At 50.7% G+C, this 70,454-nt stretch overlaps 2 protein-coding genes across 3 annotated transcripts; both read left to right on the top strand.

Moving 5' to 3' along the window:
* The first annotated feature begins 28,747 nt into the window (after positions 1-28,747).
* On the top strand, positions 28,748-40,845 carry Ctsd (cathepsin D). Its single transcript, XM_075972825.1, has 9 exons — positions 28,748-29,083; positions 31,131-31,290; positions 33,100-33,223; positions 33,789-33,907; positions 35,401-35,621; positions 39,228-39,350; positions 39,604-39,748; positions 39,840-39,938; positions 40,026-40,845. Exons 1-9 carry the CDS (start codon positions 29,016-29,018, stop codon positions 40,191-40,193), a joined length of 1,227 nt encoding a protein of 408 aa, XP_075828940.1. The 5' UTR covers positions 28,748-29,015; the 3' UTR covers positions 40,194-40,845.
* A 3,262-nt stretch (positions 40,846-44,107) lies between these two features.
* Positions 44,108-58,161, top strand: Ifitm10 (interferon induced transmembrane protein 10). Of its 2 annotated transcripts, XM_075972823.1 has the most exons (3): positions 44,117-44,453; positions 45,307-45,759; positions 57,560-58,161. In XM_075972823.1, the coding sequence occupies exons 2-3, from the start codon at positions 45,517-45,519 to the stop codon at positions 57,707-57,709; spliced, it is 393 nt and encodes a 130-aa protein (XP_075828938.1). In that variant the 5' UTR covers positions 44,117-44,453; positions 45,307-45,516; the 3' UTR covers positions 57,710-58,161. The 2 variants fall into 2 exon arrangements, with proteins under 2 accessions (XP_075828939.1, XP_075828938.1); XM_075972824.1 differs by lacking the exon at positions 45,307-45,759 and having other exon boundaries at positions 44,108-44,453; positions 57,560-57,699.
* The last annotated feature ends 12,293 nt before the right edge of the window (positions 58,162-70,454 follow it).

Below are 70,454 nucleotides of genomic sequence, written 5' to 3'. Positions count from 1 at the left end.
TTATTCTGGAGACACATCTGAGTGACCATGGCTAGGGAACACAGATGCAGGTTGCCTACAAATACCAGCGTGGTAAGAGAGAGTTCTATGATGTTTCAATAGTAACAGAACAAAGAAAGTCACAAATAAGTACACTTTTCAAGTATACTGGTGGAAACATCAGGTAGGTGGGGTACAGAAGAATAGGGGAGTATCTACTATAGGTCTTGAATGCCGTCTGATGATATTTTTAGCCTTTGGGTTGGTAGCAGCTAGGGGCTCCTTCAAGTCAATGCAGTCCAAAATGATTTGCTTGATAGTCACGAGGATGTTAGGTCACACACAAGTCGGTCAATAAATGACTTTTTATGGGGCTTTTGAAGATTGCCCAAGTTAATTTGGCTCTGGACCTGCAACATTCCAGCTCCCCACACTCACAGAAGCAGTTATCAGTCAATCAGCTTGTTGAAACTTTGGCAAAGGTGTGGCTTTTTTTCCTCTGGTAACTTCCATTCACACAAGTCTCCTGCACCCCTGTCTGCTTGTCTCATACAGACCTCAATCTGAGCAGAATGCTCTCCGAAAACCAAAGAAAGGTACCCGGAGAGATGCTTTCAAACTCAAAGCAAAGACATTCTAGACAGTTAGAGGTCAGGGAATAGTTATCTCAGAAATGAGATGAAATTCAAAATGGAGCAATTACAAAAACAGAAAATACATTCTATTCCCAGAGTCCATTGAATTTAAAGAACACAGCTGATAAGACTGTACTTAGAAGAAAACCAGTCATTATGACAGAAGGAGGTGAGGATTAAATTAGCAGGTAGCCACTCATCCCTGGAGTTCAACTGTTTCTAAAAATAAGACAGGGTGGGCTAGGGACATGGCTTAGCCAGTAAAGTCCCTGGTGCATAAGCCTGAGGACCTGAGCTCAGGCTCCCAGAACCCACGTGAGGGCTTCTACTTGTAACCTCAGCACTGGGCCAGAGTGAAGACCAGGGGTCACTGAAGCTCATTGGCCAGCCATGTTAGCCAAAACAGTGAGCTTCAGGTTCACTGAGAGACTCTGCCTCAAAAATAAGGGTGGGAGTTGGAGAGATGGCTCAAAGGTTCAAAGTGCATCCTCCTCTACCAAGGACCTGAGTTAGATCACCAGTACCCCCCATCAGTGGCTCACAAGTGCTTCTAACTCAAGATCCAGGTTTCCAGGGCTCCCTTCTGGACCTTGTGGGCACCTGTTCTCTCTCTCCCTCTTCCTCTCTCTCTCTCTCTCTCTCTCTCTCTCTCTCTCTCTCTCTCTCTCTCTCTCTCACACACACACACACACACACACAAATAAGGTAAATCTAAAAATAAATAGGATAAAATGTGTGTGTGTGTGTGTGTGTGTACGTATAGATGGGGGTCAGACATGGTGGTGAATGCATTTAATCCTAGCACTTGGGAGGCAAAGGTGGGGGGGAATCTTTGTAAGTTCAAGGCCAGCATGGTTTACATAGCAAGTACCAGGTACATAGTGAGACCCTATTACACATGTGCACACCCACACTAACAAGTTTATACAGTAACACACACACAAATACACATGGTATTCTTGTTTGTTTTCTGTGGTAGGGATGCAACCCAAGGCCCTGTGCATGGTCAGGCAAGGCCTCTACCACTGTCTGCCACTGAGACACACTCCAGCGCCACAATGAACACTAATGAAATTTAAACAAAGGTTGTATTAGAGATGCTCACACGACCCACAAACAAGTTCTGCAAGAAGACAAAGAGTGACAAATTCTGAACAGATAGAGCCAGGGCATCTTGACAACAACCCATGTCGCCCTCAGAGACAAAGACTTCTAAGCCAAGGAACCTGTTGTTTAAACACGAGAAGACTACAGACTGCTCCCTGGCAAACACACTGAAACTCTCTTAGAAACAAATGACTCTCAGGGAAGTTAACACCCCATCTGACTCAGACAGCAAAAGCTCTTGTAGCAACAGATGACACCCGGTGACTTCTTACAAAAGGCCAAGGGACAGCAGTCTTGACCAGGACGGGCTTTTTTATTCTCCACATCATTTATGAGATCACCCTATCTTTAGTCCTTGTGATAGTTCATACTGGTGTCCACCGGGGAGGTAAGCCTCTGGGTATGTCTATACGGGAGTTTCTAGATTGGGTTAACTGACCCACCCTGAATGTGGGCAGCATCATTTTGGGGGGGGGAGCAGTCCCAGACCAAATCAAAACCAAGAAAGCAAAATGAGCACCAGCCTTCAACCCGCTCTACTTCCTGACTGGGCATACTGTGACCTCATGCTCCTACCACCATGCCATCCCCACCATGATGGGCTAGACCCTTGAATTTTTAGCCTCATAAACGCCTTCTTTCCCAAGTTTCTTTTGACAGGTATTTTATTGTGGCAAAGAGACAAGCAATGAATAGCAGTGGAACCATTCCCTATAGAAGAGGCTCACTGTCTCCAAACTCTTCCAGAACCTGGGTCTAATTATAAGCCAAATCAGGGCAGGATTTGTAAAACTTACATCAAAGAGAAGTGCAGTCAAGAAGAACCTCTCGGTTAGCGGACCTTCTATGTTCCTGCTACTCAGGGAGGCGAGCGAGGGGCAGAGCTGGCAAACAGGGGACTTCAAGAGGACAGGCTAGGGATTTGTCCCACCAGGAAGTAAGCGTGACTGCCAAACAACTCACCTGTGGCATGGTTTTGTCTTCACCCAGAACACACACCACACCTGCTGATGTCTCAATCCCCACCTGTCCATCCACTTTTCGTTATCTCCTCCGTCAACAGAGGCTCCTCAGTTTGTTCATGGGAGCCCCAGGAGCTTGGCTGGAAGGTGCTCACCCAAAGCTTATCTGGAACAAGGCCCCACCCTAAGCCCACCCACATCCCTGACCTCACCTTAGCGTCCAAGAGCCAGGGATGCTGAGGAATTCTTCTGCTTATGGGCCAAACCCAAGCTGGTCAGGGACTTTTGTCACATTCCACAGTCGGACTAGCTGATGTAATTTTTTAAGTGTCCGCATTCAAGATGAGATTTCTTTTTCCTGTGCCCTGACTCTCTGGTTTGGGCTCTGGAGCAGCGACTTCTCTTGCTGCTGGGACAAAGCACCCAACAATTTAAGCAACTCAAGGAAGAGAAACTTTGCTTTGGCTCACAGTCTGTCTGTCATGGCGGGGAAGGTGTGGAGGCAGGAGCATGAGGCAACCAACCAACCGGTCACACAGTCAGGAAGCAGAGAGAGAATGCCTGTGCTCCGCTCACTTCCTCTGTTTCAGTCAGTTCTAGACCCAAGTCCATGATGCCGCCGTCCACATTCAGGGGAGGTCTCCCACATTAATTAACCCAACCCAGAAACTCCCTCACAGACAGGCCTAGAGGTTTCCTTCCATGGCGATTCTAGATCTAGCCTCATTGAAAATCAACCAGCTACCACAGATCCACAAACAGGCACTCCTCTGTGTGGGTCCCTGCAGGAATCCTTGGTTCTCTCCCACTGTCTTTGTGCATCTTGACCAAAACCATTCAGTTGCCTGTCCACTGTACAATCTGTCCTGCTGAAGCTGTCCTCAATGGATCTGAGCCTCAGAGAGCCATGAAACAGACCTTTTGAATGCTGGCCCTGGGCCACAAGCCTCGCTTCTTCTCAACAGCTACACACCCAACCCTCTGAGTATAGATAGACACATCCTTCCTCTCACCGCCCCCCAAGAACACACAGCGAGCCCTCTTCTGTGCTCACTCTGTCCCTAACCATTTCTTCCTTCTCAGTGTTAGGAAGCATGTGTGGTCTCAGTCGCGTCCTGTCCCATCCCCATCCTCCTCCCCTGTCCCCTGTCGTCCTTCCCCCCACTCCTTGTGACAGCAACCACAGTTACTGGGGTGACTCTGGCTACAGGTCTGGGAGACAAAGCAAGGTCCTTCCATTTTGTCCACTTTTATTTTTTTTTAATGATTTTCTCCATCAGTGTCACAGACATGTACTTTAGAATTATTTCTAGGATATTTTTCTTACCATGTTATTGATAATGCACTTGCTTTGAGACAGGGTCTCACTTTGTAGCCCAGGCTTGCTTAGAACTCACAGAAATCTTCCTAACTCCTTTTTGAGGGCTGGAAATGCAGGTGTGAGCTACCATGCCAAACTAACATTTGTTTTAAGGATTAATTTTGGTTTTTATCCGTGTGTGTGAGAGAGAGAGACATACAGAGACAGAGAGAGAGAGAGAGAAGGAAGGAAGGAAGGGGGAGAGCGCATACTGGAAATATATAGAGTGTTCTGAGCCAACTTAAGGAGGGCTGGGAACTGAACTCAGGACCGCTGGAAGCACAGTTCACACTATTAACCACTGAACCGCCTTCCCAGCCCCAAAGCCAGTGTATTTTTAAGTTTGTGTTCTGTTGTCCTCCATGTAGAGGTGTGCTCTGATTTGTGTTGCTCGTGTGGACCCTTGCTAGAACCTCTTGCTAGAACCTCTTGCTAGAACCTCTTGCTAGAACCTCTTGCTAGCTTTTTTTCCCCTGTAGATTCCCTTGGTTTTTCTGGGTGAACAGTCCTGTCACTTGAGAACAAAAAGATTTTCTTAGCCGGGTGGTGGTGGCAGACACCTTTAATCCTAGCACTCGGGAGGCAGAGGTAGGTGGATCTCTGTGAGCTTAAGGCCAACCTGGTCTACAAAGTGAGTTCCAGAGCAGCTAGGACTGTTACACAGAGAAACCCTGTCTTGGAATAAAAAAAGGATTTTCTTCCTACTTATTTTATATCCTCACACATTTCCTTCCTTACATATAGACTTTTTCTTCTCCTACCCTGACTGATCAGAACTCTGCCAGGTCTAAGGAAGAAATAGTGACAATGGGAGCTCGTGTCCGGTTTCCTTCCTTCCTTCCTCCCTCCCTTCCTCCCTTCGTTATTTCTTTCTTCTTTCCTCCCTTTCTTCTGACTTCCTGCTCTTTCATTTTTATTTTTAGGACATAGCCTTGCATCATAGCTTAAGCTAATCTGGCACTCAACAATGAGTATTTAATCACAGTGGTTGTCTTAACTTAAAAAAAATATCTTATTGCTAGGCAGTGGTGGCACACATCTTTATCCCAACCCTCGGGAGGCAGAGGCAGGTGACTCCCTGAATTTGAGGCTAGCCTGGTCTACAGAGCAAGCTCCAGGAAAGCCAGGGCTACACAGAGAAACCCTGTCTCAAAAACAACAAAAAAATATTTTATTACATTATTTACCTATCTATCTAGGGAGGACACACTTGTGCCTCGGCTTCTGTGTGGAGGTCAGAGGTCAGACGACCATCACGAGTCAATTCAGTCCTCTATCATGTGGGTCCCTGGTACCATACTCAGGTAGTCAGGCTTGCAGCGAATGCCTTTACTTGCTGAGCCATCTCTCTGGCTGCCCAGTAGAGTTTTGGGCAGTTAACGGTTATCAAATTAAAAGTTTTCTTCATGGGGCTGGAGATATGGCTCAATTGTTAAGAGCACTGACTGCTCTTGCAGAGGACCTGAGTTCAGTTCCCGGACCCACATGGCAGAGCACAACCATCTGCCGCTCCAGCTTCATAAGAAAACTGTGCTGAACATTGTATGTTCCAACAGTGATTCTGCTGGTAAATTTTCATTTAATGTGGTGAAACATGTGGGACCCAGCTGACCGTTTTAGGAGGCTGGACCTGGCCACAGGCTGCACAGGAAACTTGTGGGGTAGCCTGGTCTCAGCTTCAGTTCCAGGCTGAGCCTTCCCCTGCTTCTTATCTGCCCCCATGGTGTGACCAGCCCTAGGCTCTAGCACCAAAGCTGCAGCTGCAGCCACCGCGCCCACCCCTATCGCAAGACTGGGAACCAAAATTCGTCTTTCTTTCTCTAAGCCGCTTCTGTCATTTGACAAGGACAACACTAATAAGCTTAGTGTTAGGAACCACCATGCCTCCTACCACGATGGCAAATCCCTCTGAGGCTGAAGCCACAATAAACCCCTTTCTCCCCGAGATTATTTCTTTCAAGTATTTTGTTATAAGAGAGGTAATTAATAGAGACGACCAGAGCTATCCCAGGACTTGCATTTGCATCCCTTGCCTTCTGTTTTGGTTTGATTTTTGAGACAGGGTCTCACTGTATAGCCATGGCTGACCTGGAACTCATAGAGACACACTTGCCTCTGCCTCTGAGGGTTGGTATTAAAGGCATACTCCACCCCTTCTAGGCATTTGTTTTGTATTATTTTCTGTCGTGTTAAGAGAGTAAAAAAAAATCAAGCAAGTTGGGGATTTAGCTCAGTAGTAGAGTGCTTGCCTAGCAAGGCCCTGGGCTCAGTCCTCAGCTAGTGGGGAGGGGGTGGGAGGTGGAGTACAAGGCCTAGGGGATGGCTCAGGCAGTGGAGGGCACGCCTTCCAAATGTGAGGACCTGAGTGGATCTCCAGGTGTAGAAAAGGAAACCTGAGCACAGTGGCATGCACTTGTGACCCCAGTGGGAGGAAGTGGAAACAGGAAGATCTTGCCAGCCTAGCCTACTTGGTGAGCTCCAGGCCAGGGAGAGAAAATTTCAAACAAACAAAAGGCAGACAGTGTTTCAGGAACGACATCTAAGGTTGACATCTGGCCTACACATACATGCACGCACACAAGCACATACCTGCATGCTCAAGTACACTAGCACATATGACATGCACACACAACAAGCACGCACAGCAAACGCACACAACATGCACACGTGACCTGTACAGCTCAGGGAGCATGAACAATTCCTTCTCCATCAGGAGCTGGTTGTTTGCTTTGCTTTGTATTCACATCAGCGTAACGAGCAGTGGTTAATATTTTCTTTGCAATTACTTACTGGAAGCCTCCGTCCATTAAGGGAATTGTCCTTCTTCTGGGCTACTTATGTATTTCATCTTGGTCAATGACTAACTAGGTCTCTGACATGGAAAGGTCCTCTACATACCGAGATGGTGACAATGACAGTAACGTAAGTCAGTGCTGTCATAAAGCTGGCAGCTGGTGATTCATACACATCAGGCCGCTCTACGTGCTGAGCTCACGGCACCTTGCTTACTCTCCGAGATCGCTATGTGGTTCATACATGCCCTACAGAGAGGTGTGCAGGGCACGGGCCCTTCTGCCTTGTGGTTCCTTCATCTTTCTCCAGCCATGAAGAGCTCAAGTTGATTCAGCCTCCAACCAGTCTCTTCTGGAGGCATCCTCTGTCCCCAGGGAATGGGTCTATCCCATGACTTTGGACGCCCCAATCTAGTCGAAGACAGACTAGATTTCATCTTCGAGCTCAGCTCAGGAATCCAGTCATCGGCTCCCCATTCGCATATGACAGAACGCGTTGCGAAACTGGCAATGGTTAGGAACAGCCAGAGGGTCTTTCCACAGGACCTTGCATTTGCTTCAGCGTGGCTATCAGCTGAGCTCAGACCCAGGGAAAACGCTTGTCCTTTTTTCTCAAACCCCAGACGTGATCCCTCAGCATACTCAGTTAGTTCTTATTCAAAACTAGAGTACGGGGCCAGCAAGACGGCTCAGTGGGTAAAGGCACTTGTCATCAAACCTAATGACCCGAGTTCAATTCCTGGAACCCACATGGTGGAAGGGGAAAGTTCCCTCGCACAAATTGTCCTCTGACCTCCACACATAATCTCTCTCTTACACACACACACACACACACACACACACACACACACACACACACACACACAGAGAGAGAGAGAGAGAGAGAGAGAGTAATAATTTTTTCTTTAAAAAATTAGAAAATAGTAAGATGTTTGTTTTGCAAGTGTAAAGACACTAGTTGAACCACAGAACTCACATAAGAAAGCCATGTGTGATACCACACTCCTGTAATCCAAGTGTTGGGGAGTCAGAGACAGGCAGGTCTTTAGAGCTCAATGGCCAGCCACTCTAGCATTCATGGCAAGCTCCATCTTCAGTGAGAGGCCTTGTCTCAAAACAAGGCAGTTGGCTTCTGAGAAACAATACCCAAGGTTGTCCTCTAGCCCCCACAAGCATGCACACACATGCACCAGAATGAACACGCACACCCACATATGTCTTCTCCAGCCAGAGTTATCACCTCCCTGGCTCCCTTCCAGAGCTGCAGCCTGCTAGCATCGTACATCAAGGCAGATGAGTTTGTTCTGTGCCCTTCGTCCAGGAAGTACCCACCTGTAGCAAGACTGCAGAGAGATCGGATCTCTGATTCAGACTGTGTTTGCTCTTGTCCCTCGGTCCAATTAGGGCTTCAAGCCCAGTCACGTTGCGCCTGGAAACAGGGGCCCTTGCCCTGCTCCAGTTCTGAGACTCTCACTCTGATTCACAAGGACTGCCCAAGGCTTGGGATGTGTGTCTCCTTTATTCATCTTCTTTGAGGTCAAGTGTCCTGGGTGGACCATGAGCAAGTGAGCTCAGATCTGGGTAGTCAGTGCTCACACCTGAAGCTGGTCCCTTACAGATTAAAATCTTCCTTGAACATCTAGGGAGGAATGGGTGAGCTCCTCCTGAACCCCAGAAACATGCTTATTGGCTAGAACAGTTTCCCTCTTCTTTAACCTCTTAAGACTCAATTCTCTACCCTTAAATCCCAAATAGATCCAGAAACTGGACCAACCAAAGCATGTTTCCCTAGTCATTCTTTTTTTTTTAAATCTCAATTTTTATTTTTTTCATGTATTTGGGTGTTTTGCCTACTTGTCTGTCTGTTCACCATGTGCATTCTTGGTGTCATTAGACCCTCTAGAACTAGAGTTACAGATGTGAGCCATCTGATATAAGGGCTGTACTGAGCTCTAAGCCTCTGCAAGAGCAACAGTGCTTTTAACTATAGAGGAGCCACTAAAGCCCCGATACAACAAAACTTTCCCCAAAACTACAGGGATAAACAACATAACTCTAAGGATAAACAGGTAACTCATGTTCCTGGGTAGAAGACTAATATCCTGAATATTTCTATTCTTCTCAAAGTAGGTTTAAAACTATGCAATTAAGAAAAAAAACCTCAGCAGGTAAGTCAGGCATGGTGGTGGATACCTGTAACTTCAGCATCTGAGAGGCTAGAGACCTTGAGTTCAAGTCCAGGCAGCACAGCAAGACCCCATCCAAAAGCCAAAGCAAAGACAATTAAAAAAAAAAAAACCTCCGAGAGGTATTTCAAGGTTTGAGGACATTAAGCGAGACTTACATAGATCTAATCTACACGGGAAGTAGAAAGTAGAAAAAGACAAGATCTCCTGAGTAAACTGGGTGCATGGGGACCTTGGGGGAGGACTGAAGAGGGGAGGAGAGGCAGGGAGGGGAGCAGAGAAAAATGTAGAGCTCAATAAATATCAAATTTAAAAAAGACAGAGTATAAAATTTATATGAAAAGGCAAAAGACCCCCAAATAGCCAACACAGTATGGTAGAGAAACCCACTCCAATGACTGGCACAACCTGCCCTCAAATTTTACTACAGGAACTGGAGAGTTGGCTCAGTGGTTAAGAGCACTTGCTGCTCTTGCAGAAGACCTGAGTTTGGTTCTCAGTACCCACATTGGGCAGCTCACAACCCTCTATAACACCAGCTCCAGGGGATGTGACACCCTCTTCTGGCTGCTCTGGACACTGCACATACATGGCATATGCACACAGAGACATGCACAATCGTGTGTGTGTGTGCACGCACACACATAAATAAAAATATTTTTAAAAAGACTAAAAGCTGTGTAGTATAGGCAAAAGAAAAGACAAACAGCCCAATAAACTTTCTGTAATCCAGGAAGAGGCTCACACAATAGAATCCTCTGGATTCTGATCAGGGAGGCAAGATTAGATTTGTCTCAAATGATGCCGAACACCTGGACTTCCACAGGCAATGCACGATGAAGAAAGAAGAATTTTAGGCACTGATTTCAAAATTTACTTCAAAGTGTATCCCAGGACTGGGGTGCAGCTCAGTGGAAGAGCACAGGCCCAGCTAGTATAAGCAATGTCCTGGGGCTGATCCCAGCACCACAATAAATAAATAAATAGACAGGCAGACAAACAGATAATAGCTAGGTAAGCAAATGAATGAATCCCAGCTGCACAGCAAACTCACAAAATCCCCCAAGATAAGTAGAACAGAAGAGCCGGTTAGCTGATCTCGGAGGGACAGCAGAGACACTGCCCGTGAAGGAAGGGCTGATAATCTGGGATCCACTAAAATTTAAAACTTCTGGGGATGGGAGATGTTTCAGCAGTTAAGAGCACTGGCTGAACTTGAGAAGACAGGTTCCATTCCTACCACCCACATCATGGCTCACGGTTGTCTGTAAATCTAGTCCCAGGGGAATCCAGTGTGCTTCTGGCTGCTGTAGACGTGGTACATATACACACATGCAGGCAAACACTTGTACACATATGGGAAGTAATGATTTTTTTTTTAGTTTAAAGTTTCTGGGCAGAAAACGTTTGTGACATTTATCTGATAATTTACTTGGATTCCAAAGTATATAAACAACCCTTAAAAAATTGCAAAGAGGTTGGAAAGACAGCTCTTCAAGTATAGGTACTGCTGCTGAGTCTGACAACATGAGTTTGATCCCAAGACCCACATGATGAAAGAAGAAAACAGACTCCCGGAATTTTCCTCTTGCTTTCTCATTCATGCCTCTCTCTCTCTCTCTCTCTCTCTCTCTCTCTCTCTCTCTCTCTCTCTCTCTCTCTCTCTCTCCTCTCTCTTCAGTAAAGACATGTAAACAAATGAGTGAGGTGAAGCACATAACCCAGTTGAGAGGGATTGCCCAGATATACAAAGCTCTGAGTTCAAAGACACACATATCCTATAGATGCCTTACAATATAGGCAAAGGTATATATAGAAGGAAATCTCACCATCAAAGATATGCAGGATGCAGGTGGCAAATAGGCATATGAAAAGATGCTCAGTGTCATATGACAACTAAAGCAACCATGAGATACCACTGCATTGCTGTTAGAAGAGCTAATGCTCACCCGGTGACATCACTAGGGGCTGGCAAGGATGTCAGGCAGCAGAAAGCTGCTGAGCGTGCAGAACGGTAAGGCCGCTTTAGAAGACAGTTTGGCAGTTTCCTCTAAACCTTAGCCCGATTGACCATAGAATCCATCCGGCAACTTCACGGATGTCCACATGAAACCTGCACACACACACAGTGAAAGCACCTGCGCTGGTTAATTTAAACTGTCAACTGGACACAACCTAGACTCTCCGGGAAGAGAGTCTCATTTGAGGAATTGTCTAGATCAGCTTGGTCTGCAGGCATCTCTGGGATAGGTTGTCTAGATTTTTAATTGACATGGGAAGACCCAGTCCAATATGGGCAGCACCATTCCCTAGGCAGTCCTAGGGGTCCTGAACAAGGAGTGGAGAAACTGAGGTAGGCACACGCAAGCAGGCATGCACGTATGTATTTTGCTCTGCTCCTGACTGCGGATATTATATGAACAGCTATTTCAAGCTCCTGAGGCTGTAACTTCTCCACTATGATGGACTATTGCCTGGAATTTTGACCCTAGTGCTGGATTCTAGGTGTGTGCCACCATACCAAGCTCTCCTTTTTTTCTTTTTATAAATTTATTTATTATGTATACAATATTCTGTCTGTATGTATGCCTGCAGGCCAGAAGAGGACACTAGACCTCATTACAGATGGTTGTGAGCCACCATGTGGTTGCTGGGAATTGAACTCAGGACCTTTGGAAGAGCAGGCGATGCTCTTAATCGCTGAGCCATCTCTCCAGCCCAAGCTCTCCGTTTTTTTTTTAAATTATATCTGTGTATGGGTGTGCATGTTTGTGCGCACACAGAGTTCAGAAGAGGTCTTCGAGCATCCTCGTCTACCACCCTCCACCTGTTCCTTTAAAGCAGGGTCTCTCCATGAACCTGAAGCTCGGGTTTTCTCTGCTAGTGTGGAATCCAGCAAATCCCAGCAATGCTCCTGTCTCCGCCCTCCTTGGAGCTGGTGTGCACAAGATGCTGGGTTATAAAGGGTGCCTGCCGGGATCTGAGCTGAGTCTTCCTGCTAAGCCATCTTTCCAAACCCTCTCCCCTGTCCTTTTTAAAGACCTATTATCAGTCTTGCAAACACAAGGGCTTGAGTTCTACCCACAAACAGGACCTTGGGAGTGGACCCCATGGTCCAGGCATGAGCATAGGCAGCTGAGTCCCGACTCCAGAGCCCAGCCTGGTCTTCACCGACCACTATGCAGCAAGTGTGGGTGGGTTGGCACTTCTATGTCTTGTTGCGTTTGTTACCCAGCAACAGAACTCTGATGTAATGCTGAGATTAGCAGACAGGAGCTGGAGACCTCAAGCAGGAAAAGTCAGGAAGCATTCTGACCTCAGTGCAAACAAAACTACAGAGTGTGAAGCTTTGTCTAACTCTGCATGAGTTGGAGAAGAAAGGCCCAGTGGAGCCAGTTATCCAAACTTCTTTAATGGAACCCAGAAATTCAATTTTTTTTTTAAAAGACAGGGTCTCATGTTGTCCAGGCTGACTTCAAACCCGCTTTGTAGCTGAGGATGCCTTTGAATTCCGGATCCTCCTTCCTCTGTTTTCCGAGTGTTGTGGTTCCAAGTGCGCTCTATCCCACTGGTTCATGGGTTCTGAGGATGGAACCCAGGATTCATGCACTCTCGGGGAGCGCTCTCCCAAACTCAGGACTCCATGTTTGCAAGGCAAGCACCTTAACTGACCGATACATCTTTCCAGTCCTGAAGGTTTTGCTTTGTTTTGTTTTGGTTTTGGCTTTTGGTTTTGGAGATGGAGTATCATTGTATAGCCCTAGCTGTTCTGGAACTCACTCTATAAAACAGGTTGGCCTTGAACTCACAGAGATCCTCCTGCTTCTGACTCCTGAGTGCTAGGACTAAAGGTGGGCACTACCCCTGCCTTGCATGAAGGAACAGTCTTAGCTACAATCTCAACTTCCTTCACAGACATAAAGCTACTAGGGCAGTAGTGACTTGGAGGGTTTATCTGTCATCTTAGTCAGGAGCATAGAGGCCCTTTAGTCCATTCCTGTTGTCTGACAATGGTAAAGAACGGGACCCCATTCTCTATTAAAAAACAAACCAACAACAACACAAACCCCCAAACCAAAAAACAACCCAACTTTTAATCCCAGCACTTGGGAGACAGAGACTGGTGGATCTCTGTGAGTTCAAGGTCAACCTGTCTACAGAACTAGTTACAGGACAATTAGGGCTGTTTCACAGAGAAACCCTGTCTCAGAAAACCAAACCAAACCAAAACAGAACAAAAAAAGAAAAAACGAGAACCCATGTAAAAAGCCAGGGGTAATGGTGGGGGTTTATAACCCTAGTGCTGGGGAGGTGGAGAAAGGTAGACCCCCTGGGACACACTGTCCAGCCAGGCTAATCTAGTTGGCCAGTTACAGGCCAGTGAGAAACCCTGTCTCAAAGGAGATGCAGGGCTCCTGAGGAATAATACCTAAGGTTGTTCTCTGAACTCCACATACATGAACATGTGCGCACAGAATATTCCTACAAGGAAAACCCCCAGAAGGCTCTATAGGTAAGCACCTCCCAACCTCTAAAGTGTGGCATCAACTACCAGGGAATTGTTCCACGAAAGTGAGAAGCCATGTCTTCCAAGCTTGTTCAGAAGGCAGCACCACCCTGACTCCGCAGCACGCCAAAGTTCAGTAAGAGAAGAACCCAACACAGTCTGAGGCATAAGTGCAAATCTCTGCGGTCAGGCCAGCAAGTCAAATCCCAAAGTACATGTGACACGCATGCCTAAGTGATAGTGCTGCTCACAGTGGCCTGGGTTTTTCCACATCAACGAATCAACAAACATGGTCACAGGCCGACCCAATGTAGATTGTCCCCTACTGACATTCCCTCTTGTGTTGATTCAGGATCAATTAAAGAAAAGCACAACACCTTGAATTTAGCAGCAAAATCTTTTAAAAATGCAGCATAAAATGGAATTAGAGAAAAGTAATCAATCAATTTATAAAATGCTTTTTTAGAAAAAAATGGGGATGGCAGCTCACACCTGTAATATTAGCACTCAAGAAGCTGAGGCAGTAGGATTCTCATGAGTGCAAGGCCACCCTTGGCTACATAGTGTGTTCCAAGCAAGCCTGGGCTACAGGGGGAAAAAAATAAAAAAACAAAACCAAAACCAAAAATACAACAAAAACCTTCTCTTTGAAACACACAATCAAAAGAATGAAAAGAAAAGCCACAGACAGGGAGAAAATATCAGATTCGAGACAGGGCTTAGATCTCTAATATAAAAAGAATTCGTTCATCCCTTTCAGTAGTCAGGACAAACAATCCAATAGGGAAACGTCTGAATGAACACGTCCCTGGACTTGATAGCCCATTAGGGAAATGCAAATTAGAGCCAGAAGGTTGTGCCGCACCTTGTCTCACACCCTGACCAGAACGGCTAGAATCTAATTAGCCAGATGACTAAATGGTGGCGAGGAGGGTGTTGAGGACACCACTTGAATGTGTTCAGTTACCCAAACTTTTACCTTGTATCTCCCCAAACTCTGACTAGTCTTTGTACAGATGCAAAACCATAATAAACCCCAGAGAAGACAAATTTGTATGTGAAATTTCCTGCAGCTTTACTTGTAATAGCCGCAACCTGGAATCCGACAAAAGGCCTCCGACAGTTAAATGAGTAGACCAACCTATGCACATTGAAAAGCTACTCAGGAATTAAAACTAATGAGGGATTGAGAGTGGCAGGGGGGCAGAAGAGTGGCCCCCAAGGAGGCTCACGCCCCAGGCTCGGGAATCTGTGTGTGTGTTACTTCCTCATAGGCCAGCACTAGGAACTCAGTACCAGGGATTCAGGTCGCTAAGCAGCCGACCTCAACGGGAGATTATCAAGGATCGCAGAATGAGGAATGTAATCACGTAATCACGAGGTGCTTACAAAAACTGAAGTTGAGGCCTGGGAGGTGGATCTGACATGATGACATCAGTGCCCCAATGGTCAATGCCTGCTCTGCAGGTGGACTGGGCTCAGAGCCAAGGGACACAGAGGTCTGGGAGCTGGGAGGAAAGGAGCTGGGGGTTTCCTCCTGTAATCCGGTTGACACCAGACTTGGGTTCTATGACCCCTAGGAATTCTGACCTCCACAATCCACTAAAGCCCAGCAAGTTGTTTACTGCAGCTGTGGGAAACAAATGCAGTGAAATCTAGGCGATGTGGATGCAATCTCAAAATAATCACGCCGAGTGCCGGAAGCCAGACAAGGACAGACACATGACGTCTGGTTCCATCTATATAAAACTTCAGCTCATCAGCAGGGACAAGATGATGAGAGTCTGCTGGGGACTTTGGGGATGGGGAGGGAGCAGCATGAAATATGGGGAACTGAAGATGTCTGCACTGTGCCAGGGGACGTATCCCAGAATGTCTCAGGTGTCCAAATCCCAATATGTCCGGTTTCCCGTGGACAATCAGGCAAGTGATAAACACTTGCTGTAAACAGGGCATGGAAACAAAACACGGCTGATATATGGCTCAGAATGTGGAAGAGTTGGTTGGGGAACACTGCAGTGTCCTCACACAGCAAGCAAGAAGGACAGAGGGGTCTGCACCTGCCTGGTAGGTCCTGGGTTGGGGGTGGAGCTGCTACCCCACAATCAAGGCAGGCTAAGGCTGTGAGGGCTTTGGGTCTGGGTAGGTGGAATCCTGGAAGTTTCCAGGAGTCCTGCAGAAAGCGGAAGAGCCTGCATTAACTAGCTGTCACCATCACCACACTGCAGTGAGTGGACCCGATGGTGGGACTTAAAACAGAGCTCCAGTCATGAAGTGAGACAGGTTATCCGATTCAAGCCATCACAAACTCCTTAACCTCTGCTTCCGGGATCATGTAGGCATCTTTGGGGCTAATTCCAGCCCAGGACAAGACAGTGAACTAAGAAGTGGGAGGGACAGAGATAGAAGGTAGAGGCGTGGGTAGATGCCAGTATGGGTGAGTGGCAGTGGGACTGTTCTGTGGGCCTCAGGGCTTGGGCCTTCCTCCTAGTCCAGCCAGGGTATGTGGCTGAGTCTGTGGGCTAGAATCTCTCCGGTTCAGGACCTGCCGGCTCTTCCTGCCCAGGCCTAGCAAGGAGAGGAATGGAATGGGCAGGACCTGAGAGCTCCTTCACTCAGGTGTCTACGGGAGGGAGGCCCTGTGTTGGGACATCCTGCACTAGGGTACCACAGCCTTGGGCCCATCAGGGATCCTGATGTCTGACTCACAGATACAGCTTCTAAATGGGAGAGCCCAGTCATAACCCTGATGGAGACAAGGACTACCTCAAAACTGAGCAGGTGACGAAAAAGTCCAGACTAGGAGATGCTGCATCCTTGAGCAACTTCCTCCTGTGGGTGGCCTGAGTGTCCTCATCTGGGGCACAGGGACAAGGCCCAGCCTTGGGCAAGGGTGGAGGGGATGAAAGAAGACAGTCTGGTAGCTGTGGTGTGGTCTATGGGTGTGAAAGGCAGCTGGGGGCCATCATCTACAGGTAACTCTTGCCCTCCATCTTGATCGCACCATGGTGTTCCCTCTGAGGTCTGAAATGTCACCTCCCATCCTAGACTTCGAGCACCCTGCTCAAGTCCACACACGAAATGGGCAGGCCAGATGTTATCTTTGTCCCCTCCTGTGGCAAAATACCCGACAGAAGCAACTGTAGGGACGGAAGCTTTCTTGAGGGTCGGTATTTTGTTTTTGGTTTCTCTTTTCTGTTTGTTTGTTTTTGTTTCTTTGTAGCTTTGGTGCAAGTCCTGGAACTAGCTTGTAGACCATGCTGGCCTTGAACTCACAGAGATCCGCCTGCCTCTGCCTCCCTAGTGATGGGATTAAAGGCGTGCACCACCACCACTCTGCTGCTTTTGGTTTTTCTTTGAGACAGGGGTCTCACTACGTAGCCCAGGCTGGCCTTGAACTCACAGAGATCCGCACGCCTCTGCCTCCCAAGTGCTGGGATTAAAGGCATGCACCACCAGCCCCAGCTCTGGCTCACAAGCTACTGTAGTGGGGGAGGCATGGTGGCAGGAGCATGAGGCAGCCGGTCACATATAATCCGCCAACGGGAAACAAAGCAGGATAAACACCACCGCTCAGCATTTTCACTCCTCTGGACCATGGAATGATGCCACTCAATATTTTGGGTGTCTTCCCATCCCAACTAATCCCATCTAGAAAATCCCTCACATACAGAGGTGTGCAGAGGTGTGAGCTTGTATGATTCTAGGATCTGTCACATTGACAATCAACATCAATGACTGCAGACCCATAGCCAGCAGGGCCAGGTGACTGTACCTCTCTGCACTCCTTGGAATATCTCTGGGGACACAGCCTAGTTGGAAGCGGATATCCAAAGTGGTCTCTTCAGGGGAAGGGCTTGACAAACCCGGCCTCTAAGGCAGGAAGACCATCTCCTGCAGCCAGAGCCTGGGTCAAAGGCCACACAGCAGAGCGTCTGTGCAGGATTTACTTCTGAAAAGGCTCTGACCTGTGGGGAGATTCATTTATGTGCATGCGGGGTGGTCATCTGTGGCCAAGAGAGGAAGGGGCTGCCTTCCTGAGGACCAGAGTTGGGGTCGAGGAGCCAAGGCCAGCATCACATGACAATACCAATATAGGGGCAGCAAGAACAGCTTCCAGAAAGGGAAGGAAGTTGCTGGCTGGCATGAAATCTGCAGGAAGAGCCCTGGTCATGTGTACAAAGGTCAGCACCCTGGGGCCAACAGTCACATGGTGATGGACACTCAGAGAGGAAGTATGTGATCTTTCTCTGTCTTTAGGCTCATTGAGTGTGAGAGCTTGGGGTCAGATGTTCATCACCAGCCCTGCTAAAGTCTGTCTCTTCCAGGTCCCCCACAGCACATCCTTCCCTGCACAACTACAGAGATGGCCATCTCTCTGAAGTGCTTGGTGTGAAGAAGGCCTTGTGGACAGAAGAGTGAAGCCATCAAAGTCCCTCCCATCCCTTCTTGGTTGTCTCTTGGCCCTGTGCTCAGTAACCTAAGCTTTCTTTCTGTGCCCAGGAGCCATCTTGGATGCCCACACAGCATCACCCTGAAATGAGGGGAGAACCAAGGAAAGGTCCCTGCAGAAGAGTGAGAGATAGAGGGATCCAGTGTCTGGGCTGTGACCACTAAGGGACCCTGTTTCCAGCACTACCAGCAACCTCTGACCTGCCTGGACTGGATGCAGAGCCACACTCTTCTCTGCAGCAGTCACACCTCAATTCTTTGCTGAGGCTCCCAACATGGTGCCCCACAGGGTAACCTTTTGGTATACCTGGGTATGATGGACTCAGGGAGTTTGGGGACCTCTTGCCACCCCTTCCTGTCTTCTTGCCTCTCTCTCTCTCTCTCTCTCTCTCTCTCTCTCTCTCTCTCTCAGAGGGAGGGCACAGAAGCCAGAGGCCCTGCTCAGGTCCAGACATGAAACCTAACTATTGCCCAAGCTTTATGCCTCTTGTGACAACTAACCACAGAGTTCTTGTCTTGGGACCTTGATTCCAGAAGGTTTTGTACCAGATCCCCGTGCAGGGAAGGTGCTGCTAGCCTAGGCTTTTTTTTTGTTTCTGTTTTTTTTTTGTTTTGTTTTGAGACAGGGTTTCTCTGTAGCTTTGGAGCCTGTCCTGGGGACTAGCTCTTGTAGACCAGGATGGCCTCGAATTCACAGAGATCCGCCTGCCTCTACCTCCCAAGTGCTGGGATTAAAGGCATGCTAGTTGCTAGCCTAGGCTTCTAACTGCCTCGGTAGACAAGGATGGCTTTGAATTTCAGATCCTACTTGCTTACATTTCCCAAGCACTGGGATTATAGGTGTGCACCACACCTGGCTTATGTGGTATTAGGGTTGTGCCCAGGGCTTGGGGCGTACTAGGCAAGTACCAGTGAAGCTACACCTCCATTCTTCAGGCTCTTGGTTTCCGAAGGCTCCAGGCTAAGTATAGCTGAAGTTGAATAAATGTCATTTGTTAGAACTGTGGAGTCCCTATGGCAGGAGGGAAGGGTTCAGCTACACACCTGCAGCCCTCCCCTGTGCCCTGCTTGTGTTCCTTGATCTTAGCTGTGTGTGGAACTCACCCACTGTGCTCTGGCCTTGGACACCCTTCCCTCCTGGCACACAGCTAAGATCAGGCTACTCCTGGGAGCCCTCTGGCCCTGCCTCTGGGACCCCACCTGGTATTCATTTCTCTCACGCTCTCCCTCTGGCCTTGGGAGACAACATCTCTCAGCTTTGTGCGTGCAACCATAGTGGGACAGAGTGGGTAGGTGACCCACCCCATACTCATGAGAGCCACAGAGCTGACAGTAGAGATACTGAGGTCTGCAGAGGTGAAGGGTTCACCCACAGCCACAGGGCTGGCTAATCTATCCTTACTGTTATAAGTGAAGCAGGGACACGCAGAGGACAGTATTGTGTCACTGCCAGCATCGTTCTCCACAGTGAGAAGTGGGCTCTCAGATTTATCTCTGAGATGTACCGCCCCATCCTTCCAGCCAGCTTTACCGTGGCCATTCAGGCCGGAAGAGCTGGGGATCTGTTCAGGGATGGAGGGGACATATGGCCCACCCACCACTCCCTTTCCTCCTGAGTCATTGCTCCAAGGAGGGGGTGTTGTAAACCCAGACCCGTTGATCCAGCTGCCTGGGAGGGGCAGGTGCCACAGGAAGCTGGTATCCAAAGTCAGAAAGGTACTGACCGCTGCCACCGGCCTACCCTGGGGAACAGGCCTTGTGGCTGTGGGTGGAGGGCAGATATTAAAGTATTTTCCTGGAGCCCCTGAAAAACAGGTTCCCGGGCAGGACTGAAGGATGAGTCCCTGCCCTGGCCTCCCAGGAGCCAGCTCTTTTCTACCAGGCTCATGCATGACAAGGTCATCCCAGGGTTGATGGCCTTGCCCCAGGTATAGGAGCTGGACCACAGTCATAAAACAGGGAGGCTGGCCTCTCTCCATCCTTTCACTCTGCAGCAGGGACACACTCTGTAAGGCAGGATGTCCTGTGGCCCTTCAGTGTTGGGAAGTCAGGATTTCCCCAAGGTCTAGGCCAGAGCAACTGGCAATGGAGGTCAGACAGGTCTCTCTCCTGCTGAAACATTGGTGGCCATATATGCAGTGATGTCGATGGTGGCCATAGCTATAGGGTGGGTCACCTACCCACTCTGTCCCAATGTGGTTGCATGCACAAAGCTGAGAGACGTTGTCTCCCAAGGCCAGAGGGGATAGGCAGAGCATAAGAGAAATGTAATACCAGATGGGGTCCCAGAGGCAGGGCCAGAGGGCTCCCAGGAGTAGCCTGATCTTAGCCCGTGTGCCAGGAGGGAAGGGTGCCCAAGGTTAGAGCACAGTGGGTGAGTTCCAAACACAGTTAAGATCAAGGAACATAAACTGTAAGAAGGAAAGTAAGATATACAGAATTTAAAAAGATAAAAGTCCAGAGGCAAAAGGTAGTTGGGATTATGTAAGATAAAAAAAGCAGGCAAGAAACAAGCCGAGCTAAGGTAAGGCATTCATAACTAAGAATAAGCCTCTGAGTGTGATTTATTTGGGAGCTGGGTGGTGCGCCCCCAAAAGCCACATGAGTAAAAGTCACATGACAGATGGCATCTGTGGAGTTCTCTGGCTCTGAAGTGCCCCCAGGCCAGCCCTGGTAAGTCTCTATGAAGATCATTATGACTATCCTGAATATACAGTCCAGGTTGTTAGCCCACCCCCAGAACCTGTCCCTTCTGATCTTCCTGTTGACCTATATCACTTGACTCTTACCACCTAATCTCACCTCTCCTTCCACGTGACCTCCTTCCATCCCTTCATAGTCTTACACTTCTCCCAGCCCTCGTTTTCCACCAATCATATCCTCATGCAAACTTCACCAGCTTTTCTCCAACATCATTTTCTGGTCCCGGGGATTCCAGTGATGGGTCCAACTCCCAGATACCACATGCTCTCTACTCTAAACACAGCCTTCTCCATTTCCACCAATCACAGTTTGGTAGCTAGAATAACATCCCATTCTGAGATGTCTTTTGGGTCCCTGGCAGCTGAGATGGAAGAGGGGACCTCACAGCGTAAAATATGGGTCCTTCCAGAGAAAGCAAGATGGTTGCTGGAGATGTGAGGGGGAAAGTGGAGAGTAGAGAGAAATCTTTGGAGGTTCAGGGTGGAGTCTTAGCCTTGGACTTTAGGACCACAAGAAGCTGAGGAAGAAGGGAGCAGAGTCTCCTCCAGCCCTCCGAGAGGGGTCAGTATGCTCATAAGACAGCAAGCAGTACAGAGCCATTGAGTTTGGACTTCTGGACTCTGGAGTTGCAAGAGGACAAGGATGTGTTGTTTTAAGTCCCACAGTTTGTATTCCCTTAGGACAGCAGCCATAGGACACAGACACAGGCAGGAAGCAGTGTGACATCTGCGTCCCAGCACCTATTGCCTTTGTCTCATTCCTTCTCCCTGTCCCCCACCCTGCCTCCTTCCTTCTCTACTTTTTACAGTCCTGGGGATGCAATACAGGGTTTCCTGTGTTCTAGGTAAGCACTCTTCCGCTGTCGTGCCCAAGCTCTTCGTCTATTCTTGATGCCATAGTCTCAGTTCAAGCCTGTTTTCTTCCACTATGTGGCAAGATTGCATGACTTCTGACCATCCAGGCACCTCCCAAGGCTCCTTCCCCAAGCCTGCCTGTCTTCATCACGGTCCTCTAGAAGCCAAACACAGGATATGAGGAGGGAGGGAAACTTATTTTAAACAACTGGCTACAGTTGAGGAGTAGCTGGACCTCCAAGAAGAGGGGCAGGAACACTTGCTCCTGGGGAAGCATTTTTCTCTAAGGTATTTACCTGATTAGACATGGCCTGCTTACATTGTGTGCTTTCCTCATGACCTGCTGAGGACAATGTTAATTCCATTAGAAAATACCTTCACAGGAACATCTAGACCGCTAGATGTCTACTAACATCTCGGTACACACACAAAAAAAATTGCCATCATACCTAGAGCCCACAAGAAGGTATCGAGCACGGGCAAGTGTTCTATCTACCCACAGGTGACAGTGATGGAACTTGTGCAGGCACTAAGTGGAACAGAGTAAATTTTCCTCCTGCCTCCCCCAACCCAGCTTCATGCCCACATGCATGTTCATGGCCCACTAGTTGAACCTGTCATCTCTAGGTTTCTCACAAATCTTCCCCCACCAGGTTCCTGGAGACTTCTGCCCCTCAGGGTCTCTGTATGCCCCTCTTGACCACCTCCATCTCCTCTCTTAGATCTCTCTCTCTCTCTCTCTCTCTCTCTCTCTCTCTCTCTCTCTCATCAGCTTCTCCTGACTTCATTCTCCAATGTGGCCAACTTGGAAAATAGCAAGTCACCTATCCAGCCTTTTTGTAGTCATCTATAAGGCACGCGAGCCTGTGGGTTCATGGGTGTCCATATGACTAACAGATACCCAGCTCCCCCAGAACAGCCGAGATGGAGGAATACCACACCCCAGGGCTTGACCTCTCCAGAGGGCTTATGGGTCACTGGAACTCTGGACTTCTCTTCACCAATTCTCTTCTAATGTCTGCTCTCACCCCTATACCCTACACCTACCAGTAATTAGTCCTAAGCCAGGGGCCCAACTCTGGATTGCCAAGATGTCACCTATGGTCACTCACCCCAAAGAAAGCAGCAACACGGTAAAGCGGCAAGAAGGGATTTTAACCCCCAAAGCCACGTTGAAAAGATACACATCAGGGCACTGGCGAGAGCTCTGAACTTAAACAGGAGAACTTGGCAAGGTGAGAGGTGGGCTGGGTGACTGGTTCTGGTTCAGCTGTTGTGCTGCTGGCCACATCTCACTTCTGGCTCTGTAAGGTGATTTGAAGGTGATTGCTCTTGCTTGGGGGTGATCTCCTTGTGACCTATCTGCAGGGCTCTGCTGTTCCTGGAAACCAAGCTGGCCTCATGTTTGGGACAATCAGTAGAGACCTTCAAGCACCCTAGGAGTATTGGACATTATTAGGACTGAAGACAGATCCTTAGTTACCTTTGTATTAAGGGGAACCCCCCTGCCTTAACTATGCCAGCTGTCCCATTCCTGCTCCTCCCCCCAACAGCTAAAGTCCCTCCTTTCAGCTAACCCATGGCTCGTTCTTTCAAATGGCCTTAGATGTCCCCTGAAAAACTTGTAGGGAAATTTGTTGGGTGCCAGGGAGCCACACCCCCTTCCTCCTAGGGCCTGAGTTGCTGGGCCTTGAGGTCTCAGATGAATGACTCAGCCAGGAGGGGGAGGGGCAAGGAGGAATGGGGTGACTCAGCATCTCATCACAAGGTTGGAGGTTGGGGTGAAACCATTTCCCACTTAGCACTGGGGCCACCCACAACCTTCTAGCTCCATTTCCTCCTTCCACCCCTGTACTCAGAGAGTCTATGGGCATCTCAGTGCTCCGTGGGGTCAAGGAGATCTGGACACGGCTCCTCCTTGTGTTATTTAATAACAACAATGGGACAGGGGTCTCAGAGCCTACCTGTAAGGCTGACAGACCTGGAGGCTAACTCCAAGGAAGGCTTACACACACACACACACACACACACACACACACACACACACACACACTGAAGTCTCCTTCCATCCTGATGTCCCCAGCTTATACCCCACCCTCTGTAGAGAGTTAAATGGAGGCTGCACATGCGATAGGGCTTCGGAGGCAGAAAGAGAGAGAGCAGGGGAGGCTGGGACTGGGGCATGTTGGGGGGGGCACCTTGAAGAGGAAGCATACAGAGGGAAAGCTGTAAGCTGACCTGAAGCCAGCCAGAGCTGAGCTCTGCCTGACCACACATCTTGGCAGTAAGAAATAGAGGTTCCTTAGCAGAACTAAGGCCAGCTGATATGAGACCGGAAGGAGGCAGGGCAACCTCCAGGAGGCCTGTAGTCCCAGTAACCCCCAACCAGAAGCCTTCATAGACATTTCCCAATCTCCGCCTGGAGTTGGGGAAATGAGGAAATGGGGCCTGAGAACTGGCTCAGAGGGGGCCACCACCAGGGACTCAGACAGTGTGGAAGCCCTATTCTACTCTTCGTTACCCTTAACTAAGAGCTCAAAATACACAGGACCAAAGGCAGCCAGAAGCCTACTTCTGAGGCCTGGGCTGCTCCTTCTGCCTCTTGCATGTCACATTTCCACCACTAGCATTAGACAGAAGAGTGTCATTGTCATGAAGAAGCCCTCAGATACATGTTCGCCTTCCTCTCCACGCTTCTCCGGGCTCACACTGCTTCAAATGTTTAGCTTTTCTGTTAGCAATGTGCATCTCTGGGTCCTCATGTCATGACTCCATAGCTCGATTCTTTGTCACCCTGAATCCTATCCTCCCCTGTAGACACATACCACACTTTTATCCAACCACTTTCTGAAGACATCAGGGTTCCTTCAGATGGGTGCCATTGTGAATAAAGTCCCCGCTGTCCTGCATGTGTGAGTTCTTGTGGGAACATACGTTTCTTTTCTGTTGTTTCTTGAGGCAGGATCTAGTGGCCCAGACTGCTCTCCAGCTCTCTTGGCGGTCACAAGCCGTCGTGCCTCACTTCAGTCTTTAGCTTCTCCAAGTAAATACCCAGGAGAACAATTGCTGGATTGTACAACAAGAGGACATTTGGCTTTGAAAGAGAACAGCACACTGCTTTCCAAAGTGGCTACGCCATTCTGCATCCTCACCACAATGAGTGGGACTGCCCACTACGCCCCTGCCCTGCCTTAAACCAATGTCGTCATCCCTTTGGATTTGGGCTACCTAGTAGGTGTGCGGTGTGTCTCATTGTTGTTTCAATCTGTAATTCTCTGGTGACAGAAGGTGCCAGGCATCTATTCTGAATAATTGCCTCTGAGATTCTGTCTTTGGTCATGTGATTGTCTAGATTGGTTGGCCATTTTTGTTTATTTTTTTTGTTTTGTTTGTTTGTTGTTTGTTTTTAAGAAAGTGTCCCACCCTATAGCTCAGACTGGTCTGGAATGCACAGCAATCTCCTTCCAACAACGTGCTGTTTAAACAAACCTGCTGATTCCCAAGTCCTGGAGAAAGGCATCTTTTTGTTTGCTCCCTGCTAAGTCTCCAGTGCCTCTGGGATTTATCGATTGCTCAGTTTGATGCGAGGGAAGGATCATTAACTCTACTGCAATTGCAGCTTATTCGAGATTATCTTTCCCCCACTGCCCTTCCTATCACCTGGACAGATCCACGGGTGACACTCTTCCTTCGCTGCCACCCACGTCTCTGTCAACACCGTCCTGTCTTGATTACTGAACAGAACAGTCACCCCCTCTTCACTGACATGACTGGCGTCCGGGTCAGATTGCCAAATCTCAATGTCTCGTGGTGGCTTCTGTCTTCCGCCCCACACATCAGCAAAGCTGCCTAACTCGTGGCCACTCCTCCCATAAGACACTTTCTTTGGGGCTCCCAGGCACTCCTCTCTCTTGGCCTCTGCCTCCAGATGAGTACTGTTTGGTTTCCTTTGTTGTGTCCCCTCATTTTAGCCTCGTATTGTTGGGAAGCTCCGGGGCTTGATCTTTAGATCGTTTCTGTGCACAGGTTTTGCACACCCAGCACTTAGCTTCACCCACTCTGATTGGGATGAAGCCCTGAATGAGGATGATGTACTGCTTCCTTTTTTCCTGGACAGCTGCTGCATCTCAGTTGCCTTCATCCTTTCCTGAGCACTCAGTGTCCCTGTCTACTCCCCCCCATCTCTTTCTCTTCTCTCCTAATAGACCAAGACTCGAGCTACCTTCTGGCCTCTTTACTTTCCAGTGTCCTTGGCTCTTGTTCACCTCCTTAGAGCTGCTCAAATGAGGACCCTGTGACTGCAATACCCTCATGACTTCCTGCATCCCATTTCTGTGCCAGCTTTCGAGGTCTGCATGAACTGCCTGGTTCCTATTCTGTCTCTCCTCACCTGACATATAGACTCCAGGAAGGCAGGACTTTCTGCACTGTTCCCTTTTCTGGACATCCAGGGCAGAGTCTGGCATGCAGTTGGTATTTAGTAGTCATGGGAACTCAAGACAAATGCACCAGTACTGGGAGGGCCTGATCCATGAGGCATAGAGTGGCCCCTGGCAGGCTGCGAAGTACAAGTCCAGGAAAGTAGCTTAGGATCACCTGAGCCAAGGCTGTCTCACCTCAGAGCCAAGGCTGGGGATGGTCTCTAAGCAGTGAAAATCTCCATAAGGAGAAAGAGTTACATAGAGGGTGCTGGGCAGGTCCGTTCCCCTTTCTGGTTTTTCTTCCTTCATTACTGGACTGATATGTGATTCCCCTCTGTATGCTATGAATATGTTTTATTACCATTGGTTAATGAAGATGGTCTTTTGGCCTATGGCAAGGCAGAAGACAGGTAGGCAGGAAAACTAAACTGAATGCGGGGACAAAAAAGGCACAGTCAGGCAGATGCTATGTAGCTGCCGAAGGAGAAAGATGCCAGAACATTACTGGTAAGCCACAGCCTCGTGGTAAAATATAAAATTAAGAAAAATGGATTAAGACGTAAGAGCTAGCTAAAAATATGCCTGAGCCATTGGCCAAACAGTGTTGTAATTAATATAGTTTTTGTGTGATTATTCGGGTCTGGGTGGCCGGGAAATGAATAAGCCGTCTCCATTTACACTGGACCCTTTGTCAAATGGACAGGAGAGGCCTGGGGTGGGGAAGATGCTAGAGAGGTCCCCAACCTGAGGGCCCAGCCTTTAGGGAGGACCCATGGCCACTTCCCTTTCTGGAGGGAGCTCCACGTGTTGTAGCTGCACAGGTTGGCTATCTAGGCTGGCTTTCCCACCTGCGTCTTCATTCCACTCACACCATGCAACAGACAAGACCTGTGTCCCCACTGAATGCAACTCCTCCGGCCTGGTGCACCTGGAGCTCCTAGGAATCCCTGTGTGCTGTCATAAGCAAAGGGTCTGTCTAAATCCACCAGTGTTGACATATGGTACAGGAGGCAAGGGCCACGGGCCTTGCTAAGTGTATCTCCAAACCAAAGGCGGATGACGAAACTCAGAACGTCAGGGGCTGAACACATTGATCCTCTTCCTTTGCTGACTGGGAAGTGCCAAAGGCAAGCCTGGCTCAAAGAGGGTTCCAGTCAGCCTCACAAGCCCAGAGAGCCTGAGAGCCTGAGACAGGCAGAGCAGGAGGGGGTACTCCAGTATCAGGGTGTGTGTGGGGGGGAACTCAGGAGTTCTAGAAGCTGTGGCCTACCCCTGAGCTCTGTCAGTTAAGAGGAGATCAGAAGACACACACCTCAGCCTCCACCTTTGAGCCTCCCAGGTCCTATGGGCTAGCAACTGTAGGAGCAGGTGCATCCAGATTCACACACAGAGACTGAGGGACTCCTACCATGTACCAGGTATGGGAAAACTCAGGGACAGAGGCAGCTAGTACTCCTTGCAGAGAATGAACTGCAGAGGGTGTGGGGTGGGGGTGACCCTATGGACACTTTACCCCGTAGCTGCACAGGCTGGGTATCTAGGCTGGCTTCCCCTACCTGCCTCCTCATTCCCCTCAGGCTATGCACCAGATAAGGCCTGCATCCCTACTGACCGCAGCTGCTCTGGCCTGTGAGCACAACTGACTGCTGTGCCCTGCCTCTGGTCATGCTGACACACACTGTCCATTCCCTTCAGCAGCCTGGTCATTTTATAGATATCTATATTAGACCTGAGCACCCTGCAGCACTATCTGGGGCAGGGCTAGGGGCCCCAGCATGGTGCCCCAGAGGACCGTTTACCTTGCCCACTCATGGTCCAGCAGTTATCTCTAGATAGCATCCTAGAAAGCAAGTGACAACTCCAGGCCAGGTCCAGTCTCTCGGATATCAGAGGATGGTCTTAGACCCAGAGATAGCTGTCTTAAGCTCTTGCCTCACATCCAAGGTTAGGTAATGTTTGGAGTGCTGACTGGAGGCAGGGTCCAGGCTGCACTCACACACTGTGGCCGTAACACTGACCCTGAGTGGGGAGCCTTGACAGAGGTCAAGCACCCAACTTGGTGCCGGAACCGATGAGAATTGCAGCCCTGAACCCGGGAACAGGAACAGCTCATAGAGTGGGACATATGAACTGTACGGGCAGAGCATGCCCGAAAGAGCTTCCGGGATCAGACCCCTGCAAAGGCCCTCAGTGTTTCTGTCCTTGTTTGGACATTATCTCTCAGAGAGGACATTCTCCTTAAATGCCTCTCCAGGCTGTGAACTCCCCATGATGGAGAGATGGAGCCCGGCTCTCTCCAACAGCACCTAATTCAGTTGCTGACACCAAGCAGGGCATTAAGGAGTGAGTTCGTGACGACCCAAAGTGTAATCACAATCCTGTCCTCTTCTCCCTGTGCGCTCCCTTCACCTGCCTTCTCTGCAAACTCACAGATCCGGGACCCTTATATCACTAAATGCATGGTCCCAGGACAGTGTGCTACATTCTGGATCTGCATGCTAGGTGTTCTAGCCCGAGGAAGAGGGGCATCGCTCTGGGGAGATGAGTAGGCAGTAGACCTTTAAAAAGAACGGAGGATGCGGGTCCAGAAAGGCTCCAGGGAAAGAACACAGGAAGGAAGAGGCTTGGGTTTAAGCTGGTGTCCAGCAGAGGGTCAGGGCCCATCATCTAGTTAATGAGAATCTCAGTTCTGCAAGAAGACAGGTAGAGGGGGAGGGACAGCGCGGAAGGAGGGGCTCCCCCCCCACGGACGCTTCCGGGACTAGGACGGGTGCGGTCTTCCTTCTCCCACGTGATCAGCATCCAGGAATTCTCTGGTCCCGGGAAAGTCTGCGGGCGCGCTCCAGATTGGCAGTACGCAAGCCTGGAGCAGCGCACGCCTGCGCCCGGGAGGTGTTGTAGGCGGTTCCCGGGTCGTCCCGCCCCGCGCCCGCGTCCCACGTGACCGGTTCGGGGGCAAACAAGCGGTCAGCTGACTTCACGGGACTGCGGCGTCATCCCGGCTATAAGCGCGCGACCTTTATCATACAGCTTCGCTCTTGCCGGGCCGCCGCTACCATGCAGACCCCCGGCTTCTTGCTGCTCGCCCTCGGCCTCCTGGCCGCGTCCGCCTCCGCACTTATCAGGTGAGGACCCGGCCTGTTCCGGTGATGTGGGGCCCGTCCTCCGGATTCGCTCGTGCTCCAGCGGGTGCTAGAATGCACCTGTGCTCTCAGCCCGGCCTTCCACAGAGCCCTGCAGACTGTGGGGCGAGAGACTCAGAATGCAGGGGTCTCCTGGGTCCCCCTTTACTCCTGTGGTCGGACGGGAGGAGACAGTAGGGTGGCCACAAATGAGTTTGGCTCTAACCTACCCAGCACGGGGGGGTTTCCGAGGAGCAGTGCTCCACCATGGGTGGGATTGTGGTGACTACCAACTCAGCTGTGGAAGTCGGAATACCCAGTCTGCTCGTGTCCCCCAGAACCTGGGCAGGGCTTTTCTTTTAAGGGACCCTGTTTGACAGCTGTGCACTGGTGTTTACTGAGCAGAAGTTTACTCAAAAATGTTCCCACTGGTCCTGGGTGGTGAATCTCTCCTTCTCCCTCCTAAGTCGCACAAGACCCCAGAGAGAGGAGGAATGGAGTGGCTCAGTTCAAATACCTTGGGTCTGAGGTCAGTCCCATAAGGCGCCTCTCAGGCCTTTGGACTCAGCCTTTGTGCTAGATGGGGTCTTTGTGGTGGCCAGCTTCTCCCCACTCTTTGATGGAGTCCTATTGTGGCAGGTGGATGAGGCCACAGGCTGCTGGGGCAGAGCTGGCTCAGCCGGCTGGGCACCAGGGCTGGGTGGGAAGAAGTACAGCCTGTAGGCTGCTAGCTGGGGGTGGGTAGCCTCAGTGGAGCCATTGTAGGGAGTGGCCTGGGCTTGATCCTGCCCTGGCCTTGCCCTCCCTACCCTCAGGCCGGTCTTCTCTGAGGAGAGGTGGTATTGCCAGTGAAGGAACTCCAGACTCCCAGGGACTAGGCACCAGAATCAAAGCCACTCTTATGATCCTCGGGACCTTGGGCTGTTGGCATGTTTCTTGGCCTCTGCAGGATGTGTGCCCCCCACCCACTCGCAGGCCAGAAGCCTGGCTTCTTCCGGTCCACCACTCTTAGGCAAGACTCCTCCTATCTCTCAAGAGCACTCCCTCAGTGTGCCAGGAAAGGCCAGCTGTGACCTTGAATACAAATTCCCCGGGCAGGGAAGGTTCACCAAGTGATTGCAGACTCAGGCCAGCTCCCCAGGAGCAAACTGGGGGTGGAGAGGTGACCTGGAGGACGGGTCAGGACACCTCACTTTGCTGTCTAATGGGAGAATTCCCTATTATTGGGCTGCAGCAGGACTACAAGGAACACGTGTGGACCACGAGTCTGTGTGGTGGCAGGACACGTAGGTGTACCTGGGTTAAGGTGCTGGGCTTTATGAAGGGTAGCAGGGCCAGTTAGCAAGCTCCTAACTGACAAGAACCCCCAAGGGAGGTCAGGATGATACTGTCACTGCAAGCCTGGGGTAGGGGGCACATCTTTGTGGAGTTCACTTGGCAACAGATATCACTAAGGGCCACCAAGTTCAGTAGTTTAGTCCTGGAGCCCTGTGTGCACCTTGCTTTGGATGCAACTGTGTCACCGCCTTCTCCTCCTGCAGGGTTGGGTTCTCCAGGGCACAGGGCACAAGTGCCTGGCTACACCCTAAACACAGCCCACTAGCCACTAACCCAGGAAAGACTAGAGTAGGCTGACAGAGAGGACTGGGGACCAGTATGTGTGTTGTTTGCCTCTGAAGTGAGAACCACCTGACAGGGATGTGGTTGGTGAAGGGAAGGGCTGGGCACACTAGCCTGTGCTTGAATGTGGGGAGCAGGGGGCAGGCTGGAGCCTTCTGTGACGGTGAACTGAGGAGTCTGTGATGGTGATGGGGTGGGTCACTGGGCCTGTGGCTTTGGGGCAGGCGTTTGTTAAATGTCGCGGCCAGTTTGAGATACACGGTGTCATCTCAGTGGACATATTTTGCTAGAAGCACCGAGGAACATGGTGGTGGGGAGTCATTCTGCACTAAGAGGCCTGCCCTAGCCTGGCCCGGAGTATCCTTGGGTGGGAGGTGGGAGGACAGCAGTCAAAGCTGTGTCCTAACACACTCCTGTCCCATCTTGACAGAATCCCTCTGCACAAGTTCACGTCTCTCCGTCGGGCCATGACGGAGGTGGGCGGCTCTGTGGAAGACCTAATCCTTAAGGGTCCCATAACCAAGTACTCCATGGAGTCACCTGCCGAGACCAAGGAACCAGTGTCAGAGATACTCAAAAACTACCTGGATGTGAGTAGGGTGGTATTTGGGGGGCTTGATTTGAGGGGTGAATGTGGAAGGGACTAGCTCCCTGGGATCAGAGCACTTAGTCGGCGAGGTGGGCTTGCAGGTTCAGCCGTGCCATTCCTTGCCCAACAGCTCTTCATTCCTGCCACCCTGCAACCCTTGCTCCACCCACCTTGACAGGGGCCTAAGGCTAAAGGGTAGGTTAGGGTGGCCTTGCTTGGTCCCTGCAGAAGGTTCTTCCTGGGTCTTGAGCTTTTTCCTTTGTTTTGTGTGAGTACTCCTGAGCCTAGGTTCCCATGCAGGATGGGCCAGTGCTTGGTCATTGAACTACATCCCCAGTCATGCCCTCCCCAACCCCACATTCAGTCTCGAACACTGACTTTTCGGTTCAGAGCTGGCTTTCTAGCTCAGAACTCTCAGGAGCATCCCGTGGTGTTAAACCCTGTCTGCCCTGAGCCTGCCCTAGGGCTGGGGGAGCAGTTACTGGACCTATTTAGTTGTAACTTGTTGGAACCTGTGTATGCGTGCTTGAGTGTGTGTGTGTGTGTGTGTCCCAGGCCTAGGCTGATCCCCTGTCCCAGTACCATCACTTTGTCATCCTCCCCAGAATCTACCTCCTCCTTGCTTTTTTTAGGCCCCACCCCCTTCCTGGGAATTGAACTGATTAGGGCGTTGTACATGGTGGGCAATTGCTCTGCCACTGCCCTCTGTACCCGCCTCTCTTGTATTTTGAGATAATTGCCCAAGCTAGCCTTGAACTTGGAATCTCTTATCTTGGCCTTCTGAGCAGTTGAGATTACAGATCTGGCTCAACAGCCCACTGTCTCTGAAGGGAAAACAAGCTCGGAGGGAAAACATTCTGAAAGTCCCAGCTCTGTGGAAGGCTCTGGGCCAGAACCTGGCATCTCTTATGCCCCTGCCTCCAAATTGTATAAGCCCAGGGTGGCTGTGCAGCCCTGGGCTTTGTGGCCCACTGGGCCGAATTGGCAGTGCCCTCTGTCTTGTCTGTCCCGAGCTGTGGCAGTGACAGGAAGCATGAGGAAGGTGGAAGGTCTGTGTGTCTAGGTCCAGCTGGCTAGTTCCTATATACACACACGCATGCACACGAAGTACAGTTTGCTAAGCAATGCTCTCTCCCCAGTTACTTCTCTTGGTTTTCTGATGCTACCTGGAGTTAAGTGGAGTTGGACCCTGGGCCTTATATACACCAGTGGCTCAGGCTTCTTCTGGGTCAGACAGAGTATGGGTGACCCATAGCCAGTAGTTAACAACTAGTTTTTCCCTAAAAGGGATTTGGAAACTCTTGTGTCTGCCTAGTCCCTGGAGTTGGCAGCCCTGGAGGTCCCTGCTGTCTCTGAATAAATGGGAAACTAAGGCCAGACTTCTCTATGAAGCAGTGACCAAGTTGAGGCCAGTACCAGTGCCTTCAAGGGCACCCATCTCACCATTGATTCCACAGGACAGTCTCAGGACTAAGGCCTCTCAAACAGCAGAAGGGTCCTCCTGGCTGGTCTTAGGCATCACTGGGCTTGTGGAGGGCCAAGCCCGCCTGACCATTAGTGTCACATTAGGTAAAGGGACCCAGATGTTTGGAGTTCAGTACTGGGGTCTCAGGTCCACCCTTCTAGAATCTATTCTTTGTTAAGCTCCCTCCCCTTCAGGGTCCAGCAGGTGGAGATAGATGTGCTAGCTGAGGTCTGCACCCCAGGGTGCTCCCTGCCTCAGCCTGGGCCTTTTAGGCTTGGTTTCCTAGACAGCCAGAAGGCCTCTCAGGTAATCTTCTCACACTTCTGAACATTGTTCCTCCCCTAGGCCCAGTACTATGGCGAGATCGGCATTGGGACCCCCCCACAGTGTTTCACAGTCGTCTTCGATACCGGCTCCTCTAACCTGTGGGTCCCCTCCATTCATTGCAAGCTGCTGGACATAGCCTGCTGTGAGTCTCCCTGAGGTCCTCTGTCCCAGCACCCTGCCAAGGATCTAGAGGAAAGACTAAAGGCACACCCTAAGGTGCCTGGCTCTGCTGTCTTATACTATCCGCCATGCTCAGTGGCCTTTGGAACAACCAGGATGACAGAGGCCCTATTGTGGGGGGCCCCTGAGCAACTGGTATTGACTTCCATTTCTCTGGAGAGCTGGGCTTCCAGCCCCGTCTCTTTGAAGTCCAACCTTTCTGGGAGGCTATGGGAGGCGGGTTGGGCTTGGGATTTGCAGATACTTAGATCCAGATCACCTCCTGGGCAGTGTTTTTCCACCTGTCCACTACATCCAACAGCCCCTGCTCTCCGGCTTGGCCCTGAGGTACCCACTTACCCGGTCTGGTCAAGGATGGAGCAAGCTGAGTGCTGGGCCACCTGTAAGGCCAAGATCACAGCCCATGGCCCACGGGGTCCTCAGTATGTAGGCATAGGTCATGGTCAGAGGCTTTTGGCCCCACAGCACCCCAGGGAGGCCAGAGACTATGACCACGCAGATTAACGGCCCTGCCCCCCTCCCTGCAGGGATTCATCACAAGTACAACAGTGGCAAATCCAGCACCTTTGTGAAGAACGGCACCTCCTTTGACATCCACTACGGCTCAGGTAGCCTCTCAGGGTACCTGAGTCAGGACACTGTGTCGGTGAGTTCCTGCAGCCTGTCCCAGACTTCAGAGGCCCTGTTGTGGCAAGGGGTTCATCTTGGGAGCACCTCCAGCTGAGGAGAGAGGGCTGCTGAATTTAGGAGGCTGTGTTGGGTGGTAGGGAACAGAGGCAGACCTGTTAGATTAGGATGCTACTTGAGAAAGGCCCTGGGGCAGGAGAGCCCAGCATGCTTGGAAAGGAAGTGGGCAGGACATGGGAGCGGGCAGCCTTATTGTATGTAAACTGGAGGGATAGCCAGGAGTGAGTGGGAGAGACAGAGCTGGGGCATGCGGCGTTGGCTAGTGAGGACTACAGCCCTGAGCAGCTGCTGACAAACCCTGGCCTGACCAGCAAGCCATGGGCAGATCTGCTGCTTGTTACTGGGGTTGGGGGCTCTGGCTGAGGAGGACTGTTCTGGATACTTTAGTCTTTTTATTTTTTGTTTTTCGAGGCAGGATTTCTCTGTATAGCCCTGGCTGTTCTAGAACTTGCTCTGTAGACCAAACTTGTGTCAAATTCGGAGAGTTCCACCTGCCTCTGCCTCCCGAGTGGTGGGATTAAAGGCATGTGCCACCACCGCCTGGCAGCCATCAGAAGGTCTAGGCCAAGAGGCCAGGCCTGGAGATAGAAAGGGTCCCTGAAACTTGTCGAGGCTGAGATGGGTTGGAAAACATTGTTCACGCCAGAACGAATGCTATGAAGGAGCCAGGAGAGAGTGCGTCTGGGATGGGCTCTTTGTCTGTTTATAGGGGGATCGTGTAGGCCAAGCCTTCTTCCTCGAGGAGAGGCTGTTCACCACTCATGAGTTAGCATCAGGACAGCAGGGTTGTAGGGGTCAGAGGGCAGGAAACTTCAAATCTCAACTGGGCCCTTTTGGGGCTGGGAGTCCAGCAGGCATTCTGTTCACCTGGCCTTTGTCTGGAGAGCGACACCTTGTTCCTATGAGATCAGAGCTCTGCCCTTTCCCCGAATGTAGAGGGCTCCTTGTGATATTTCTCAGGGGCCCCTCAGCACACAGGATGTCGACCGCCCGCATTACGTCCTTCTGACATGTCCTCGGCAGCAACTCTTTCCATTTCCTGATCTAGTTCTGTCGGCAGCCTCAGCTTGGTGGGGTGGGCGGATGGGAGTGTGGCTTCAGGGTGGCAGTTGCTGTGGCTTACGCAGCTGCTCAGGCTTGCAGGCTCATCCCCAAGTCCAAGACAAATACAACCCTGTCGTGGTGGATATAGACATGGAGGGGTGTTGGCGAGGTGGGAGCTGAAATGCATCTCTGTCTCTCTGCTCCCTCTTCTCATCTCTGCCTAGCACAAAGACCTTGTAAGTCCCTCAGAGAGCTATAGTTTTTGTTGTTGTTGTTTTGTGTTGTTTTTTTGATTCCATGTCCTTGTCTCCAGTTGTGTGGCAATATTTAGCCCTTCTGTCTGTCCTCTCTGCTTTCTTGGCTGTCCTGAGAGGGAATGTCAGCTGAAACCTGTATTCTGGCCTGCAGGTGCCGTGTAAGTCTGAGCAACCAGGAGGTCTCAAGGTGGAGAAACAGATCTTTGGGGAAGCCACCAAGCAGCCTGGAATCACATTCATCGCAGCCAAGTTTGATGGCATCTTGGGCATGGCATACCCTCGTATCTCTGTCAACAATGTGCTTCCAGTCTTTGACAATCTGATGCAACAGAAGCTGGTGGACAAGAACATCTTCTCCTTCTACCTTAACAGGTGCAGCAGGCGAGGCGTGGTTCTCACCTTCCCCTGGGCTCAGCTCCAGGGGGAGGGATCTAGCTGGAACTAGAGTCTATGCTGCGGGCTTGGTCATGACATCAGACCTGAGGGTGTCTGGCATGCAGGAGTTACTATTATCTGCCTGGAAGAGAAGGCCATATGCCAGGGGCTTCAGCCAGGAGATGCTGGTGGCCTGAGTCAGAGTCTTGGCTGTTGGGGTCTTCCTCCTATGACTAGAGTCCTGAGACTGGTGAGAGCAGATGTGGTCTCCGCTTGGTCTTCTGGTTGTGGTCTAGGAGAGACATGGGTATGAGCCCTGATATGACACAACTCTGGAGCCTTCGCTGGGGCAGAGGCAGAAGTGGCGGGTGGGGGAGGGAGGACAGAGAGCTCTGGTTACACACTGAGAGTGGCAGACCTTCCTGTTAGCAGAGATCTCCCCACAGTACAAATGATACCCACACACACACACACACACAACCTTGCAAGGACCCTCCACCATCAGTTTCTTCCCTGCAGGCCTGTCTAACAGCTTGCTTCAGGAACTTCAGATAAGATGGACAGCTGGGTACATGGGGCTCCTGGGTGTAGACAAGGTGTAAGTAGGTGGCCTCCTGCTCTGAGCTGCTGCTGTTGATCACACCCTCCTTTTTCTGGGCTGGCTGACTTGCATGCCTCAGCTAGGGTAACCTCCAAATGCCCACTGCCCACTCCATGCTCTTTCCAGGCCTGACCCCTTGCTCCTGACTGTGGGTCACTGGCACTGTTCAGCCTAGAATCTTCTAGTTTTGCTTTTCTCTGTCTACTTTTGCCCCTTACTCAGCTCAGCAAAGTGACTCGTTAGAGGCAAGGGGCATGGGTGAATGGACAGGGTCATTGGACCCCCGGGCTCTGTTTTCCTAGTGCAGGAGGGGGCCCAGAAATTGACCAGGCTGGGCCTAGTGGCACATGCCTTTAATCCCCACACTCAAGAGAAAGGGGCTGGAGGTCTCTGTGAGTTCGAGGACAACCAGGACTGCATCATGTGCTCCAGGACTACATGCAGAGACACTGTCTGAAAATGTTGACCAGGTCACACAGATGTGAGACCTCTGTTTTACTTTTCAATAGTGGCCTTTTCCCGGGCCCATGGTGCACGATGACCGAGTGGTCTTCAAATACCACCTGCCTGTAAGTCCCAAGGCTCAACTGTAGGATCTCAAGATAACCTCTCTTGCTGGACTCTGTTTTCTAGGAGGAGCCCCCAGGCTCAGCAAGTTGGAAAGGATGTGGTAGCTATAGCTTAGGCCCCAGGGCGCTTACTCTGCCAGCCAGGTCCCAGATTGGTGACCCACAGGTGTGACTGCTGAGCAAGCAGGTGTGAAACCAGCAGAGTGAGGGGCTGTGGCTCTGTGACCCGGTGTGTGGGTGGAACTTGGATGAGGAGGGGAGAGGCAGGGCCAGGACCCATCATGTTTCCATCTGGGATTTCAGAGGTGATGACAAGCAAAAGCCAGGCAGGGTGGAGTCTGGGGCAGGAGAGCAGGGTGAGGCTCAGGGCCTCTGAGTATAGCATAGGCCCTGAAGAAGGCAAAGAGCCTGGTTAGGAAGGCCTGGCAGGATGGCAGATCCCAAAATGAAAGTTTTCCTTCAGTTTTAGGTGATCGTGCCCCAGGATGATCCTGGCCAGGCATGACACTCGAAGTCCTTTGCCCCTTAGCTTCGAGGTGACAAGCTCATACTTACTGCTGACATTCAGCACTGCAGCTACATGCCACAGTCCCTGTGTTCCACTTGAGGGCATTGCGATGGGCGTTTCCATGAGACAAAGGTGGGGAGTCAAGAGAAGGATTTGGAGGGGAAGCTGAGAGTGGGTGCGGAGAATTCCTTGACAGCAAGTGCTGTGGCCATGGATGGAGCCAGCTTAACCTCTCAGAGCTATGGCTCTGGCTTCCTAGAAGCCTGCCTTGAGTTTTGCCAGGCAGAGAGCATCCTTGGCCTTCAGCTCCAGCCTGACTCTAGCCTTGGCTTTGGCCACCCAGCCAGCAATCCTGCAGAGAAGGGGCAACTGTACCCAGCAGTGTAAATGAGACTGGGCTGAATGCCCCACCCTGGGGTGAATGGCTCCACCTTCCTCTTTCCTCTGGACCTTCCTATCCCTGTGAAATCAAGGATGCTCAACAGGGCAGCATGGCAGAAAACATGAATTGTGCTTAGGATCTGAGCCCTCGGCTGACTGTGCTCCAGGCAGGCAGGGCGCCATGAATGCATCGTGTTGGAAATGTAGACGGACGTGCTGTGTCTTTCCGCAGTATTAGAATTTATTGAATAGTGATAAATTTACAATCTAAATAGGTTTTATTTACTGCAGTTTGACTGGTAATCCCAGTTTTGCTTGATAGCCAGCCGCTGGGATCTCAGGTTTTTACTCCTGGTCTTTGCATTGCTGTGTTTCTGGGTGGGAGTATTTGCACGTGAGTGCAGTTGCCAGTGGAGGCCAGAAGAGGGTGTTGGGATTCCCAGGTGCTTTACAGCTGTTTGCGAACTTCCTGGCTTGGGTGCTGGGGAGTAAATTCAGTCCTCTGCAAGAGCAGTAAGCTCTTTTAACCACGGAGCCATCTCTCCAGCCACTTTTATTTCGATCTTAATTACAAATACTAACAGCTCACACAATACTGTCTGTATGTTCAGGTACAAAACAGCTAAGAAAGCATTCCAGAGGCCGCAGAGCCCAGAGAGGCTGCAGGAGGTAGAGTTGATACAAACACCAGGAAGAATGTAGGGAAAACCGCATAAGAAGTCTTCTGAATCACAGACAGAGGTGCCAGTTGTAGGTTTTGGCAGCGGGCCCTTTTCAGGGTCACTTTGGAAGTACACTGAGTTCAGAGGCAAGAGAATCTATTTGAGCCTACAGCCTGGGGACAGAATCAGGGGTCTTTTGCCATGGTAGTATTCCTGGACCAGGCTCGTGGTATACCTGCTGCATTTCTGCCTTGGGTGGCCTCTTTGGACTCCCAGGTGAGGGGTTTCCATCTGGTGTGACTGATAAGCTGGAGTCTGTTGGAGCTAGGATCTGATTGTCTCGATTGTTGTTTATCAGTTTGTTTCCTGGTGTGCTGCCGGATGGTGGGGATTTGTTTGTGTAAGTAAGATGTGAGTCATTCTTACTGCTACTTCACACTCAGCAGAATAACGCAGGCTAAGGATGATGCTTTATAAAGTAGAGAAACTCAAGTCTAGGCACAGAGCAGGTCCAGCTGTACTCAACAGCTCCCCAAGTCTCTCCCCCCGGGATGCCCTCCTTGGTTGCCCCACTTAACCCCTTTCCGGCTCTGTTCCACAGCCCCTGTTCCTTAACCCCTGTTCTCTGGCTCTCTGATGACCCTCCTGTCTAGTACAGGCCTTTTTTTTTTTTTTTTTTTTTTTTTTGGTTTTTTCGAGACAGGGTTTCTCTGGTTTTGGAGCCTGTCCTGGAACTAGCTCTTGTAGACCAGGCTGGTCTCGAACTCACAGAGATCCGCCTGCCTCTGCCTCCCAAGTGCTGGGATTAAAGGCGTGCGCCACCACCGCCCGGCTGACCCTCCTGTCTAGTGAGTGGAGATTGACGGATCCTTCTCTTCCCAGGGATCCCAGTGGGCAACCTGGAGGGGAACTGATGATTGGCGGCATTGACTCAAAGTACTACGAGGGGGAGCTGTCCTACCTGAATGTCACCCGCAGGGCCTACTGGCAGGTGCACATGGACCAGTGAGTCATGGGTGTGGCTGGGATTGGGAATGTTATGTAGGGGTGGCATGTGGGAAGCTGGGGGCCCTACCAGCCATTTGTGCTACTTTGCCATTTGAGTCTTCTCATTTTGTAACCCTGGACCATTCAGGGTCCTGCGGGAGTTGGTTGGTCCTGACAGAAAAGAAGCACGTGTCTCCAGGGCTGGACTAGACAAGCAGTGCCCCAGACTCACTGTGTCAGGGTGAGGTGACAGATGACTCTTGCCCTATAGGTTGGATGTGGCCAATGGCCTGACACTGTGCAAGGGAGGCTGTGAGGCTATTGTGGACACAGGGACGTCCCTTCTGGTGGGGCCTGTGGACGAGGTGAAGGAACTGCAGAAGGCCATTGGAGCAGTACCTCTTATCCAGGGCGAGGTAAGCCACAGGTCTGTGTGGGCTGGCCGGCAGGCAGAGGGGGGGATCCAGAAGCCAGACCCTCAGGACATGTTGTCTTTGTGTCTCTCAGTACATGATTCCTTGTGAGAAGGTATCCAGCCTGCCTTCTGTCACCCTGAAGCTAGGAGGCAAAAACTATGAACTGTCCCCAAACAAGTACATACTCAAGGTGAGTGGGTGCGGGTGGCAGTATGAATCTGGGATACCTTGGGTGAGGTAAGAGCCACGTGATGATGTGACCATTCTGGCCTTGCAGGTGTCGCAGGGTGGAAAGACGATCTGCCTGAGTGGCTTCATGGGCATGGACATCCCCCCTCCCAGTGGGCCTCTCTGGATCCTAGGCGATGTCTTCATTGGCACCTACTACACTGTGTTTGACAGAGACAACAATAGGGTGGGCTTTGCCAAGGCTGCCACACTCTAGCTTGCCCCTTGCCCCACCGGCAGGGAAACGGATCAGAGTCCAGTAGAGGAAGCCAGCCAGCCCCATCTTTCTACCTGCCCCGCTCACACACACACTCACACTCGCCTGGCATTGCTGGGCCCTTGGGAGGCCTGGCTGGCACTGGTCTAGCTGTTCTGTTCTGTGGTTCTGTCCCTGGGTTCAGAATGCTATCCTTTGCCTGTCTGAAGAAGGCCAAGGCCCACCCAGTATACAGGCTGCCTTGAAAGGCCCCTACTGGTTTGGTAGCTTGCCTTGTCCTGCTTCCGTTTTCTGCGGACGGGCGGGCGGCATTCCAAAGTAGGCAAATGGGTCTTAGGATCCCTCCTAGAAACCTTACCTGTCCCAGGTCCCTCACCCAGCCTGGGGATGACCAGGCTCCACTGCCCCACTGTCTGTATCCTGGCCTGACAGAGGCCTGAAGACCAGTAGGAAGGAGCAAGAGGACAGAAGCAAAAGCTATGAACCTGGGGTGTTACCTGGGGCCTGACCCCACCCACCCTGGAAAGCATGCCTTAGCCCGGGGCAGAGGAAGGATGGCTGACTGGTTTTGGCTGGCCTCTGCTGTGTTCGTTTTGGGCTAAGCAGCTGGGAGCCAAAGTTGGTATACAAATACAGTTGTTTTGGGCCTCTTTCTCTGTGTTGCTGTGCTCTGTACGCTTCCAAAATGGGGCCTGAGGATGGAGACACAGTGCTTCTGAGGGCTCATTCAGGGTCAAGCTGGCCTGGGGTGGGGTGGGGCTAGAGCCTAGGTTTGGCTTTCAGGGCTAGGCCAGCCCACAGAGGGGACTCCCAAGGCTCTGGCTTGCTGTTCAGCCTTGTGGGCAAGATGAGTCTGGCCTAGAACTGGCAGGTTCTGGGACCTCAGGCAGTAGTCAGCAGCCGGATGTGGCCTTGGCTGGAGACTGGGACAGGCGTAGAATTCTGGGGCAGGGCCTGTGTTGAATCATTTTCAGAGGTGGCCAGGCCAACACCTGCTATACTTTGCCAGGAAACCAGCCTGTCCCCAGAGAAAACGGAATGAGCCCCATAAGGGTATCTAGGGCTCCATACATTCCCATCTCAACAGTCAGTCCTTCAACTGTTGCTGGGTCTGTGGGCAGCCTTCCTCCTGCCTGGGCTTCTGCCAGAAACAGCCTTCTCCTTTTTTAATCAAGCCAGTGCTGAAGCCTGCCTGCCTGGGGTCTTTGGGTTCATCAGAAACCCCTGGTCATGGGCTGCAGTCACCGTACAAGCATTAGTGTGAAGGTTGGGTCTCGGGAGAAAAGGGGTGAGCCCAGCTACCGAGAGTAGGAATTCGTGAGTCCTTACTGGTAGGGCGGGGATTCGCTTTGGAATCAGTAACCCTGTCGCCTTGGAGTCCCTTCCCCACACCAGAAGATGCAGGATATAGGAAAGTGTGACCTTTGTCACCCTTTGGGGTTGTCCTGGCATCCTTCTCCTGCTGGACATTGGCTGTAATTGTCTCAGTGGGAGGCGTGTGGGGGACTATGGTACTGAGCAGTATCAAGGATTGCTGGAAGGCCAGTAAACATGTGCCCAGTGTTCTCTGAAATCCGAGGAGTCCCGCAGGGCTTGGCAGGACTTCTAGAGACTAGAGTTATCAAAGGCTTGTGCACCAAAGCTGAAGAAGTAGCTCCTCCCTCCCTTGCGGGCCTGAGGCTGCCAGGCCTTCCTGCTCTGCAGCCACCACTACCACCCAGGCTTGCCCTGAGGATGCCCCGGAATCTAGCTCAGGGTTCCAATCTGGTTTCTTCTAGCTGAGGATACCCTCACATCGGCCTGCAGTCCCTGGGAAGAAGCAGCACCCATGCTGCCTGTAAAACCCTGCATCCTAGCTTTCTGATGGTGGGTGTTTCTTCCCTTAAACCCCTGATCTGGTGGACAGTCAGGCATGACCATACCTGAGGCTAGTCCTTTCCTCACCAGTGGAGAGTTGGGACACTGACTCTAGAGCCCTGAAGCCGACTTTTGGGAAGAAGGCCTCCCGATTCAGCGCTCACCTTGTCAATGACCTTGCGCAGACCTGAGGGCCAAAGGACCCCTCTGCTTCCTGAAGTCTGAGTCCCACAGGCCAGATATGCCAAGGGCAACAGCTGACCCAGGTTGTGTGGCAAGGAGAAAGTCAAGGGTGCGAATGGGTGGAAATTAGTGGTATGGTACACAGCTGGGGAGGACCTTCCTCAATTCAGACCTCAGCCAGTCTGGTTGCCAGGCTTTCGGGATCCAAAGGAGTGATGGAATTGGGTGAGGGAGAACTGGCTTTCTGGCAAGGCCCATTTGCCCCCAGGCTCATTGGACCAACAAGGCTAGGCTCCATTAGGGAGTGTCCAGAAGAAAGCCAAGAAAAGGTAGGAGGGGTCCCTGCCTGCTTGGAAATTAATTCCACCCGCTAAAGGAGGGTTTTTCTTCTTTTTGTAATCTACACTTAAGATCCACTTCGAACTGAAAATTCCTGATGTGCAGAACTGAGCTGTGCCAGGGGTCAGCAGGGGTCGGAGGTGGGGTTTGAGCTGGAAAGGGAGGATCTTGGCATGGGGCAGGGCTTATCCAGGAGACAGGACTTTGGAGGACTCAGGGTTCAGAGAGTCTGGGTTCTAGGAGACCAGAAAGACTAAGGGCTTAGGCAGCCCTGGACCACTTTAGAAAGGATCCCAGAGAAGAGGTCTCTCTGTCTCTGTCTCTGTCTCTGTCTCTCTCTCTCTCTGTGTGTGTGTGTGGCGGAATTCAAAGAAGAAGGTGGAAAACAAGGCTCTTGTGCACAGATTGGGTAACTTGAAAGTAGGGTGAAGAGGACCTACTGAGAACACCCCACACACATGGTGAGGTAGGGATTGTGAGGGAGGGAGGACTGGACTGTTGAGGGTCTTCCATGGTAAAGAGATCCCATTGGGACTTATCTAGATCTGGATATTCAGTTTGGGACAAGTGTTCAAGTGATTGAGAATTAGGGGAGAGAGATGGAACTAAGCCATGGAGGACAGTATTGCCTAGGGCAAGTAATGTGTAGGGTCAGAATACTGTCAGGGGACTGGGGCCCAGGATGGGGGGTGGAATGGCTTATAGGCTGAGCTCCAAGGAGACCGGTGTAGGGGGTCTCAGAAGGACCAGGGTTCAGGGCATTGGAGTAGCACACCTGGACCTGAGGGCAGAGGGGAGCTTGGCTGTGAAGGGAGAGGCCATCCTGTTACAGGTCAGATTCTTCAAGCCGGATTTATGATGAACAGGATTAGCATGAATGAACCAGGCTTTGGTGGGGTCAGACTTGGGAGATGGGAACTCTAATCCAACAGGGCTTGGCTGGTGGATGGGGATTGAAGATTTTTGGTGAAGGGCCTGGACTTGGGGGCTCAGGAGGAAAAACCCTGGACATTGACCTTGGGGACTTGAGAGACAGGATTGAACAAAGATGAATACTTAGTTGGGATTTGGTGTGTTGCATCCCGTTTGGGTAGGAACTGTGATCTGCAGTCTGGAGGCTTCAAGGGACCCAGAGACTGCAAAAGGAAGCCTGAATAGGGATAGGGGCTGGGTCAGCTCAGACAGGGACTTAGTAGTAAGGAAGGAGCCTGGCTGGGCAGGATCAAGGTGGAGGTGGGTGGGAGCTTGGGAAGCAGATATCAGGACAGGCCCCATGAAGAAAGGGCAAGGACTACCATGGGGACCGAGGGTGGCAGATGGGACTCAACATGGCAAGAGGAAGAGGTTCAAGGTAAAGGGTTCTGAAGGCACAGGTCTTGGAACGACCAAGGCTCAGTGTGAGAAATATAGGGAGAAGGGATCAGCCCTGGGAACAAGGTGGAGTGCTCAGCAGACAGACTTGCGCGGGACCTGAGGACCCGCGAGAGAATGTGAGGACAGGTGGGTTGGAGTGGCGGCTCCATGGTCAGCAGGGTCAGCGGATATGGGAGTCATGCAGCTCTTGGTTTACAGGGGTCCCAGCTTCGCCCAGCTAGCGACTCCCTGGGGTCCTGGCTTCCGTGCTCGCGGGCCCTCTCCCTCCCTTTGGAGGAGGCGGAGGTGTCTGCGACGCTGTGAGTCAGGCTCTGGCTGCAGCCGTGGCCGGCCTGGCGCTGCGGAGCGCGCACGGGCAGCGGGGGAGGCAGCGGCGCCAGCCCCGTTCGCTCCCCGCCCCCAAGGTTGGGCCGCTGGGAAGCGATCAGCGGACAGACAACGGCCCGGGACGGCGGAAGGACGAGCCCTCCGAGGCGTCTGGCCCACTCACCGCCGCGTCGCCAATAGGTGAGCGGTCCTGGTGGCTGCTGCAGCCGGGGTCAGACCAGGGGCCACCCATCCCTGCTGTTGTCCCCTGATATCTCTTCACGGTGCCAGGTGCGCCCTGTGGCGCAGGTCTCCGGCGCCAAGCTGTCTCTTGGAAGTGTCCATTTCACTGAGTGTCATTGTGGGTCTGTTGGTGGCACGGGGGCAGGGGGGAAGTGAGTGGTTCTTTGTGACCGTGTGCGCTCTTAGGGTACCCGGTGCCACTTTCTGCCGGGCTTGGGGGGCAATGTGAGCGAGTTTGGAGCCCCGCACCTGCGCGTATCCTCCGGAGATGTGTCTGAGCCTGTGGGGCGGTGCGTGTAGTGCTGTGCTTCTTGGTGGGCAGTTGTTTACCTGGCACGTCTGGGCGCGCGGGTGTGCTGGGACTGGAGAGCCGATAATGTTTGCGGTTCATCTTGGTGTGTATGTGCTTCAGTGAGAGCTGTTCATTTTGCCAGTCGGTGACTAGAGCAGTGTCACTGTAGGTCTGAATGCCCTGAGTGCATGGGGATGCAGGGGCGCTCTGCTTATTCGCAACAGGGTGTCAGTCAGGGTGCTGAGGGGGTGCTGTTGTATGTGTCAGTGGGTGCAGATGGCAAAGCGATGAAAAGCCCCGATATGCTTGCCAAGTCTACTGCGAATGGCTTTGGTATTGGCCGTGGCCGGCTGGGTGGGGGAGGTAGGTGGCAGGCAGGCTGGCAGCTGGCAAGCTCGCAGGGATTTCCATCTCCTGAAAGCCATTTATAGGGCTGCAGAGGAGATGCTGTAAGGCTCCAGGGTGGGTGCTACTGGGCTCTCAGGACCCAGTTCCTCTTCACTCTGTCCCTTCCTCCAGGCCCAGGGCCCCAGCCAGTGCCCAGCCCTGCTGGGAGCCCCGGCCAGCACCACGGACGGCACCCAGGAAGCCCGAGTCCCCCTGGACGGGGCCTTCTGGATTCCCAGGCCACCAGCAGGTTCACCCAAGGGCTGCTTCACCTGCGTGTCCAAGCCTCCTGCCCTGCAGGCTGCAGCGGGCCCAGCCCCTGAGCCCTCAGCCTCGCCCCCCATGGCACCCACTCTGTTCCCCATGGAATCTAAAAGCAGCAAGACTGACAGCGTCCGGGCATCAGGTGTCCCCCAGGCCTGCAAGCACTTAGCTGAGAAGAAGACCATGACGAACCCTACGACAGTCATCGAGGTCTACCCCGACACCACGGAGGTGAACGACTACTATCTGTGGTCCATCTTCAACTTCGTCTACCTCAACTTCTGCTGCCTGGGCTTTATTGCTCTGGCCTACTCCCTCAAAGTGAGCCTGGGTGGGGGAGGGAGCAGGGTTAACCGGGCTAGCAGGATGCAATGTCACTTAGTGAAGCCCAGGGCAGAGCATGCAAGCACAGCCGGGAGATCTGTTATGAGTTCAGAGAGGTAAGGCTGTTTGTTGGTCAGGTCTGGACAGCAAAGAGCCACTTCCCTTTCTGAGGGAAACTTGATCCAGCTTGGGGAGTGGGGTAGGGCTTGGGGTAGGGCTGTCGGCTCAGTACAGCTAGCTTAGGTAAATTATTGGGAGCAGGCCTTCAGAGCTTGAGGTCCTCTCCTCTGGTCAGGAGACATGGGAGTCAACATAGCCAGTAGTCAGTCACACCTAGGTAAATGGGATGCAGACTGCATGGAGCCAAGGGACTTGGAATCCCGTGGCTGTGGAAAGCAGAGGGGTGGTCTCAGGGCCCTTGCAGACCCTCTGATCTCAGTCCCTCCCCAGGGGGATCTGTAGCCAGGATTTGTGGCGGAAGACTAAAACCTGACCTGGTGGGGCAAGTTGGGAAACTCATCCTATCCCCACCCACTCTGTACCCACAGTGGCTACAACTTCCAGGACCAACTCCTTTTTGCACTGGGAGTCGGTGGCTGGGAAGGGAACAGCGTGGCAAGCCTGTGGGACCCTTCAGCCACTCCTACCCCCTACCCCTTCCCATGGCAAAGTGGGGCTGGGAGAGGCTGTGATAGATGTGTCCCAGGCAAGGACTGAGCATCCTTGGACTGTGGGAGCCCCACCAGCAGGGTACGGGGATGGTGCCCGGGTGCCCTCCTCCCATCCTGCGTCTCCGGAAAGAAGGGCTTGGCTCACAATTACACAGATCATCACTTCCTGAGCCCAGACTTGAATGGCTCAAGCCAAATGCAGCCCAGAGATTGCAGCTGCCCAGCAAGGAGGGGTGCCAGGGGCTGGCAGAGTAGCAGGGTGCTGCAGGGAGTAAAAAGTGAAGGCAAGACTGACCCAAGAGGAAGGATACCCAGGCAGCTCAACCCACAATTCATCTGCATACATGAACCCCGCCTTGCCTAGCATCACATGCCTGGCCACCAGGTTCTCCCCTCCTCTGCCTGACTCATACCCAGCATATCACGTTATCTTCATGCCTTCATCTCCAGGCCTGGGTTTCTCACCTCGACTGGTACCACATGGGAGTTGTGTACATAAGTGGGCATGTCTGTGAGAACATGTGATAGCATGTGTGTGCACATGTACTCACATGTGTGTACGTTACCATGTGTGTGGAGAGCATGAGGGGGTGCATTTGAGTGTGTTGCATGCATGAATGGCTATGTTTATATGGATGTGAGTGTGTACACTTGAGAATACGTCTGAGCATTATTGTATGCATGTAATCATGTGCATGCACATATGCATGTGTGTGAGCAAATGTAACTGTGTGTAAGTGTACATGAACATATATAGAACTGTATGTCCAATTGCATGTGAGCAGTGCCAACATAACCACATGCCTACATCCATTTAGGTATATCATGAGTGGACACATGTTTGAGTATAATATGCATGCATGAAAATATTTGTAAGTCAATATGTGTTTGCATATAAGTACACCACAACTGTGTGTGTGCGTGTGCATGTGCGTGTACATGCTTGTGCTGAGAGGCAAGATGAGAAGGGGACCTTGGGACTTGGGATGTCCTAAGGCCAGCTCAGCTCTGTTCTCTGGGGCAGTGCCAGGCAGAGAGCACCATTGCCAGGCTGTTAGTGGAACACAGACTTCTCTGGTGCCCTCTGTCCCTACACTGTCTACAGCCTGAGGATTTGGGCATGGCTGCCCAGGTTCTGGTCCGGGAGCTGTCCCCTCCTCCCCTGGCTCAGGCTGTGTCCGGCTGGCTGGGCAGGTAGCCCATCTGGTGTGGGTTGTAGGTAGGTCAGGCATTTCTGGATGGTTATGGGTTTGTATTGGGATGTGAGGTGGACACTTTGGAGAAGAGAAAAGGCTTACTCTCTCTCCCTTGCTTTGCTCCCTGAGGTCTTCCGAGGGAACAGTGGACAGGCCTTGGGTCTTTTTGGAGGGATGTTCAGGGTCAGCATAGGCCAGGCTAACTCTGACCGGATGCCTGAAAATCAGTTCACCTGTGTATGTAGCTTCAGCCTCCTGACCAGCTGCATCTGCCACTCATGCAGCCCAATGCAAGCATGTCCAAGGACAGCAGGTGGACCAGGGGTCAGGAGGACTTGGCAGGTTTTCTGGCTGTCTTTGCTTGCCGAGCCCTTCATCTCATCTGCTCACAACACTGTTCAAGTGGTCACGTGATCAGGCGGGGCTGGCAGGCTGGTGTGAGATGATGGCATTCTTGCCTGCCCTGAATGTCCGTCTCCCATCAGGCCCCCATCCATTCCTCCCACCACACGGGGCAGGTCAGAGCCATGCAGCCTGCTCTCTGTCTCGGGAAGATTCAGTAAAGTCACTCTCCACACACTGTCTCATAACCACACAGCCCCACTGTTAGCTGGACGGTGCCCAGCATCCAGTTTTGGTGTCCAAGTCCCCTCATGGTTCCTCATCACCCTCTTTCTGGGGGAAATACTGAGTTTTGTGCACACATTGGTGCACGGATATCCTCTTTTTTGTAAGAAGCCTGTGCTTCTCCTGCAGAGCTTCTATGGCCTTCCTTTCCTGGTCACATCTGCTTGTCCAATCCTCAGGACCACCCTTCAGTGTCCAAAGCATGGTGACCATCATGGGGGAGGCCTAAGGATATTATTTGTCTGGATAGAAGATGCCACCAGAGGGGATATATAGCCTACTTGTCTTGGAAAAGGGAAACATCAGACTGAGCTTGGGGCCAAGTAGGGGCCAGAGTAAGGGCTTCTGGGAGGAGGCAGGATTTTCTATGGCCATTAAGGGGTGGGTGAGAGGAAAGTTTTACCTGAAGAAAGGAACAGACACTGAGCGGGGCATCCTCTATGGGGAGCAGAAGTGTGAAGGACGGGAGCAGGAGTACAGTGCAGCCAGCATGCGGCAGATGTTTGATCTGAGCTCCGGAGGCTTGGGGACTTCCTGTGACAGGAAAGCCTGAAATGCTAGGTTAGGAGGGTAGATTCTGGTTGGGTTTTGTACGTATGTATCTGTCCATCTCGCCCTTCTGAGTATCAATGTTATCAGCCCATTCATTCACCTACCCATCCCACCTACCCATCTACCCACCCATCTACCCACCCACACCTAATCATTTATCCACTCATCTTCTTATCCATCCATCTATTCATGCACCCACCCATCCACTAAATCAGCCGGCCATCCTCCCACTTATCCATTCTAGATATCTACCTATCCACCTATCCACGCCACACCTGTCCACTTATACATTCACCTGCCTGTGTACCATCTGTCTGTCCACACGCATTCACATCTAGTTATCCATTCTCCTGTTCCCAGCCACTCACCCATCCACCTACCACCCAGCCAGCACTCACCTGTCCATTCGCCCATTCAACCCATCCACTCACCTACCCCGCCATCCATCCGCCTACCCTTCTACCCATCCACACACTCGTCCACCCAACCACTTGTCAACCCATCCACTGACCCACCCACCATCCATCTAGCCACACTACACCCCTCGTCCTACACATCATCCCCGCTTCTACCCCCTACCCACCCTACTGTTCTCCCACTCACTGCTCCACACGTTCACAACCCACCCCTCCACTTTTCCATCTCTTCGCCATCCGCCCATCCATGTATGCGGTCACCTCTGTTAGTCAGTAGAGGACATTTCAGGCAAGAGCAGGTCACAGGCACAAGACTTCCTCTCCCGCTAGTGTCATCGCTGATTTGCACATAAACTCGGTGATGTCAGCAGACGATGAGGCCATCTGGAGTTTCTCAGATGCCCCTCATTAAGTGACACATGGCTATGCCAATCCCTTCTCCACTCTGTTCATGACATCCAGACAGCATCGGCTTCCCACCCACCTGTTGGCACAATCATCTGTCCTTCTGACTGCCCTCCAATGTCGCACTCCATCCCTACCAACCTGAGCACAGATTCGCTAAACTTTCTCTGGTGTCATTTTCCCGTAGCACTCACCAGCCCGACCTCCCATCTGCGCGTGCGTTGCACATCCTCCCGCCCGTCCATCCCTCCACTCCAAGTAGCCATGTGTGTGTGTGTGTGTTTCTCACTCACCTTCCTCATTTGCATTCTTCCCTGCTCAGTTTATACATCCTTCTATCATTTTTCTTCTATTTTCTACCCGTGTATCCATGTATCCATTCATTTTCTCTTCTCTTTTGTAGCCCCCTTCAACTTCACAGGCTGAACTCCCCACCCACCCACCTACTCACCCACCCACCCATCCTCCCATTCGTTCTCTTCTCATTCCAACTTTCATAACCTCCGCCCCCCTCCCCCCCGTGTAGAATTTCACCCTGGCACCCATCTATCAACATCCAAATCTCTCAGCCTCAAGCATCTGTCCTGTCTCCAGCTTTACGTCCTCCCACACATTTACTATCCTATTTCTTCTTCACTCTCTCCTAGCCCCAATCTCTTCCCTATCTGTCTGTCCTGTCCAATAGCTTATTGATCCATATGTAGCTGTGGACACACGTGTGCACTGATCCATACGTGGCTGTGAACTCACGTGTGCACTGATCCATATGTGACTGTGAACTCACGTGTGCACTGATCCATATGTGGGTGTGGACACACGTGTGCACTGATCCATATGTGACTGTGGACACACATGCACACTGATCCATACGTGGCTGTGAACTCACGTGTGCACTGATCCATATGTGGGTGTGGACATACGTGTGCACTGATTCCTATGTGACTGTGAACTCACGTGTGCACTGATCCATACGTGGCTGTGAACTCACGTGTGCACTGATCCATACGTGGCTGTGAACTCACGTGTGCACTGATCCATACGTGGCTGTGAACTCACGTGTGCACTGATCCATACGTGGCTGTGAACTCACGTGTGCACTGATCCATACGTGGCTGTGAACTCACGTGAGCACTGATCCATACGTGGCTGTGAACTCACGTGTGCACTGATCCATACGTGGCTGTGAACTCACGTGTGCACTGATCCATACGTGGCTGTGGACATACATGCACACTCTCACTTGCCTAGCCGCACACTTGTATTTCAGCCATGTGCACACTTGCCCCCCCCCCCGTAATCCTTTATTGTTCTGCATTCTCTTAGTTTTAGACACTGACACACCCTAGATGTGTCAGATACGGTGACACACACCTGAAATCCTAACATTTGGGAGTCAGAGGCAGGAGGATTTAGAGCTCAGGGCCAGCATCCATTATATTAAGACCCTCTCTTTAAAAAGGGAGAAAAAAGAAAGGAAGGAAGAAAAGGAGAAAGAAGAAAGAAAATACCCACAGCATCAGCACAAATCCTACTAATGGCTCTCCCAACAATCTCCTGGCTCATCTCCCCGCTTTCCTTTCCCATGTTTTATCTTTCATCCATGTCCTGCCCGTGTGTTCTTCCATCCGTTCTCCTCCCCCTGTCACTCTGTCATGCCACACAGGCCGTCTGCCTCTTCTACCCTCTGGTCACCACACACCTACCGTGCACTTTCCCCTTCCTCTTGTCTCTTCCTCACCCTCTTCTGTCCATGAACTTGCCCTGTGTCCCATGCTTATCCATCCTCTTCACTCCTGTGTCTGTGTCAAGTGTGTGCATATTCATGTTCACATATGGGGTGTGTGCATGTTTGTATGTGTGCCAGTGCACACGTGTGTAAGCAAGCATGCATGTGGAGGTCAGAAGTCGGCCTCAAGTGTCATTCCTCAGGATCCACTCACTTTTATTAAAAATGACTCACTTTTGTGTGTGCATGAATACACACTCGTGTGTATTGTCTGGAGGTCAGAGGACAACCTGCAGGAGTTTACTCTCTCCTTCTACTATGCGGATCCCAGGGATCAGACTCATATTGTTCAGCTTGATAGCAGGTATCTTGATCCATGGGCCATCTTCTCAGACCCTCACTTTGTCTTCTGGGACAAGGTCTCTCTCTGTTAAATGGATAGCCATAAAACTGCCTGTCTTTGCTTCCCCAGTGCTGAGTTATAGGCATGAGCTGCTATGTCTGAAATTTGAAAAATGTATTTGTAGATGTATTGATTTTGTTTTATGTGCATGTATATTTTGCCTGTATGTATGTATATGTGCCACATGCATGCCTGGTGCCCAAGGAGGTCAGAAGAGGCTGTCAGATGTTCTGGAACTAGAGTTACAGATGGTTGTGAACCACCCTTTAGGTGCTGGCAGCGGAGCCTGGGTCCTCTCTGTAAGAGCAACAAGCACTCTGAGTCATTTCTCCAGCCACCCTGGCTTTTTGTTTTTACGTTAAACACAGATTCCTTGGATCGAATGCAGGTCTTCTTGCTTGCTTGGCAAACAGTTTACAGGAATTGAGCCATCTCCCCAGCCCCCCATCTTTCTTCACCTTGAAGCTTATGTCTACCTTCCTCTTTCTCGTCTACTCTTTTGCCCTCTCCTATGATGTCACCATCATGGCCACTCATTAAACTATCTCATCCACCATGTAGCCACGGGTTCATCGGAACGCATCCTCCCACTACCCTGCTCACTTCTCATGCAGTGAATACCTGCCCAGTGTATGAGGAGTGACCAACCACCCTGCCCCTGACCATAGGAGACTTCCCTCTGGCAGGGAACTCAGACCATCATAAAATGTACTTATATAACATCTGTGAAGACTAAGAGGAGTGGCTGAGATTGTTATTTCATAAAGATAAAGGTGGAGTCCGACAGAAGTCTGTGCTGGTGTATTGAGCCCAAGGTGGTCCAGAAGAAGTGTATCCCAGGATGGGGAGCAGGCTTTGCAGAAGGCCAGGGACAAAGTTCCATAGCCTGTATGGTTGAAACAGGAGAGGGACCAGACATGCCAAGTCACAGCCTTGTTTTCCATGGTGAGGGTTTTGTCATCTACTGTGAGTGGGTCCATGTGAGGAAGCTTCCATGTGGTGATAGACTAAGGATGCAGAGAGACAGGGTTGGGAGCCCAGATGGGAGGAGCTTCCTAGTGATACGGAGCTGCCCAGGGAGGTGGGTGTGGAAGGCTGTTGCCTGGCCATTCCTTTAGTATTTGGTATTTATTTATTTAGTATTTAGTATTCACACATGGGATTGGATCCACAGACACACAAGTTCGTGGATGCCCAAGTCCTTATCTAAAACAGTCCAGCATTTTCTTGGATCTCACACACTCAGATGATCTCAACCCAGGGCTCCATGCATGCTAAAGCTCTCTCCCAGCTGAGCTACATTCCCGGCCCCTTTCTGTCTACTTTCCTGTACTTCCTTCCCATCTCAACTGGTCCATTCTTCTAGTCAAGTGAGGCCTACTCCTTTCGGCCCCATCTATTCTAAATACTCACCCCCACTCTACCCAAATATTTCACTAACACTCTAAAATCCCTGTCCATGCGCCCTCTAGCCTCTCTCCTTTCTCCTCTCACTCACCTATCTGCTGACTACCCACCATGCCACCTCCCTTGCTCATCCTTCCTGTCACACATCCCCAATCTAAGTCACCTGCTTCAGTCTGCATGTGTGAAGTGACTTCCCCATAGTTCTGCTGACCTTCCAGAACTTCACAAGGCCTCAGCATGGTCAGGCTCCAGTGAGGTCTGCACTCTTCCGGGTCGTAGGCTCTTCACATCTCTCACACATGGAAGGGTAAAGGTCATGTGGAGCCTTTGCTATGTAAGGGCTGCCCCACTCTCAAGGGCCCCACCCCCTGCCATCGCTGGGGGCCAGGACCCGCACTGTATAGGCTGGTGGAGTGCATAACCAGAGCTCAGCACTTCCTGACCATTTGGTCCCCATCAGCCACCGTTTCCTTTCCATCCCTACAGCACTGGAGGATGAGCTGGCACCCACTGGTCTGCCCACCCAGGGTTTTCCCTTTCTCCCTTCCCTTGATGGATTTATCTCTCAGACCATGACCGTTCATTAAAAGGCTGCCTGTTCATAGTCCCGCTCATCTGCCCTTCTCGTCTAACGCTCTTATCGTCTTTCCCTGCTTGCTCTGATGGACTCACCCGCCAGTCTCTCCTGTATGCTCCACTCTCCTCTACCACAGCAGATTTCATCTGTCACCTCTCAGGCCCACAGAGTACTGCCTGTCTTTTCTGCTTGGGTTGCTTCTCCAATATTCCGCTCCTGCCCTACCCACATCCCCTGCTCCTCTTATGTTTCCTATTGCTTCTCTGTCCAGTATCCCAAGTCTTACGGCTCCATTTGGTTTCTTGGTCTTTGAATTTGGGTTCCTCATCTTTGTGGAGCCAGCTCCCCCAGGGCCCGATGTGGTGTCTTTCACGTGTTCATCTCTGCCCCTCCACCTCCTCCTTGAACGTCGGACTCAGCAGCGCTGCTGTCCCCGCTGTCCAGCAGTAAGCCTGGTGCCGGGACCTGCACTGCCGAGCTCCCTGGCCGCCCAGTTTTCCTTCTGCAGCTCGACTTTTGTTTATCCTCAAGGCCACCTCATCTCAAGCCCCATCCATCTTCATCCACCATGCTGAACTCGGCATTGTCAGTGCCGCCCTCAACACAGGTCCGGAGCCCATCTGTCAGCCCACTCTCACGGCCACAGCTCTTGTCTGTGGTAAAGACCCATGTCCTCCAGGCCAGACTCTGCCTCCTCCCTGCCTGACCTGAATCCTCAGACAAAGGCTCCGTTAGAGTCTGTCTGGCTTTCCCTTTCTTCTGGCTCTATGTCACTCTGAAAAGCCTTCACAGAGCCCCGCCATCTTCTTGGTGGCTTCCTTTGATCTCCCCAACTGTGCTCTGACCTCAGGCACCCCTTATGGGTCTCTGCTCCCCCGACCTGGTGTGCTTCCCCCCATGAGACCAAACCCATCACTGACTTGGTGGCAAACATCCACTCAATGAAGTCTCTCTGGGCTATTTGCTGAGGCTGGATCTCCCAGGACACCTTTGACCCCTAGCATCGTCAGATCTCTCTCTAGCCCCTGTATCCCATGGATACCTGCCCTGCTGGCCGTGTGCCTTGTGACTCTTCACTGGTCTGTGAACCACGAGGACAGAGGCTTTTCTTCGTTCCGTGCTGCACACCAGGGCACAGCTGGGCTATGCACGGCTGCCGTTACACATCCAGGATGCCTGAGCAAGCGCGAAGTAAAGACTGTCTGACTGGCTGTTTGGTTGATGAATTTGAGAGTCTGTACCTATCTTCCATTCATTAGTCAATGGTATATTCTTTTAACCTCCTCCCTCTTTCTCCTCACCCATCCCACATGTAATCTAAATCTGTTTGTCGACCCATCCCACACATCCAGCAGACATATCAGGAATTCATCCCAAAGATACAAAATGCACCACTATACCCCATCTGACACACCTTCAAAAACCTATCTGCCCACCTGCCCCACCCATCAGCACACTTCTATCTAGGCGTCGATCCTAACTACATAAATGTGTTACTATTTCCCATGTACCTGTTCGATCATCCAATGCACCCTATGCAAGCAACATACTTCCTGTCTCCTCACACCACCTGCTCTGCTCATCCGGGACACATGTATTCATACACTTGTCTGTCTACCCACCCCCACAACAAACATCCACTCATATCTCTCTGTCCTGCTGTTTCCATCTGACCTAGGTCCCTCTGTGTACCTCCCTCCCTCACCCAGCATATGGCCAAATTCACCTACTGTCTCTCCTGTCCATTGAACGCACATCAAAACACCAGTGGCCCCACTTGCCTAAGCTACTTGGAGTGTGTGTGTGTGTGTATGTGCGTGCATGTATGTGTGTGTGTGTGAGAGAGAGAGAGTTTATTTACCTGTCCCCCCCACACTGTTCACTTGATATTCACTTCTGTATTTATAGCTACCTTCTAGTCTCCAGAACTGTCAAAGAATAAATATCTATTTTCTTAAAAAAAATAAGATGCAAAAGAACAAAGGTGAGCCGAGGCTGTCCTGCACACTCTCTGCTACTCAGCATTGTTCTAGAATCCTCTTTGTCTTCCTCATAGGAGCCTATGGGCAAGATGCTGAGCCAGGAGCATGAGACTAATCACGGCCTTTCCCAACAGTGTGCGGTGGACACTGCACAGTCTTCACCCCACAGGCAAGCATTAGGAGAAGCCACAGGGTCCATTAACTCTGTGCGGTGACCAGTGGACACCTGCAGAGTTTCTCTACCACAGCTGCACGGGAGGAGGGTCTGACAAGAGGAAGTAGAACAGCTGGTTTGTTAAAGAAGAGGAAGTAGAACACCTGGCTAATGATAGCAGCGGGGTAGTTGAACTGGATATGGAATATACTTGCTAGAGATTCATTGTCTACAGCAAGCACCCATGAGGGAATGGGTTTGACATTACAGCTGCAAACCAAGTAAGCTAATACTAAATCCAAGGGAAGATAGAATTTAATTTTCTAGAGAAAATGATAAAACGTTATCAAAAACTTCACTCAAATTGCGCAAGCTAAGTAAACGGGGTCACACCTCATTCTCGGTGACAGAGATACTGGTTCCCTCTCAAATCACCAGAGGGCAGGATCTTACTCCCACCCTTGCTCTCCTGACTCCTCATTCCTCTTCCCACGGCCTCTCCATCCAGTTCACATAGAGCACAACCTACCCTCTAAGTCACCCCTGCCCTTTGCTGGATCCTTTCCCCTCCTTTCTCTACCCCAGCCCAGGCCTTCCTCCTCTCTGCTCCCTCTGCCCGCTGTTGGGTACCCATCGCACACCTCCTCCTCTCCCTTGCTCCACCTTACCACTCCTTCCTCCCCAGGACAGTCCCTTCTCCTAGCAGGCCTCAGTTGTCCTCTGCCTGGATTATGTCGTACACGGGGACTGTCCTAAGACATGTCTGCCCTGACCAAGTAGCCTCTTAGGAATGGCCAGCTCTGTTCTCATTTCTCTAGGATGTTTCGTCTACTCAGCGTCCTAGCTAGTGTTCAGCTAGGCAGAACTGATCACGACACCCTGGACACACACGTCACCACATCTCACGCCTACTGATGCTGGCATCGCAGCCCTATTCACCATGCAACCGCTATCTCCAGGGTCACCTTCCTCTTTCATGTTAGATCACTTCAGATTCATTGAGCATTTGCACAAACTAAACAGAAATTCCTGGGCATCCTCACAGGATACCTGTGTTCTTTGTTCCCCGTTTCCTTCTCTAACTAGACACTATTTACTTTACAAACCATGAAAGATGAGTTTCTTGTTGACTATGCTCCCCAAACCGAGGTGGGGGTGCTTGTAGGACGGAAATCCCGAGACTACTCGACGCTCACACCCCTGCTCCCCACCACTCCAACCTCCCTCCTCTATTGTCAACCTCCCCTGATGACCTCTGTATCCTTCTGCTGCTAGTCTCCATACCCCTCCTCCCATCTCCATTCCCGTTCCTTATTGGCTCCAGTTCCCCCTCCTCTGTTGTCCTCTCTCACCATCCCTCTGCTGGCCTCTGTCCTACCTCCTCTTCCGACTTCTGCCCATCTTATTCTCCTCTGATGGCCACTGTCCTCTCTCCTCTCCTGACCTCATCCTCCTTCCTCTGTTGGCCTCTGTCCTGTCTCCTCTCCTGACTTCTGCATCTCTTCCTCCCCCTCTGATGACCATGGTCCCCTGTCCTCTATTGGTTTCCTCTTCCTGCTTTCTCTGACTCCTCCCTCTTTCCTTCCTCCTCCTGCACTGACCCCTGTCTTTCTTTCTCTATTGACCTCCACCCACTACTTCCTCTGACCTCTGCCTGTCTTCCTCCTCCTTCTGCCTCCAGGTTCGGGACAAGAAGCTCCTGAATGACCTGAATGGAGCCGTGGAAGATGCCAAGACAGCGCGGCTGTTTAACATCACCAGCTCTGCGCTGGCGGCCTCCTGCATCATCCTCATCTTCATTTTCCTGCGGTACCCCCTCACCGACTACTGAGCCAAGCAGGCAGTGGCGTTGGAGACACAGCACTGAGACTGATGGTCACTGAGATTCAGGATGCCGAGAGTGTGGGGCAGAATGGGCTTCTACCAAAGCCCAGAGCCATGCATGGCAGCAAGGCCACCAGAAATTGAGTGCCCAATGGAGCGGCACACTCCTCCCAGCTACCCTATCTGCCTCCTGCCCTGCCCTGTTGTCACTGGATCTCTGGGCTCCCTCTGTTGCTGCCTGGTTGCCAGTGACTTCCCTCCCTGACCCATGCACCCTACCCAAGTTCTTTCATCCCTCAGACCTGACACCCAGCAAGAAGGGCTTATGTGGGAGCTCCCAGAAGGGGAGCTGCCAGCACCTGGGACTCCCTCACTCCTGACCCCAACTTCCTCCAAGCTGTGATCCCTGCTCCAAGCTCTTGTATCTGTGAACTTTCATTAAAACGTGTGCCCAGCTCAGTTTCGTCTTCTGTCCGTGTTCCAAGCAGGGTCTAGGTGTCACCTGGATGTTTGGGGACCTTTATCAGGTGCTCCTTGCATTCCATGACCCCAGGGCCTGCACATGGTTAATTCTGCAGGTGCTTGCTCAGAAACCAAGTGGCCTTGGAGTGGCCAGATGTGTAGGTTGGTGAAATGAGGGGTGTTAGGTGGAGGGATTCCACACAGGATGCACAGAGTTGGGAAGCCTGTAGGAGTGGGAGAGATGATGTGGAGTATCCAGGAAAACATCCTACAGTGATGGTGAAACCCTGCCAGTCTCAGGGTACCCCACAGGGTGTTGCTCAGGTTCTCACCTACTTAGCCCCTGAAATGGGGAGACTCCCTGCCAACTGAAGGTCACCGTTCAAGTCAAGACCAGCAACAGCATGTGCTGATCCTAGAAGTGGTGCTGCCCCAGAAGGGTGCTGCCCTGTGAGCTGGGGTGGGGGTAAGCTGAAAAATGGATGGTGGACAGAGTGGTCATAGCTCTTACCCTATGAGGGCCTGGTTGGTCTGAAAAAAATAGTAGATACCGTGGGGCTCAGATAGGGGCCAGTGACATGCTTAGTGGTGGGGAGGCTCGGCTCCCTTATCTGATCAAACCCTCAGCAGTGTCAGAAGTGTTGAGACAAGACAGGCACAAACAGAGGTCGTCACCAGCAGTGGGCACAGAGTGTAGATGGGGGTCAGTGGGGGGCTGTGCACATGCAGAAGCTTGAACTTGTCCTAACCAGATAGCTGGAAGGTTAGACAAGACTGGACGAGAATGAGAGATAAAGAGGCCTGGGGTCACTGGGGTTCAATACATCCCGAGTGACATGGCAAGAAAAATAAATAATAAAATAAATAAATAAATAAAATTTAAAAAACCAGGCCAACCCCAAAGCAAAACCAGTCTGGGGACATGGGTGGAATAAAAAGGAAAGGAGAACAGGAGCTGAGAACCCCCGTCAGTGTTCTCTGCTCTCAGGTACACTGAGATGTGAATTAGCAGCTCACATTCCTCAGCCAAAACCATGCCCTCCCACCCTTCAATCCCGAGCCAAGAGATACTCTGTGCTACATTGTTTCTCATCAGGCGTTTGAGCAGAGACAAGAAAATCATTGCACTTTTGCAGAAGGACAAAGATAAGAAAAGTGTATTTAAAGTGTGTGTGTGTCCGGGTCTTATTTTCAAAGCTGCAGGGAAGAGGTGACTGTTCATGAAAAATGATGGGCTATTTAGCACCTGCAGAAAATAGTGCATTTCTTGGGGCTCATCCTTAGGTAAGTTACTGGGCCATGGGGTTCCAAGAACACATTCTTTGGTAGGAGATGCCAGTTTTAAAGAGCTCATACATCTGTTTTTATCAGAGGCTATGCCCCTGTGGCTCCATGCCCTCCCTGCTGCCTGGTGTCTGCATCTGCCAAGATCATGGTGGTAAAATGGTAGCTTCAGCTTGTACCTCCCTGGATATTTGGCCCCTTTAGTAGAACATGGTAGAGTCCTGACCACTTCCTATGGGGCTGTCATTTTTTAGCCACTTCCTTGTCAGCCAATGTTTGGAGGGTGTGGCAGGCAGCTCCCCACATCTTCTTGACACCATTCACATGGCTACTGCTTCTTGGTAACATATCAACAGAAGGCATTTGGGGGCTGAAGAGATGGTTCAACAGTTAGGAGTGCATACTGCTCTTCCAGAGGACCCAGGTTCTGTTCTCACAAACACAAGGCACCTCAGGAACATCTGAAGCTCCAGCTCTAGGGGATCCGATGCTCCTGCATGCGCATGATACACATATATTCACACAGCAAAGGCATGGGCCATAAATAAAACAAGAAATACATAGTTCTTAAAAACATATTTTTAAAATTGAAGACACTGGGATGAAAAGGCAGCTTTGTGACCATCAGAGTACCCATAGTGACTTGTGGGATGCTGGTGGGGGGTCACATGAGCATGTATTTCCCAATTTTGTTTTGTTTTGTTTTGAAACAAGATTTCCTATGTAGATTTGGAAGTCTTGGAGCTAGCTTTGTAGACTAGGCTGGGTTTGAACTCACAGAGATCTTCCTGCTTCTGCCTCCTGAGTGCTGGGATTAAAGGCGTGCGTCACCACTGCCTGGCTATTTTCCAAAGTATGAAGTCACAGGTTTTACTCTATGTAGCTCCTGTTCAACGTGCATCTGTTTATACGTACACATTTATAGTATGTTGTTCATAAATGCCATAGTAGGAGACAACCAAATCACCCTTTAATATATTTTCGCATGCATAAGAATATAAAATATACGCATGAGCACATCTTGGTTTGAGTTTCCAGTAACTTCCCTGAGGGTAGTCATCCTGAAGTCATTCATAAATGATTCCAGCATAGAACAGGTGTTGTCTTTGATTTTTAAAGAAAAACTAGTTTAAAGAAATATTTGCTCATTATTATGTCTAGATACAAGCTGTCTCTGTGGGGAAAAAAGCAGGTTGAGAGAGGTTTAATGGTTACTAGTAGGAACTAAAACACCTACAAAGAGAATGGGGAAAATCCATGGGGCAGGACACATAAAAGGAAGGGCAGGAGGAGAGGTTGCCAGGGACCCAGGTGTGAGGGCTGGTGATGGAGGCTGGCCATGAAGAGAGAGGCCATATTAGGAAATGTGTCAGGGTCGTCACTATCAGTGAGGATGGACACAGAAAGTCTGAGAGGCTGGGAATCTATGGAGACATTGTTCACTGTTTCCCGGGCTGATGTCTTCTCCGGCTGCTCTCGTGGTGGACACTGAACCAGGCCCAGGACTGTTGCCCGGCCCCAGAAAGACCAGAAAGGAATAGGTTTTCAACGTCTTAGGTGCCATCAGTCTTTTCTGGTGGCTGTAGTGTATGTCACCTACTGGGACGTCCTTTTCTGTGAGGCAGTCCCTTTCCATGGTGACTTTTCCCTTTAAATCACAGACAGTCTTAACTTGTCTGCACTTGCCTTTTAGGATTCTTTTCACATGTAGGTATACAATCGAGCAGAGTGGATGCAAACCCTGCCTGCTTTTCTGGACAGCCACTCTTTCTTTGTCCCTTCCAACCTGAGTCTTCTAAGGTTCTTCCCGGGGTGCGCTCCAGACCTGCAACCGCTGCGGAGCTACCTCTTGCTGTCCTTCTTCAGAAACCTCCTGACTACTCCACTCTGCTTTTCACTCGGTTTTCAGAATCCGTCTGTCAAGTACAGAACAAAAACAAAAGCAAAAGCCTCATGGGAATTTGGTTAAATCCGTAGATACACCGGGGCGGGGGAGCTTACATTTGTCCAACAACGCTGAATTCCCCAAATCCCCGAGTGTGCAGTAGGCTGCCTTTTCTTAGACCTCTCTTGCTTTCTGCCCAGAATGTTTTCTGTACTGTCTCAAAGAGTTTGTCAGGTTGATTTCTAGACAAAGAATTTTTATGTGGTTGTTAAAGCCACAGCCTGAGATATTTTCTTTTCTGGGTATACATTACAGTTGTCACGAAACGTAACTGATATTCAAATCACAGGTGCACGGCCAGCATCTCTCTCAGTGGGTCTTTTGATCTGATTTTTTTTTTTCTGTAGCTGTGGGGCTCTATCTGTGTATGCTCCCGGGATATCTAAGCTCATCAGTATGCACTGGGTTTCTTCACTGTCTGCCTTTCCTAAGGCCTCATTTACAGTGTGGCAGAGTAGTTGGGAAAGCAGGCTTTCTCTGTGTAACCCTCACGGGAAAGATAAGTCCTTCAAGGTCACATGACTTCCTAAGATATTTATTCTGATTATTTGCAGTTCTCTAGAATTTGCATAAGGAAGCTCACGACTATTCATAATATGCCCACGAGGGCTTCCTTGCTAGACTGCAAAGATGATAGGACAAATTTTAGCATTCCATAAAAACGTACATTAAAAAGTAATAAGCTTGGGGCTGCGGAGGCACTCAGTGGGTAAGGCGCCTGTCCTGTAATCATGAGAAGCCCCAGGACTCACATGAAAGCCAGCCACTGGCACTGGGGAAGGAAACAAAGGCAGATCCCAGGGGCTCACTGGCCAGCCAGACAAGTAGAATTGGTGAGCTCCAGCTTCATGGGAAACCTGTCTCTGAAGATAAAATGGAGAGTAACTGAGGGAGACATCCAACGTCAACCTCCGGCCTTTGCATGGCCTTTCATACCCCCATTCAAATAAGATTAAACAGTAAAGCTCATACTTGTGCTGGGCACATATCACAGAGACTTCGGCACATCAGCGTTCACTGCAATACTGTTCACAATAGGGAAGTTCCAGAACCGGTCTGGGTGTCCATCAGCAGGAGGATGGATAAAGAAAATGTAGTGCACATTGACAGTGGTTTTCAGTCAGGGTGCAAGGCTGAAGAAGCTGGAATCTGACGTCAGCAGAGGACCAGCAATGGCAATGATATGTCATGGCCAGTCTTGGCTGTCAACTTGACTGCATCTGGGATCCACTAAAGCCCAAGCTGCTGGGCACTCCTGTGATGGATTTTCTCAATCAGATTACCTGAAGCCAGAAGTCCCACCCTTCATCTGGGACACCTTCTGACGGCAGCCTATGTAAAAGGACGTGGAAGAGGAAGCGCTGTGTTTGCCTGCTCGCCCTCACTCTCACTGAATATCGTTCGCATGTATGTCTGCACTGGGTGCATGTGGTTCCCAAGGAGGGCATCAGCTCTCTTAGAACTGGAGGTATAGATGGCTGTGAGCCACCATGTGGGTGCTGGCAAGCAAACCTGGGTCCTTAGCAAGAGTAACAAGTGCTCTTAACCATGAGCCAGCTTTCCAGCAATTTTTTAAAAATTAATTTTTTTTATTATTCTGTGTATGATGTGAGCATGGCCACACATGCGTCATAGAACACGTGAAGGTCAGAGTTTAGAGTCCATTTTCTCTTTTTACTCAAGGTCATCCGGCTTGTGTAGGAAGTGCCTTTGCCCGCCTTGCCAGCACAATGATGTTTACTTTCTACCGAGTGCCCTGGAACAGTGTTCCTGCAGTTTTGATCTAATTGCATGAGTTTTTTCTCCCTTATTAAGTTAAAGTAGAGGTTGAAGAGATAGATCAGTGGTTAAGAGCACTGGCTGTGCTTGCAAAAGACGCAGGTTTAGTTCCCAGGAGCCGCATTAGATAGCTCACAACACCTTAACTCCAGCTCCTGGGGATCTGACGTCCTCTTCTGGCCTCCTTCGACACCACATGCACACGCATGCGCCACACCACACTATACATAATTTAAAATAAAAAAAATAAGCCGGGTGGTGGTGGCGCACGCCTTTAATCCCAGCACTTGGGAGGCAGAGGCAGGCGGATGTCTGTGAGTTCGAGACCACCCTGGTCTACAAGAGCTAGTTCCAGGACAGGCTCCAAAACCAGAGAAACCCTGTCTCAAAAAACAAAACAAAACAAAAATAAATAAATAAATAAATAAACCTGGAATTGTTGAGAAGGTTCAGTGGTTAAGAGCACCGGCTGCCTTTGCAGAGGACCTAGGTTTGAGTCACAGCACCCACACTGGGCAGTTCACAACCCCCTGTAACTCCATTTCCAGGGGATCTAATGCACTCTTCTTGCCTCTACAAGAACTATAAGCACTAACCCCCCCCCCACAGACATACACACACACAATAAAAATAAATCTTAAAAAAATGATTGTAAATTATTCTATTTGTTGTTTTTTAACATTGAAATAACCTTGTGTGTCTGAACCAAATTTAAATATTCTCTTTGTATTAGTATTTTTAAAACACTGCTGTATTTGCTGTTCTTCAGACGCAGAGGCATGTGATAGACTTGGTGTTCTTCCCGCTCCCTTGGGGACATATCACTGGGAGTGGGGTGTCTTTGTGCTGTGTTTGGAGCAGCAGATGATGGAGCCACGTGCCCTGGAGTCTCTAAGTGGAAGGAGTCATGCTTTGAATTTGAAACACATTCCAGAGGCTTAAATGTATAAACACTGGGTCCCAGAAGCTGCTGCTGTCCTGGGAGTTCCCGGAGCCTTTAGGCCATGGGGTGAGTCTAGATGGAGACATAGGAGGTCTGCAGAGGCAAGACATGAGAGCCCACAGCTTGATTCTCCTTCCAGAACGACCTCTCTGCTTCCTGATCCACTGAGATGTGACAAGCCACATTGTAAGCCCAGGCTACCTGGCCTTCCCCACAATGCACTGTGAGGCAAAGTAAATCCTTTCTCCTCTTAAGGTTCTTCTTCTGGGGCGTTTGGTCAGAGTACTGAGAAAGGTAATGGATACAGACGGTTTTTAAGTTTTTAAAGAGTTACTGTTCTTTTTGCTGTCCTGTTTGCTGTTCCTGATTCCAGTATCTCACACTAAATGGTTAGCTCATTAATCCCCCTCCTCTCTCATTCCCTCCCACGTAGCACAGGCTGGCCTTGAACTCCCTATGTACATGATTTATCTTTGACGTTCTTCTATTGTCTTTTTTTTTTTGAGCCGTGTAGCTCAGGCTGGCCTAGAACTTACAATCCTCCTGCCTCAGCTTCCCGAGTACTGGGATTACAGGTGTGGGGTGCCATGCCAGTCAGCTTTTATTATTTCAGACTCAGGAAATGTGCTGCCCTCTGAGATTCCTCGTTGTAAAAGTGGTTGGAAATTTGGACTGCCTCCGGTGGGATTTCTTTTTATTCAGTATGTGTATCTACATAGGTAAACATGTTTATGTGTCCTAAGAGGGATTTAGTAGGCTGGCTTACATCATAGGCGGTTGGATGGTCCAGTGATGTCTGCATGCTGGAGAAGTGAAGAACCTGGTAGCTGCTCAGTCCAAGACATGAGGAGCCTTAGAACGAGAGAGACCAAGGATGCAGCTCCAGCCGGAGGCTGATTTCTCGAGGGCCACTCCTGTGAGCTCATGCAGAGAGCTGGAAGAATCGGGATTCTGACATTCACGGCAGTGGTAGCAGCACCAGCGAGGTGAGCAGCACTGTGTGCGCTGCCTGCTTTCCTCTCCTCCCACTTTGAGGATGGGTCTTTTCCCTTCACGATCTTCCCTCTGCCTCTTGGGCCAATGTCTGTGGAAACATCCTCACAGAGCCACCAGAAGGGAGGGTCACTCATGCTCCAGGCTTCTCCCCACCCATTCTAGATGAACCGCCAAGGGACTGGGGAGACAACTCAGTCTAAAGTGCTTGCCACACAAGGGTGAGGACCCAAGTTCAGATCCCCATGTAAGAAGGTAGATATGGTGTTAGGCATCTGTCGTCCCAGTGCTGGGAAGGTTGGGCAGGAGGATCCCTGGAGCTACGTTGTTGGGAACTGCTCTTTCGTTCCCAGATGTCCAGACCTGAATAATCACACACAAACTATATTAATTACAACCCTGTCTGGCCCATACCCTTAGGTGTATTCCCAACTAGCCCTTACATCTTAAATTAACCCATTTCTATTAATCTGGGTATCGCCATGAGGCTGTGTTCTTCTTCCAGTGTGTTCTTCTTCGGCAGTTACATGACATCTCCCTGACTCCGCCTACTCTCTCTCTATCTCTGTTCGGATTTCCTGCCTGGCTTTACTCTGCTAAGCCACTGGCTTAGCTACAGCTTCTTTAATAACCAATGCTGATGAAACAAATGTACCGCATTCAGAGAAGAATTCCCACATCAGATCTAATTAGCCAGCCAGGTTGCTGAGTGAGCAAGCTCCAGGTTCACTGAGAGACACTGTCTCAAAGAACATGTAGAGAGTGATTGAGGAAGGACACCCGGTGTTGACCTCCGGTCTTCACATATGTGCACACGCACATGCATATATGTACACCCACACACATGGACAAACAAACACCAAGGGAGTAAGTTTGGCATAGTGAGCTTCAGACAAAAACATGGGGCTGTGCTTTCTGTCTAGACCACTGCGCCACTTCACAAAAGTCTTAAAGTCAGTCAATTCCCTTTCCTCCTAACTGATTTCTTGTTTCAGAGTTCCTTTGGATGCTCCTTTCCCCCCTCTCCACATACATTCCACTACGTAGAACCCCGTGTTGCTCTTAAACCCCGGTGAGTCTGAAACTGGGTTTGAGGAACCTGACATCGTCTCTCCTCTTCAACGGAACCCTCAGGGCATGCTCTTTCCACGCACATATTCATCGATTCCTCCAGTCAGTATTTTGTAATTTGTAGTAAACAAATTCTGAACATGTACAGTTAGATTATCACTAAGCCTTTGATTGATTTTGTAAAAATAGGCCTCATTTTTTCAGTAGCTTTGGGCTCACAACTGACTTGGGCAGAGCACACAGACCCAATGCGCACCGGACTCCACACACGTTTGTCCCCCACCCCACTCACGTGTCTTCCCGTGCACCCACAGTCTCCCCACGTGACCCACCCCACTTGACCCCACTTGTCCTTCCATCTGCCTCTCACCTGCATGTACCAGTCATGCCCAGCCCCCATATACAGCTTTATCCATTATCACTGCTCCACCCCAGAGAGGGACACTTGTCACAGTCTAACGGGTCACGTTGACACGCCTTTGTCAGCAGAGCCCCTAGTTCACACTGCTTTTCTGTCTTGGTGGGAGATGTGTGTGGCTTCTGACAAGTGTATTGTGCCAGGGACTGGCCACCACCATGCCAGGCAGAGTACTTTTTTCCATGCTAACCATCCTGGTTGTTCCACGGCTACCCCCTCCCCTTCCCTGGAACAACCTAACTGCCTCACGGTCTCCACCATTTGTTTCTCTTTCTCCAGAATGTCATATGGTTGGGTTATGGCTCATTCCTATTCCCAATATACACTCAAGATGCCTTTCTCTCTGTTCATGGTTCCATAGCTATTTTTCAGTTGAGCATGAGGTGCGTGTGTGCACACATGCATGCGTGTGTGTGTGTGTGTGTGTGTGTGTATGTGTGTGCACATGTTAACTAGAATCCATATCAAGTGTCTCCCTCAGTGGCTCTCCACTTTATCCTTTGAGTCAGGGTCTCTCACTGAAGCTGAACCTTGTTGGTCCAGTAAGAATAGCTGGCCAGCCAGCCTTGGGGCTCCTCCTGACTATGCCTCCCTAGTGCTAGGTTAGTGAGATGTGTTGTCATGCTTGGCTTCTTATGTGGGGGCTAAGGGTCCAAATTCAGGTCCTCATGTTTGCAAGCCAAACACTTCACCTATGAAGCCATCTCCCTATTATTTTATATTGTGTCAAAATGCACATGGTATTTGGCATCTTTCTTATTTTTATTATTTGTTTATTTGATGCTTTTATTCAACTTTTGAAAATTTAATACATGAATAAAGTGTCTTGATCACCTCCACCCCACCTGTCTACATCCTCCCATTTTCTACAGCAGTCCCCACAGCCAGTCTCATTATCTGCCTTCGAGCTCTCTCATCTTCTCATGCTGGAGATCTGTTGCTATAAAACACTGACTCATCCCCAGCCACTGGCTCTCACCCTGCCCTGTGGATACTTCGACTCTGGGGGTCTCGCAGGAGTGGGATCCCACAGGGAGTGGGTGGGTGTCCCCCTATGGCAGGCCTGTCTTAGTCAGCAAGCACAGTGGCTTCAGGTCCATCCCCATTTTAGAAGATGTCAGAACCCCTTCCTCTTAGAGCTGAACTCTTCTGTGTGCATGGCCACACTGCCGCCCTGGTCATTTGTTGATGGACACCACGGTCACTCTCGAGCACCGCCGTGAATATTGCTGCGTATACAGCTCGCTACCGACGCCTTGCTTTCAGTTCCTCTAGGTATAAACCTTGAAATGGGATTCCTGGGTTACGTTGTGTATTAGTTTCTTTTCTTCTAACTGTGATCAAAATTCTGACTAGAAGCATCTTGAGGAAGGAAGGTTTATTCTGCACAGTCTGTTCAAGTGCAGCAGATCATGGCAGGGAAGGAAAGACATGGTGACGGGCCAGAGGATCCTGGCGACAATACTCTACAGTCAGGAAGTAGAGAGTGGACAGGAAAAGGATTTTGAAGGTCTACCCCCAGTGACAGAGTTCCTCCAATGAGGCCTTGCCTCCTGAAGGATGCGGCAACTTTCCAAAACCGCGCCACCTCTGGGCATCAAGCATTCAGGCATATGAGTCTATGGGGGGGGGCATTCCACCCTCAAATCACAGAGGGTGGTTCTGTTTAAGCTTTGAGGGACTGTACAGATCATTTCTTCATTGTGCTGCGGGAGATGGAAGCCAGAGCCTTGAGCTGCAACGCTGAGCCTCATATCCCAGCCCTAGTTCACACCTTTCTATCGCTGCATCACAATCCACTGTCTGGATCAACCTGTTTGTCTATCCGTCCACACGCAGAAGGGCAAAATCTGGCTTGCTTCCAAGTTTCAGCAATTACGGCTGTCACGAACACCCACACGCAAGGCTGTGTGTGGATGTGTTTACAAGTCGCTGGGTGAACACAGCTGTGTGAGATGCTGTCAGCCCATCTGCCAAGTGGCCGGACCAGTTTGCATTCATTCCCACCAGCTGCGGATGAGAGCTCCTGGTGCTCACGTCCACACCAGCCGGGTCCTCATACTGCGTGCGCAGCACTATGCAGTGCATTGTGTTGTTACTGTAAGAAGCAACTCCCTAAAAACCAATGACATCATGAATATTTCAGAGGCCTATTTGTGTGGGAGCCATTTTGAAAGATATTTCTAATAAGTTTGGCCTCTCACTGTTTCTCACTGCCATACTGAGTCATAAAAGTGACTGTTTTTGTTGTTGTTTTTTTGGGGGGGGATTATCCCATGCCCTGTGATGTTGATTTCACTTAATAGTTCCAGCAGTTATGATGCAATGATGTGACTTTTAAAATCGCACTGATTATGACATCTGAGGACTGGAGAGACGGCACAGCAGTTAAGAGCACTCGTTGCTTTTGCAGAATTCTCCAGAAACCTCATGATGGCTCCCAACTACTTACAACTCCAGTTCCAGAAGATCTGATGTCTCTTTTTGTGAATGTGTGTGCACTTGGACCACAAAGCATACACAACACACGTCACATATTTAAACGAATGCATAACTACAACACTGGCGGATCAGCGGGTTTTCTTTTTCCCTTTTATCCCTGTGTAAGAGGGTCTTCTCCTGAGCGTGAATCCTCCTGACCCTACCCATCCTCCAGCAGCAGAATCACAGGCATGTGCCACCCTTCAACCTTTGTGTGGATGCTGAGAATGGAGCTGGGTCCCTACGCTTGCCCAGCAGGCACTTTACCCAGGGAGCTGTGGACATCCCTGTGCTCCTGGGCGCATTGCAGTTGAGCAGGTTGTGTCAATTAGGGTCACATTAGGGGTGAGAATGGACTTCCCTGTCGTGTTCCTGACCACAGGGTAAATGCCCCCCCCCCTCCCGGCCTTGATTCTCCAGTACACTGCTGCTGTGGGCTTGTGGGTGTCTCAGGCCAGTGTCCTTGCCTTCCTGTGAATGGAGCTGAGGTCTATCCAGTAAGCCTTTCCAGCCTCTTGAGTCTCTCTCTCTCTCTCTCTCTCTCTCTCTCTCTCTCTCTCTCTCTCTCTCTCTCTCTCTCTCTGTCTTTTGGTGGTTTGTTTGTTTGTTTGTTTTTGAGATAAGGTTTCTCTGTAGCTTTGGTGCCTGTCCTGGAACTAGCTCTTGTAGACCAGACTGGCCTCGAACTCACAGAGATTCGCCTGCCTCTGCCTCCCGAGTCCTGGGATTAAAGGTGTGCACCTCCACTGCCCAGCTTGAGTCTCTTCTTATGGCCAATTACGCTCAAGTCTAACCTTTTCTCAGCCTTGCATTCCTTGAACAATTGCCCTCAACTGTGGTGTGGGCTGACGTGGATGTGGCAGCCATGGTGGACGCTCCCTAGGAGTCTGTCTCTGTGTCTGTGTCCACATGTCTAAACCTGCTTGGTTTGGTTTGGGTCCTCACTTTAAAGAAGAAGAATTCGAAAGTGGCCCTTCCTCTTCTATTTTTGGGGAAAGATGATGTGAAATTTGTATTATTACTTCCTCAACAACTTTCTAGACTTCACTAGTGAAAACAGGCAGACTTGGAGGGCTTTCTTCCGCATTTGCTTTTGTTTTTCTTAGACTTCAAGGCAAAGGATGGTTCTGCTCATCCATTTTCTCTTGAGAGCGGCTGGTGGCCCGTGTCACTACAGAGCTTGGTTCACTTCATCCCCATTGGGAAGACCTGTCTATTTACCGTGTACGGTGTTATGGTTACAAAGTTCATGGCTCCCACTGTGAATGAGAAGGTGAAGAACTTCTGCTGAGCCTGGCTTACCTCGCCAACAGTGCTCTCCAGCTCTGTCCATTTTGCTGCCAACAGCAGGGGTTCATTCTTCTTTACAACTGAGC

This window comes from Microtus pennsylvanicus, chromosome 5 (assembly GCF_037038515.1).
Source record: "Microtus pennsylvanicus isolate mMicPen1 chromosome 5, mMicPen1.hap1, whole genome shotgun sequence".
NCBI classification, from domain to species: Eukaryota; Metazoa; Chordata; class Mammalia; order Rodentia; family Cricetidae; genus Microtus; species Microtus pennsylvanicus.
Note: the sequence above shows the minus strand (reverse complement) of the source record. Positions and strands in the feature narration are given on the sequence as shown.

Bases quoted from the DNA above. Each gene is read 5' to 3' on its own strand.
- Ctsd (XM_075972825.1), top strand. From the start codon at position 29,016: ATGCAGACCCCCGGCTTCTTGCTGCTCGCCCTCGGCCTCCTGGCCGCG. The intron at 29,084-31,130 runs GTGAGGACCCGG...CCATCTTGACAG, and splicing joins TCCGCCTCCGCACTTATCAG to AATCCCTCTGCACAAGTTCA. The intron at 31,291-33,099 runs GTGAGTAGGGTG...TTCCTCCCCTAG, and splicing joins TACTCAAAAACTACCTGGAT to GCCCAGTACTATGGCGAGAT.
- Ifitm10 (XM_075972823.1), top strand. From the start codon at position 45,517: ATGGCACCCACTCTGTTCCCCATGGAATCTAAAAGCAGCAAGACTGAC. The intron at 45,760-57,559 runs GTGAGCCTGGGT...TTCTGCCTCCAG, and splicing joins CTCTGGCCTACTCCCTCAAA to GTTCGGGACAAGAAGCTCCT.